Genomic DNA, 72,089 nt, shown 5'->3' with positions numbered 1-72,089 from the left:
AGAGATGAATACATAAAACCATACAAGAACAACAATTACAGAAGCTAGGTAGAGATGAATACATAAAACCATACAAGAACAACAATTACAGAAACAAGGTAGAGATGAATACATAAAACAATACAATAACAACAATTACAGAAACAAGGAAGAGATGAATACATAAAACCATACAAGAACAACAATTACAGAAACAAGGTAGAGATGAATACATAAAACAATACAAGAACAACAATTACAGAAACAAGGTAGAGATGAATACATAAAACCATACAAGAACAACAATTACAGAAACAAGGTAAAAATGAATGCATAAAACCATACAAGAACAACAGTTACAGAAACAAGGTAGAGATGAATACATAAAACAATACAATAACAACAATTACAGAAACAAGGTAGAGATGAATACATAAAACCATACAAGAACAACAATTACAGAAACAAGGTAGAGATGAATGCATAAAACCATACAAGAACAACAATTACAGAAACAAGGTAGAGATGAATACATAAAACAATACAATAACAACAATTACAGAAACAAGGTAGAGATGAATACATAAAACCATACAAGAACAACAATTACAGAAACAAGGTAGAGATGAATGCATAAAACCATACAAGAACAACAATTACAGAAACAAGGTAGAGATGAATGCATAAAACCATACAAGAACAACAATTACAGAAACAAGGTAGAAATGAATACATAAAACAATACAATAACAACAATTACAGAAACAAGGAAGAGATGAATACATAAAACAATACAAGAACAACAATTACAGAAACAAGGTAAAAATGAATGCATAAAACCATACAAGAACAACAGTTACAGAAACAAGGTAGAGATGAATACATAAAACCATAAAAGAACAACAATTACAGAAACAAGGTAGAGATGAATGCATAAAACCATACAAGAACAACAATTACAGAAACAAGGTAGAGATGAATGCATAAAACCATACAAGAACAACAATTACAGAAACAAGGTAGAGATTAATACATAAAACCATACAAGAACAACAATTACAGAAACAAGGTAGAGATGAATACATAAACCATACAAGAATCACAGTATATTTAACCACTGAATCAATGTTACAAGTTTACGTGAATTAGCCATTGTGAGACTTTATAGCATTATTCAGTATAATTTTTTTTTATTTTAACCTGAAATTATGAGTCTGACAGGAATTCAACATTTAGTTGTAGATAGTAGGTTTTCTTGGAAACATCTGGCTACGTATACAGTGGGTTTTGTATGGTTTTGTTTTTCATTTCGCGCGAACTTACACGAGTGTTATCAGCGCTGGCCGTTCCTAATTTAGCAGTGTAAGACAAGAAGAAAAACAAAGCAGCTAATCATCACCACCCACCGCCAACTCTTTATTCCAATAAATTATAATTTATTCCAACGAATAATGGAATAAATCGACACATTTTAACGCTCCTAGGGCTGAAAGAGCGAGCATATTTGATGTGACGGGGATTCGAACCCGCGACCGTCAGATTACGAGTCAAGCGCCCTAGCATGCCGGACCTTTTTATATGGTTTTGTATATACACTCCTACCTTCTTACTGTACTTTGTGACACTGCTATCCAGGGGCGTAGATCCTGGGGGGATGAGTGGGATACATCCACCCCTTCATTTTAGGTGGGGGGTATGGTGCATACAATCATCCCCCCCTACAGTTTGGTCTGTTGAATTGTTTTATTGCATCACAGGCCTACAAATTGTGTGTTTGTTCTTGTGATTCTTATGTTCTTACCAATCGAATTACATAATTAGGCCTAGATGTAGGCTTTTTCAGTATCCGAAATGTACATCTTTAATATAGGCGTGCTTCTAAGCTTTTCGATCTAAGCGATAGTTCGTAAGTATCAGTCAGTAGGCCTAAGTATACATGCAAGTATCGTGGCAACAAGATTACTCTGTGACTGTTCAGCTTTAAGGTTCACGTAATCAGATTACCAATTTGCAAACTGAACAGTCCACATAAGTAGTTGCCAAAATTATCCCCCCCATATCGGGTGTAAAATATCTACGCTCCTGCTGCCATCTGTGCATCATACTGAATGCTTGCATGTTTTTGTTATACTTGTATATATATATCGTAGACTGTGAAAGGTAAGCTTATGTTTTATATGTGGAATGTTTTGAACTTAAATATCTATATCTTCTGTTAGTAACTTAAATTTGATTTTCTTTGATAATGAGGTTTGCTTTCGGAGGTTAAAATAAACTGGTACACCGCTGCGTGGACCAACATCTGCGAGCACTTGTTTACTGAACCACATCTCCTGTTCCGCGATGAAGTTTCTATAATAATTCTATTTATGTTTTTTATGTAAGATACGCTTTGGTTGTGGAATTGTTGTTTGAATAAATGTATTGATTATCAGTCAGTTCGTGTTTATTATTGAGTGAGTTTTGAAAGTTACTCAATTATCGTCTGCAATTACAATCCCTAATTTGGAAATGATGGAGTAAAAGGAAGACAACATCACTCGTTGTCAACTATTGGACTATTCTTCTACTGACGAATATGGGAATTGGCCTTTACATTATAACACCGAAAACTAGATTCAAACTCGCAACCCTCAGATTGTGGGCGAAGCGCATTAACTCCAGGCTATATTAGGCCTCTTGAGAGCATTAGCTATAGGTCTCAATTCCTTGCATATGCGTCCATGTTTTCGCATTTTTAAATTTTTAAACCAAATTTCCACACAAAGATTTTTGATTTCATGTGTTCTTTTACGTAAGTAGTTTGTAGATAAATAAAAGGGTACAGTAATTATCACAGTTGAAACGAAAATAACCAGAATCTGGAATTTACCTAGCAAAAGTTAAAGCTTGTTTTATAACATTTTAGTTAATATAATAAAAATATTAGAGCAATAAACTGCGCTTTAAAAATGACCGATGTTTTTAAAATTATGGAGTTCAAAGATAAGAAAAATCTTCCTTATACTATTAATAAAACTAACATTTTCTTAATACTCTGTGTTCTATAACATTGTCCCAAATGTTTTAGTCTCTAAATGTAAAGTAAATTTTAATTAATTATATATATATTAAGTCTTGATATTTTTCTATGGTCTCACAAAACATCGTTTGGTTCTCAGAAATGGAATACATTTTGGTTATTGGTAATATCCTTAACCTAGCTGTAAAATTGCGTTATTTTGATACTGTAAAAGGCAAGTTCTGTAAGAGTACTGTTTGTTTCTTTGTTTTTTAATTTTGCGCAAAGCTACACGAGGGATATCTGTGCTAGCCGTACCTAATTTGGCAGTTGAAGACCACAGAGAAGATAAATAGTCATCACCACCCACCGCCAACTCTTGGGCTACTCTTCTACAAAAGAATAGTGGGATTGAGCGTCACATTATAACGCTCCCACGGCTGAAAGGGCGAGCATGTTTGGTGTGCTGGGATTCGAACTTGCGACCCTCGAATTACGAGTCGAGTGTCTTAACCACCTGGCCATGCCGGGCCGCTTTATAAAAGCAGCTGTCAATGGAAAAGTATGGAAAACTGGATATCATAAATGTAATGTATATTTGGTTTTTGTATACTGTGTTACCATCTAGTGGTGAAAAAGAGAGTTAGGTTCTTCATTTTAAATATCAAATCAATTGAAGAAACTAGCAATCGATGTGTTCGAAGGAAAATAGAGTTACCCAATACAAGGATAGAGATATATACCCATACATAGGATTATGGTATACCTAATATAAAGGATAGCGATATACCCATACATAGGATTGTGGTATACCTAATATAAAGGATAACGATATACCTAATACAAAAGATTGTGATATACTCAATACAAAGGATAGCAAAATGCCTGCTCAGTACAAAGGATTGTGATACTTAAGATATAAAAACCTTGTTTGCAGTAAATATCGCTATTTTTTTAATTGCAAGAGCTATTAAACTCGAGCTGCGTATAAAATATTCATATTTCAAGTTGACTAGATAACATAATATCACATACAACAGATAACACGTTAAAGAAAAATAAGCAGGAACTGTTGTCGCACGTGTCGTCTTAAGTTTAAGGATTATACGTACCGGATACTTAAGACAACTGACAGACGCCGTACTGTACACCGATGTTTGAGATAATATAACGCGCTTCAATAAACACTAATTAGTCAAAACTCAGAAATTAGACAATTAAGAACACGATTTTTGAATGAATTTCAATGTTTATTTTGATGTCAGTACTGGATAATGTTTTATTTTTTAACTATAATAAATTGTATTAACAAAGTAAAATATTTCAAAATGGTACTTGAGGAAACAATATGATAGCGAAAAATGCTGAATAATAAAACATAATAAATTAGTTTAAATTGTCTCAAATAAACGACATATATTGTTGTTTAAATTGTTCTTCCCTTTTGCTGCAACAATCTGAGAAAGATCGGCACTTGATGAAACTACTGAGCTTCAACATGTATACATATATTAACATATTAATGTATATTAACATTAATATGTATTAAAATATTTATATATATTAACATATTTATATACATTAAAATATTTATTTATATTAACGTATTTATATACATTAAAATATTTATATATATTAACATATTTATATACATTAAAATATTTATTTATATTAACGTATTTATATACATTAAAATATTTATATATATTAACATATTTATATACATTAAAATATTTATTTATATTAACGTATTTATATACATTAAAATATTTATTTATATTAACGTATTTATATACATTAAAATATTTATTTATATTAACGTATTTATATACATTAAAATATTTATTTATATTAACGTGTTTATATACATTAAAATATTTATTTATATTAACGTATTTATATACATTAAAATATTTATATATATTAACTTATTTATATACATTAAAATATTTATTTATATTAACGTATTTATATACATTGAGATATTTATTTATATTAACGTATTTATATACATTAAAATATTTATTTATATTAACGTATTTATATACATTAAAATATTTATATATATTAACATATTTATATACATTAAAATATTTATTTATATTAACATATTTATATACATTAAAATATTTATTTATATTAACATATTTATATACATTAAAATATTTATTTATATTAACGTATTTATATACATTGAGATATTTATATATATATTAACATATTTATATACATTAAAAATATTTATATATATTAACGTATTTATATACATTAAAATATTTATTTATATTAACGTATTTATATACATTGAGATATTTATTTATATTAACGTATTTATATACATTAAAATATTTATTTATATTAACGTATTTATATACATTAAAATATTTATATATATTAACATATTTATATACATTAAAATATTTATTTATATTAACATATTTATATACATTAAAATATTTATTTATATTAACGTATTTATATACATTAAAATATTTATATATATTAACATATTTATATACATTAAAATATTTATTTATATTAACGTATTTATATACATTGAGATATTTATTTATATTAACATATTTATACACATGAAGATACTTATAAGGCACGTCATGGCCAGGTGGTTAAGACACTCGACTCGTAATCCGAGGGTCGCCGGTTTGATTCCCCGTCACATCAAACATGCTCGCCCTTTCACTCGTGGGGGCATTATAACGTGACAGTCAATCCCACTATTCGTTGGTAAAAGAGTAGCCCAAGAGTTGGCGATGGGCAGTGATGATTATTCGCCTTCCATCTAGTCTTACACTGCAAAATTAGGGACGGCTCGCGCAGATAGCCCACGAGTAGCTTTGCTCGAAAATCAAAACAAATATATTTTTATATATTAATATATTTATGTGTCTCTAAACAAAATATAATATTTTAAGTTCTTATGCTAACCTTCGTTATTACTAAAAACATTTTTTAGAAGAACTGTCTCAAAATTCATTTTCATCATATAGAGAGACAAACCTTAATATTGTATATTGTGGTCGGAAATAAGTTCTATTTGTTTGTTTTTTATCTTTTCAGAAGATAACGAAACAAGGTCTGGTTAGTATTTTTATAGGAAGTTTAATGTATTTCTTTGTAGTTAAATATCTACTTTCTACCAGAAAGTTAATAAATGTAAAGATATCATATGATTCTAATATGTGATTATAAAAACCACGTGTATCATATGACAGTTCTTTAACTGCTTACAACGGTTATTGAGAATACTCCTGTCAAAAATTAGAAAGATCAGATATTGTTTAAGCCTAAAGCAACTGTCGGAAACACGAAAACCCACTTTAATTGACACATTGAAAACAGTTCTAAAGATCCTTGAATATTAGTACGTCACATATTAACTACAACAATTTCACAAAGGTTGTTTGACAGGGAAACACTATAGTTTTCACGAGGTGACGAAAATCATTGTTATGGAAATCTTTATAAAGCGAACACGTCTGTCACGTGATAAACAACAAAAATACGTAAATTTTGCCAAAATCTCCAAAAATGTTGTTTGTTGAGATTTATTATTCCCTTTTTGACAGATACATCAAACGTTATTTTATCTAGTCATTCTCTATTGTTGTTTATACTGTATTTTGTTTTAATTTTTAATAGTTCAGAAAAGTTGTTGAAAGCAGAAATAAATCGAAAACTTGAAACAAAGAGTTTCATCAAGGAACAGCAAAAAGACAGGCATCATTTAATCTTAACGAATCATTTTATCTTACTAACGTGAACTGCATTGTTTGTATATACACCGTTATATTTCGTGGCTAAGGCTGTATGCATTCACGTTACGTAATATATAATAAGTCACAATTATGACAAAGAAGTCGTGGAAAGTGTCCTTGTGATGATTTTGATGACATTTTAAATTTGAATAATCGTTTTAATGTGTTATAGAAGACACAGGACAATATCTGAAAGTGTCAAGTTTTATTATACCCTTCAGTGATTTCTTTAATCACTCATTAAATAAGACAGAAAAGATATCTTTAAAAGATAACTAATAACAAAAGATCGCTTCTAGAAAGTGCGAGGGAACATTTATGGTGTTCCAGGAGCGCCAGTGTCTGACGTTTTATGAGACGTAGAAAATGTTAGGGTTGTTAAATGTTTGACAAATTGGACTATATTCTGTTTCTTTGTGAATAAAAATAACTGGTTTGTCAGCTTACTATAAATTCGCTGTCGCTTATTTGCATTAATTTTTATTTCCGGTTCAGAATTTTCGGCTTTTAATTGTACATCTGAAAATTTTAATCTCATCAGCATTCAACCACAGAGCCTCTTTCCGTTAACTGAGTTGAAAAATTAAAATTATACGTGTGGGCCTAGAATGGCCTGATGGTTAGGGGGAATCTACTCACAATCTGTGGGTTATAGGTTCGAATATCCTTAGCGAATATGCTCACCCTTCTACCCGTGAAGGCGATATAATGTGGCATTCAAGCCCACTATTTGTATCTAAACAGTAGCGCAAGAGGTGGCGGTTGGCGGTATACTTCAGAATAAGCAGGATCTAACGCAGGTAACTGTCATGAAGTTTTGCGTGAAATTCAACTAAACAAACAAATTTGTACGTGTAGACTTTATAGCTGATTTAAAATAAATTATATGTTACGTTTCGTCTCTAACACTATTTTCGTCAACACGAATAAAGTTTAAGCAAGAAAATTTCTCAAAATTCTTTGCTGTTCAGACTTTTCATTGTCGTAGACATACGTACATGATTTAGATACATTTGTATGTCAGTTAGTATGACTAGCTTCATTTCAGGATTAGAAACGTCGTCCACATGTGCATGAAGCCTTGTCATATTATTCCAGAGTGAACCGTTACTCGAAATCTAAAATATCATCTTAAAAGGCTGTTTATAAATAATATCGCTAGTAGAGTATCAAAGATATAAATTTCACTTACTACTTAATTTAACGGAAACGTGGAGTGTATTTTAAGATATAAAGGTATGGTATGGTATCGAATTTACCCAATTATTTATTGTATTGAATACGTGACTAGAAGTTAATTTATTAACAAATTACTAATACTCACCATGAATTAGCCATGTTCTACAAGTCATGTATTTAACAAGTGTTTATACGTAGTTTGTTATGTTTCTATTAATACAGCTACTCGTTCGATTATCATAAAATATAGTTACTTTAGTGAACACGTTCTGGATCGAAGTACTTAAACACCGTTCGCTAATCCAACATAAATTATTCTTATTTCAAGAATTATGAAAGTGTGAACACCTTTTCCAAACTGCTGAAACGTAATTATAATTAATTAACTTGTCATAAAACGTTAGTATTATGGCCATTATATTAATTGTACTTGTTATAAAACATTAGTATTAGGCCTATTATATTAATTGTACTTGTAAAACATTAGTGTTAGGTCTATTATATTAATTGTACTTGTTATAAAACATTAGTATTAGGCCTATTATATTAATTGTACTCTTATAAAACATTAGTATTAGGCCTGTTATATTAATTTTACTTGTTATAAAACATTAGTATTAGGCCTATTATATTAACTGTACTTGTTATAAAACATTAGTATTAGGCCTATTATATTAATTATACTGTTATAAAACATTAGTGTTAGGCCTATTATATTAATTATACTGTTATAAAACATTAGTGTTAAGCCTATTATATTAATTGTACTTGTTATGAGAGTCTAGGCCACAATGTCATAATATTCAACGAGAAAGTTTACCACTTAGCTGACAAGGTGCAGTCTTTCAAAAACATTGAAAGAGCTGTATATGGTGTTTAATCAAATAACATGTCGAAGGGGAACAGGAAAAAATGGACGAGAACTCTTATTGAGCAACTAGAAGAGTAAACTGCGCATTGACAAACGTGCTGAGATGGAACTCCACAACTGATGGGAGAAGAGCCTGTGCTTTGACCAGTACTAAATTCCTTTAGCATGTAAATGAAATCAATAAATAATAAGAAAATGACAAGAGTAAAATAGCGACGCAACATGTTGTTTCGTGGTCCTTGTTTCATAAACAAAATAAATATGCATCATCCAAAACTGTCAAACATATAAAATAATAAAACAATTTTCGACATCGTAGTTTCTTCTTTGTCATTAATGAAAGATATATACACAGGGTAGTCCAAAATTATCATATCTGTTTCAAGGAAATACAACCACATCGTTTATCAACATGTCGGTAGACTTATAATTGTGTACTATTAGTGGCCCTCATCACGTCTAATTAATATTCGATTTGAATTCACGTTCATTGCAATGTGTTTACAGTTACAGTGACAATGGCATCCATTGTCCTGGTCTTTAGCTTCGAGGTAGCCGCGATACACGATATCCTTAACATATCCCTAAACCTCTTTCATGTAGTAACGTCTTTAATTACACTGCACCACAGTTACAAACTTGATTTCTTCAAGTCAAACAACACATTGAGTCTTTTCTTGCACGGTTGCCATTTTACGAGGTAAAACAACCAACTAAAGTGAAAAAAACACACAAGAAACACGACAATTGAAACTGCTTGAGGTTGTTTGCACGATGTTGAAAAGTGTATGGTTATACTCCTTTAGTTATTTAATTATTAAAATTTAAAATAAGAAAATTAATACTGGATCACCCTGTCTATGTCTACATTTGTGTATAGTTAGTGAAAAAATTCAAATAATAATATTAGACACAACGTTATAGATATGTTTTTTAAATTTCTATGAAGTAAATACTTTATTCAACATATTATAAAAAACTTCGAACATGTATCGTTTCATAAGTATAAACTATCAAACCTGTACAGTTTCATAAGTATAAACTATCAAACCTGTACAGTTTCATAAGTATAAACTATCAAACCTGTACAGTTTCATATCAGCTATCGAACATGTATCGTTTCATAAATATGAATTATTTAACATGTATCGGTTTCATAAATATAAATTATTTAACATGAATAGTTTCATAAGTATAAATTATTTAACATGTATAGTTTCATAAATATAAATTATTTAACATGTATAGTTTCATAAATATAAACCATTTAACATGTATCGGTTTCATAAATATAAATTATTTAACATGAATAGTTTCATAAGTATAAATTATTTAACATGTATAGTTTCATAAATATAAACCATTTAACATGTATAGTTTCATAAATATAAACCATTTAACATGAATAGTTTCATAAGTATAAATTATTTAACATGTATAGTTTCATAAATATAAACCATTTAACATGTATAGTTTCATAAATATAAACCATTTAACATGAATAGTTTCATAAGTATAAATTATTTAACATGTATAGTCTCATAAGTATAAATTATTTAACATGTATAGTTTCATAAATGTAAACCATTTAACATGTAGTTTCATAAATGTAAACCATTAAACATGAATAGTTTCATAACTATAAATTATTTAACATGTATAGTTTCATAAGTATAAATTATTTAACATGCATAGTTTCATAAATATAAACCATTTAACATGAATAGTTTCATAACTATAAATTATTTAACATGTATAGTTTCATAAGTATAAATTATTTAACATGTATAGTTTCATAAATATAAACCATTTAACATGAATAGTTTCATAAGTATAAATTATTTAACATGTATAGTTTCATAAGTATAAATTATTTAACATGTATAGTTTCATAAATATAAACCATTTAACATGAATAGTTTCATAAATATAAATTATTTAACATGTATAGTTTCATAAGTATAAATTATTTAACATGTATAGTTTCATAAATATAAACCATTTAACATGAATAGTTTCATAAGTATAAATTATTTAACATGTATAGTTTCATAAGTATAAATTATTTAACATGTATAGTTTCATAAGTATAAATTATTTAACATGTATAGTTTCATAAGTATAAATTATTTAACATGTATAGTTTCATAAGTATAAATTATTTAACATGTATAGTTTCATAAGTATAAATTATTTAACATGTATAGTTTCATAAGTATAAATTATTTAACATGTATAGTTTCATAAGTATAAATTATTTAACATGAATAGTTTCATAAGTATAAATTATTTAACATGTATAGTTTCATAAGTATAAATTATTTAACATGTATAGTTTCATAAGTATAAATTATTTAACATGTATAGTTTCATAAATATAAATTATTTAACATGTATAGTTTCATAAGTATAAATTATTTAACATGTATAGTTTCATAAATATAAACCATTTAACATGAATAGTTTCATAAATATAAATTATTTAACATGTATAGTTTCATAAGTATAAATTATTTAACATGTATAGTTTCATAAATATAAACCATTTAACATGAATAGTTTCATAAGTATAAATTATTTAACATGTATAGTTTCATAAGTATAAATTATTTAACATGTATAGTTTCATAAGTATAAATTATTTAACATGTATAGTTTCATAAGTATAAACGTTAAACTTGTGCTTATTTTTTTCATTATCCATTTAAACTTTCTTGAAATTTTATTAACCGTAGCTTAGATAGATACAAAATCAAATATGAAATGCCATGCTTTCGAAGTTGTAGGTGTTAGTTGGTTAGAAACTTGTGTTTTATTATATCTAAACGTCGGACTTGTGAATTTGCAATTACAAACAATGAAAGAGAAATACGATAATAGACAATTAACATTCTGTCGGTTCCTACGCCCAACGTTAATTACGATACAATATCGTATATCGGTTTTGTGATTTTCAAATGAAATTGTACGTTAATATGAAAACATTCCAAAGCATACTAGTTCAGAATATTCATAGATTAATAAATTTGGTATTTCAAAAAAAATCACATTTTGAATTTTAGATGAAAAAAAAAAAAAAAACGTGCCCGGAAATCTCGTTCGAATTGAGAAGAAACGTAATTGAAAATTCAAGAATCATTTCTCTGAAGATTGTTTATTTATTTTCAAGTGTGATACAAACCTCAACGGAAAAGACAGTTTTTGTGTATGTATTTCGCCAGATTGCAGTAATCATATCTCGGTGTCGTGAAAACTGAGTATTTCTGTGCTGCGGTTGTTGGAGTCTCACTCGATTCAGTTCGTGTTTTAACAACGTAGTTGACATTTGCTGCACGTTCCTATGGTAGCGTGGAAGATAATTTAAGGAAAACATCTACTTCATTAGACAAACGTGATGTAAAAACATTACCGAACTTCTTCGTTGAACCATTTCTTCTTAGGCCTTCAGCCATTTTTAAATTTGTTGATACGAATATCACTGCTTATGTTCATGTTGATTGAATGAAAAATTAGTAAAATAAATAACGGTTAGATTACCTTCAGTGGGCTTAGTAGATAGCTCGTTGTGGCTTTGCTATAAGAAAACACTCACCCAAGGACCAGTTACTATTGTAGTATAATTATTTCATAATTTACTATTACATTTATTGCAGTTTCAGGTTTTTAAATTTCTTGTACGAACCAGTTATTATTGTAGTATTGTTTGTTTGTTTGTTTTGGAATTTCGCACAAAGCTACTCGAGGGCTATCTGCACTAGCCATCTCTAATTTAGCAGTGTAAGACTAGAGGGAAGACAGCTAGTCATCACCATCCACCGCCAACTCTTGGACTACTCTTTGACCAACAAATAGTGGTGTTGACCGTCATATTATAACGTCCCTACGGCTGAAAAGGCGAGCATGTTTGATGCGACTAGGATTCGAACTCGCGACCTTCAGATTACGAGTCGTACGCCTTAACCCACCTGGCCATGCCGGGCCAATTGTAGTATTAGTTATTTCATAATATACTGCTGGATTTTTTATCCATTTCAGGTTTTTAAACCTTTTTTTACCAACTATTTGCTATTATAATATTATGTGTTTGATAACTTACTTCTATATTGTGGGGGCTTTGCAATAACATTATCCTTAGAAGGTGAGTAACATTTGTTTTTTCTTAATTCTATAATTTCAACATGGAGTCTATTTATTCGCACTTCAACTTTGCAATCCAGGTTCTGGAAGGCAGATGGCGGTTTCTAACAACTATGAGACAAAAAAGTGTGAAATGTGGGACACCAAAGGGTCACTTTCTTAGCTTACAAAACAAGTCTCGTTCCAAAGCTGTCCGTGAGATGATGAAATTGTGTGATATAATTAAATCATGCCATGTGGACATAGAGCACGTGTTATTGTTACTGAACAAAAATATTTGTTTTATAATTTTCAATATTTTGGTTCGGTTTGTTTTAAGTTTTGCGCAGAGGTACCCGAGGGCTATTTGGCTAGTCAGTGATGTCGAGAAAACCCACTTGTAGAGAAATATATATGTAAAAACGGCTGGTTCGTTGTTCGTTCCTTTACGTAAAATATTTTATTAACCCAAACGAGCCATTTTTACATATATATTTGGGTAGTCGTTCCTATCATAAGAGTGATAGACTAGAAGGAAGGCAGCTATTCATCACCACCCACCGCCAACTCTTGGGCTACTCTTTTATCAACGAAGAGTGCGATTGACTGACCCTTTATAACATCCCCATTTCTCAAATGGCGAGTATGTTCGGTGACGTGGATTTGAAATTTTTTAAATGAAAGTCATGGATTAGCGATCATTTTGTATACAATACAGGTTTGAATTTGAATGTGAAGCGAACAGAGGTGATACCGCATATTGCAATTGTTAGAATGTGAAGCGAACAAAGGTGATACCGGATATTGTAATTGTTAGAATGTGAAGCGAAAAAAGGTGATACCGGATATTGTAATTGTTAAAATATAATGAAACTGTTAATCTCTACTAAATAGACTTCATTCAGTTTTCTGTTTTTTCTTAATTTTATTATGTATATATATGTGTATATGGCAACTAAACCCATAATATTATATAAAAGGAATACTTGTTCATATTGATGTAGTATGTAATTGAGATTGTTTTATGATATTTCAATACCAAATTGCTATAGAAAGATTTATAAGCCAAACGAATTGAATGATTTTGGGTAAAAAATTTGATGTTTCTACATAACATTGATGTGTCTTTTCATAAAAAACAAATTTGTACAATTTTTGCCATACACTAAACACCTTAAAAACATTGTCAATATTCTGTTGAAACACATAGCATGTTATAAATTATAAACATTATTTTAGTTACTATTATAGAAGAATAATGCATACGTCCATACAAGAGTATCGATTATGTTTTATTTAATGAAATGTTTAAAAATTGTAATTCGTGTTTGTCCAATGTGTTAGAACGTGTACTTAAAGAGCTTATAAATACAAAAGCGAGGTATTTTTATATTGTTTGTGTATTTATCAGGGGAGTTTACAAGAGACACTATTAGTACGAGCACGTGAAGTAATTTAATTCTACAAAGTTTGATTCAGATGTTGAGTGTGGTTAGAAACACAAGTTTAAATGGAAAGATAAGTTTGGATACTGATTGGCTGAAAGATATGATATTAAGTTGAGAAAGGTTAAAATAACCGGAAGGTTGAGGCGAGTGAGGTTAAATTAAACCAGAAGGTTGAAAGGAGTGAGGTTAAATTAAGCTAGAAGATTAAGGCGAGTAAGGTTAAATTAAACCAGAAGGTTAAGGCGAGTAAGGTTAAATTAAACCAGAAGGTTAAGGCGAGTAAGGTTAAATTAAACCACAAGGTTAAGGCTAGTGAGGTTAAATTAAACCAGAAAGTAATATGAGTGAGGTTAAAATTTTATTACCAAAGAGTGTTTTAGTTAAGTCCTACTTAAGGAAAAGGCTTCAGGAAAATGTCCAACGATCCAGTGTTTTTTTATAAAATCTTGGTGTAGCTGCTCAATGTGTGTGTTATAAGTCTGGTTGTTTGTAGCTAATCTTAATTTCCACATTATTTGCAAGTAGAAGCTCCAACTATCATAACTTCAATAATATATTTATTGACAAACTTGACTTTGTCGTTTTATTAACGTTGGGTTTTAAATAAATAAAATTTAATAAAATGTGGACTAAAACTATGCTAACATTTGTAAATTAATTCTACCCCACGAAACCAAAAATATCATTCCATAAGTAATGTCCGAATATTTAATACAGAAAGTGAATCATCATTTCTGTCTTTGTAGAAAGCTTTAATGACTAAAATATGTAGTAGGACGTGTATAAAAATGTTCAGACAAATAAAATAAACTAACCCAACTCCACTGTTTCAGATTATTAATCAAATAAACCCTTATGAAGATGGATGTGTCTGAGGAGCACATTAAGCATATAATGCTTTATGAGTTTTAAAAAAGCAACAGTGCAGCAGAAACTACACTAATCGTTCAAGGTATTTGTGGTGTGGAATCTCTCAATGAAAGAAAATGTCGAAGGTGGTTTTAGAAGATCAGATCAGGTGACTACAGCTCAAGTGATGTGCCATGTTCAGGTTGTCCTGTTGAATTTAGTGATGACTTGCTGCCGGCTACACTTGAAAATTATGCTATAACAGTTCAAGAACTAGCACAGAAGCTTAATTCAATCCATTCAACAGTTCACCGTCATCTGCAACAGCTTGAAAAGGTGTCAAAACTTAGAAAATGTGTTCCCCATGATTTGACACAAGCTAAACTCAGAGCAAGAGTGGACATTTGCACTTCTCTGCACTCTCGTTAACGTAACTCATCTTTTGTGGGCAGGTTAGTAACTTGAAATGAAAAATGGATATTTTATAAAAATGTTAAGCGCCGCAGGCAATGTCTCAGTGTGGGTAAACTGGCTAAAGCACAGCCCAAAATAGACCTGTCTTGTTAAGTGTTTCGTGGGATATTGTTGGTGTGATCCACTTTGAGTTGCTGCCACTCAATGTAACAATTACATCAGACTTCTATTGCCAACAGTTAGAGCGCTTGAATGTTGCACTGAAAGAAAAGAGGCCTGCTTTGATCAATCATAAAGGTGTTATGTGACACCAGGATAATGCACGGCCCCATACAGCAAGGATCACATCTGTAAAGAATGAACAGCTAGACTGGGAAAACTTCCACATCCTCCTTATTTTCCAGACTATGTCCCAACTAATTATCATGTATTACAAAGTTTTGAGTACTATGTTGAAATCCGGAATCTAGCGTTGTAAATTCGCAGCCGTACCGCTGTGCCACGGGGAGCTCTTTAAATCTGAAGGCTTATAACATTAAAAACCGAGTTTCATAGTGGGCAAAGCAGAGGTAGTCTCATGTGTAACTTTGTGATTGGTGAAAAACATTAAAAAAATGAAAATCTGAAATATAATAAAGTGTGAAAATATCTAAAGAATAATGTGTAAATGTCGAAACTTTACGTATGTTTTGTTACGTTAAGCCTAATCACTTGTTACGTTTATTATTCATTCGTACTTAACTATATTCTACTCATCATATCAAACAACTGGCGAACCAGCAAACATGTTTTATAGCTTGTCATTACATGTCAGATATAGAGTAAGAATTAGTAACATATTATGTTTATTTAGTTTGCCTTAAATTCACTTCACTCGTCGTTCACAGCATGTTTTAAACGTGGTTAAATTTGTGTAATTGTTTGTATAAAGTACTTACATCAATGTGTGTTTTATTGTAATTACATGTCATTGACTGATATGAACTCGGTGATGACACGGATGAAAATAGGTAAATCAGAGATAATAGCCTCGAGAATTACAGCAAATTTAAATGAATACGTTTATAAACTTTAAAGCTTAACACAAACACTATTAATTAGACTAGTAATGATCTCTTCTCCTGTCATAAACTCAGTCTTCCATTACTAAATTTTCTGATGACATGAATCTAGGCTTAGCGTTATTCCATTTGTCATTCCGTTGTTTTCACGAGTCTTTTCACAGCCCGGGCTCTGTTGTCTTGTTAGGCCTAAATCTTATAACACGTCTCTACTTGGTTCGTAAATGGCTTGTTAAATTACGTATTCCGTTATGTAGTTTCTGAAATATGAGAGGCGAGAACTGTTTAGGTAGCAGCTGGATTTTCTTTTCGTATAACGGATATCAGTAAACTTTAGTCATTTAATGTCCATGTTAAGAGGTTGGTACCCCCTGTTGATTATGACGTCACACACGTACTTCGATATAGGAATTACAAAGTAGTAGCTTCCAATCACTTGTGGAAATCAAGTTACTAACTAAGGAAGAGAGAAATAATTAGATATAAACTACAAAATAAACACATCTGATGCTATAACACAATAAACATGTATGACACTGTAATACAATAAATAGACTTGATACTTTAACACAAAAACACACGATATAGTAATACAAGAAGCACATATGATATTCTAACACAATAAACACATCTGATACTGTAAAACAATAATGTTACTGTAACAGAATAAATACATTTGATACTTTAACACAATAAATACATGTAATACTATAACACAATATATTAATTTGATACTGTAACACAAACACGTATGTGATATTGTAGAACAATAAACTCATCTGGTACTGTAACACTATAAACACATGTGATAATGTAACGCAATAATACTGTAACAAAATAATGTTACATATAACTCTGTCTGTAACTAAGAAGTTTGTATAGATGACCATTCCCCTAGTGCATATGGTGTGGACCTACCACTTTGTGATACCTGAGTCTTTTTGTTCTAATATATTCTAAAGATGTCTGGTATTAAAACTGTACTGCTTTGTTCTGTACTTTATTTTAATTAAAGTGTTAATACCCGTAACAGCCGTCTTTAGAATACGTTTTTAAGTTTTAATACCCATAACAGCCGTCTTTAGAATACGTTTTTAAGTTTTAATACCCATAACAGCCGTCTTTAGAATACTTCAACTGGGCTTCTCGTCATTGTGAATACCCTGTGTTACTTCAACTGGGCTTCTCGTCATTGTGAATACCCTGTGCTACTTCAACTGGGCTTCTAGTCATTGTGAATACCCTGTGTTACTTCAACTGGGCTTCTCGTCATTGTGAATACCCTGTGTTACTTCAACTGGGCTTCTCGTCATTGTGAATACCCTGTGTTACTTCAACTGGGCTTCTCGTCATTGTGAATACCCTGTGTTCTGTCCCCTCAGTAAAGGCATTTGTGAGCAGCAGGTCCAGAAACTGGTGTTTTGAAAGAAGACTTAGGATGTCGGTGTTAGGCCTATTATATGTTTACCACTACACTGCTTGTTCACTCTGTTAAAATGTTTAACTGATGATCAAATTTGACTACTTGGTCAAGCAAAAATAGTCCAATGGTTGGCGGTGAGCGTAATTCACTGGATGTTCTATCTGTTCAAAATTAGAAACATATACGCACAGCTCTTACAGAACATTTAGTTATCTTCAGGGAAGTCGGTATAAAAATATCTAAAAAAAACTTGTATGGCTGCTGTATTTCTTGATAATTATTTATACAATCTTATTTTATTAGACAGTGAAAGTTTGGTTTGGTTCGAGTTTTGTGCAAAGCTATACGAGGGTTATCTGCGCTAGCCGTCCCTAATTTAGCACTGTAAGACTAGAGGTAAGGCAGTTAGTCACCACCCCCAACTCTTGGGCTACTCTTTTACCAACAAATGGTGGGATTTACCATAACATTATAACGCTCCCGCTGCTGAAATGGCGAGCACGTTTGGTGTGATAGGGATTCGAACTCGCTACCTTCAGATTACGAGTCGCACGCCCTAACACGCTTGACCATGCCGGGCCGAAATCAGGAAGGAAAACTAGATAAAGATATTATGAATGGGAAAGGTGCGCATTTTGAGCTGTTGGATTTTCTTCCACAGGGCATAACTATTTCATATCTGTTTGAGTATGCAGTGAAAGTCTATTATTATTCAAGTTCTTGTTGTTACATTTTACAGCGGAATTGACAACTAAATGGTGTAGGTAATTTGTTTTCTTAGCATCAAACTAAAAGTTGTTTGTTTATTAAAGTTTACACAAGAGTTTCCGAGGACTACTTGTGTCACCTGTTCTTAATTTTAATAAATTAGTGGGAATTATTCAACACCGTCCACCGCCAAATCTTGGGCCACCTTTTACCAATGAATAGTGTGACTGTTCTTCGAGGACTGGTTTCGATCTCGTTGTATTCCCACAGATCCCAAGTCGAACATCCAAAGCAGCAGGTCACGCCAACCCGGGGTTAAAATTTAAAGGTAATTGTTAGAAAAATACACCTCGATCCACATATCTGTGTAGATTACGTTCTGATTCTAACGTTTGTGTAGATTACGTTCTGATTCTAATGTTTGTTTAGATTACGTTCTGATTCTAATATTTGTGTAGATTACGTTCTGATTTTAATGTTTGTGTAGATTACGTTCCTATTCTAATGTTTGTGTAGATTGCGTTCTGATTCTAATGTTCATGTAGATTACGCCTTGATTGTAATGTGTTTTGACTGGTCTATTTTTCTTCTGATATTGTAATATTAATTCTCTATATAATTTGCCTGTTCTTTGATAAATATAACAAAACGTGCCGTTGTGGATATATAGCTAGTGTTTTAATGATACCTTTGCCAACCTGCATAGAAAGATTTAATCACTGTCTCCTATAAATTATCTATTTCATAGTAAACGTAGAATATTAATATATACTAGTTAAAACGGTTTGAATCTATAATATCTTTTTATTAAGGCCCGGCATAGCCAAGTGGGTTAAGGCGTTCGACTCGTAGTCTGAAGGTTGTGGGTTCGAATCCCTGTCGCATCAAACATGCTCGCCTTTTCAGCCGTGTGGGCTTTATAAAAAGCGACGGCCAATCTCACTATTCGTTGGTAAAGCGTAGCCCAAGTGTTGGCGGTGGGTGGTGATGACTGGCTGCCTTCCCTCTTGTCTTACACTGTTAAATTAGGGACGGCTAACGCAGGTAACCCTCGAGTAACTTTGCGCGAAATCCAAAAAACAACCAAACTTTTCATTATTTTTTTAAACTTTCCGTTAGGTAAATAATTTAAAATAACCAGAAACTAGCTGCGTTAAGCCTAATGTGATATAGCCAGAAACTAGCTGCATTAAGCCTAATAACTAGCTGCGTTAGGCATAATATGTTATAGAATATGACAATGATGAATTTCATTTATTTTTTTAATGAATCCAGTATCATTTATTCCCTTAAACAGTGATGGCGCTAGTGTAGTACCAGTCGACACACAGAGTCAGTCAGACCGACAAACACATTTACTCGGCAAGCCGCATCAACGTGGGTAGCGATGGTGGCACTGTGAACAATGTGTTCCAGCTGTATTGTATAAGAAGTAGATAAACTATCTTCCTATTTACTCTTATTGGTAGAGCATCGTATCCTGAAGAAATGATGTTGATTATCTGGACACTTATCCTCCTTTACGAAGGTAAAATAATGTTCCGTTTTCTTTCCATTAATTTCTCATAACACCTCTGTTGTTAGGTTTAGTAAAGTAGTTATTAGTGTATATCAACAAATGAAAACTTTATGAACGTCTAAAACATTCCAAAAGTTTAATACATTAGCTTCCCTTGGAACAAAAAGTACATCAGTAACTTTTAACTAATTTTTGTCTTTATCTATCTATTCGGCACAAAATTAAGACGACATCAACGAATAAAATCCATCCCATCTTTAGTTTATTAGACTGTGGTTAGCAAACTTTAATTTACGATATATTCAAAGTCAAGAAAGCTCCAGGTCATAGTAATATATTCTATAATGGTCATTCCCGCTAGTACAGCGGTAAGTCTGCTGATTTACAACTCTAAAATCAGGTGTTCGATCCCCCTTGGCGGACTCAGCAGATAGCCTGATGTGGCTTTGACATAAGGGACCATAGACGTAAGTAGATAATTTCGAATGTTTACATCACTGCAATAACTCGCGCAAGTAGAAATAAGATGCAGTCACCTTTGATACAAAAGTATTTATATTGTTATACACTTCATGTTCATTTGAGCTCAAAGCCATATTGAGCTATCTGAAGCGTTTATCGCGGAGACTCTAACCCTGGATTTTTACATTGTGGATCCGTAAACTTACCGTTGACCACTGCAAAACATCTTGATAAGGGCTTGTACATTTCGTCTTTAATAGTCGTCTTACTTGTCCCCAGTGGCTCAGCGGCTTGTCTGAAGGTTTATAACGTTAAGTTTAGGGTGGGCACAGTACAGGTAGCCTGCTATATACCTTTGCGTTTAGCAACAAAATAACACGTTTGGTTAAAAACAAATCTGATGTATTAATTAACAAATTAATTTTATCATGCCAAGGTAAATTCCAAGTTAGGAAAGAACTGACAAAGTGTGCAATTCGAATATTATGTGAATATTATTTACATCCAAGTTTACACCTGTCTCACCAAACATGTTCTCTCTTTTAGCCATGAGAGCGGTATAATGTGATAGTCAATCCCACAATTCGTCAGTAAAAGAGTAGCCCAAGAGTTGGCGGTTGATGGTGATGACTAGCTGCTTTATCTCTAATCTTACAGTGCTAAATTAAGCACAACTAGCGCAGATAGCCCTCGTGCAACCTTGCGCAAAATTCAAAACAAACAAACGAATCAAGTTGGCAAGCAGGAAATATGATATTCGTTTCTAAGGCTGATGTACAACTATATCAACGGTGTCAGTGTACTTCCTTCACACTTCTTACTGACATCACCAACACTCCATGAATTTTCTAAAACACTGGTACAGTGTATTCAGTGTTAAACTACAGTCCCTATCAAATATAATGTGGAAATAAATAATCCAGTTGCAAATGTGACGTTTATGACATTCTGTATGGATCTATCGGTGTTATTTATTATTTTATGTTCTGTTGAAAAACCGCATTGATTTTATATACAGTAAATACCAGATAAAAGAGAGCTAACTTTAAAGTGTATGTTACAAAAATCAAAATTTTACTCTAGAAACGACCAAAAATCTTAGAAACACTTTTACAGACAGTCTTGGATAATACCTTTCACACGTGGCTTATAACAATAGTCTGTGTAAGTGATAAAGTAAAAAGAGTTGGTAGTTGCATTGCGAGTCTAAATGTTCATTAGAAGTTTAAATGGACACTTTGTCGCTTAGGTTTTATGACGTAGACCAGTCATATTACAAATAATTTATGTAAAAATCATCACGTTCTATCACCGGCCACCATTAGCAATAGTGAAGAAAGTTTTCAACTCACGAACCAACCTATTCTATTCCTTGTTTTTTGGCTACATTATTTAGTTGGATAATAGCTCCCTTTGGTGAAAAGTTATTTGTAGATCATATGAATTAGCATTCGTTAGTAGCTAATGAAACAAAAACAAAAACCCGTTATTTTAATGCCAACTGGAAAACCCCACTGAAAGTGTAAGATCTTTCTTTTAGTGACCTGAGAACACCCGCTATGCTTGAAAAGGCTTGAAGTCCAAAAAATACCAAAGATTTAACCTCTTTCAAAGAACCAGTCACAATAGATATATGAAAGAAACAATATTCCAGTAGCAGCCATTCAACAATAGATGTAAGAAAGAAACAATATTCCAGTAGCAGCCATTCAACAATAGATGTAAGAAATAAAATATATTTCAGTAGCAGCCATTCAACAATAGATGTAAGAAATAAAAAATGTTCCAGTAGCAGCCATCCAACAATAGATGTAAGAAATAAAAAATGTTCCAGTAGCAGCCATTCAACAATAGATGTAAGAAATAAAAAATATTCCAGTAGCAGCCATCCAACAATAGATGTAAGAAATAAAAAATGTTCCAGTAGCAGCCATCCAACAATAGATGTAAGAAAGAAACAATGTTCCAGTAGCAGCCATCCAACAATAGATGTAAGAAAGAAACAATGTTCCAGTAGCAGCCATCCAACAATAAATGACAAATCTTAAACAGAACAAATAAAAATAACTGATGAACATAAGCTGTAATATCCGATACAAGTATGTATGAATATTTATAACAATTTGAAAACAATGTGTTATACTTGAGTATTTTTAAGCCTAGTTTTTAAACTAATGTTGCCAATGGTTTTAGTTTTATTTATATTGTATAAACCAGGGCAATGATAATTAGTTCAAAATTTCAAATGGAAGGTTCTAGATATTTTCACGTCATCACGACTATGAGTTACGAAATACAACAAATAAAAATCCGAACTAGAAATGTTAATAGCTTGTGTACTATCTGGTTATTGTTGTAGTTTTCAGTTTTTTTAAATTATTTTAGTTACTACAGCTTTTCTACTTATCACGAGTTCAAATCCCGTCACTAAACATGCTTGGTCTTCGACCCATGTGGATGTTATAGCGTGAACTCCACTACATTATTCGTAGGCAAAGAGTTGGCGGTGAACAGTTTTTGACCAGCTGCCCTTTTCTAGTCTATCACTTCTAAGCTACAGACAGCTAGCGCCGGTTATCCTCACGTGGCTTATCATGGAATTCAACAAACAAAGAAACCCAGAACTCCTGTTAACATTAATATAATGAACGGATGGCTTTGCTATAAGAAAACATATCAACGGAAGTCTATGGTTAAGTGGTAAGAGTAAAAACGGGAATTTTTCTTCGGAATTTCGAAGTAAGTTAGATGAACTTAGTATTTTCGAGAGGCATTCGTTATTTTAATATATGTGAGTAAAGCCATTTTGTAACATGCATGTACATATTCGCTATAAATTCTTAACGATCATGACTGGGATGTCACTACAGGATCATAAACATTCAATGAATATTATATTATTCACTCTGTATCACGTGATCTCTGTTTTAATAGCAAACAAAACCAAAACCCAAGTGTAACAAGGTAGCATAAACGGAAGATCTGTTATCAGACTGGGTGTGGTGTCATTCTCGCGGGACCACCGAGGAGATAGAAAATTAAATTATTCACTTTCGACGAGAAGTTACAACAAATAAAATACAGATGGGAAGCAAAATAATCATATTAAAATAAAGAAACTCACACCAGCAGAGTTGTAATTTGCTAAATGTAGACAGCACGATTAAAAGGTTATGAGACAGGGATAACATATACAATGACGAAATTTGTAAAAAGAAAACGTCAGTTATTAACAACAGCCGCTAGAAACCTGTGCTAAGAGTGGAAATCTTGTAGTTTAAACAGTTTATTATGAAACTGTTTTTGACAAGAATAAGTTAACCAAATACCTAAAGACATTAAAAATTCAGTTTAAGTGGATTTATATCGTTAAGAGGAGCTCTCAGTGCCTCAGTCTTGCTACAGATGGTTAACATCGCTAAAAACCGGGTTGTGATACCCATGTGGAAACAGAATTGACAGTTCGTTTTTTTAACTTCCTCCTTACGAACAAGTAAAATATATCCCCCACATGTGGCTCACTGTGAAATCTTATAACGCTGATATCTTTATTTTGATAACCTTGGAGGGCATAGCAGAGATAGTCCATTGTGTTTAATAACAAACAGGAACGAACGTGCTCAAAACATGTATTTTGTAACAATATTTTATAATTCTCTGTATGGTTGTTTAGTTTCCTGTAGTTTTAATTGTACAAAACAATTTAAAAATGTACTTTTATTGTAAGGAAGAAAAAATCCCGTTTTCAGAGGGCCCCTCCCGATCATCCGTTTAAAATAAAACACATTAATGCTAACTCCTAACAACACCCACCTTTGTAAAATCCTGTATATATTCCTGGATGACTATTTTAAAGCAGAATTCTGGTGATCAGCGCACATAAGACAAAGTTCGCGACAGTATCTGTACGTGCGATCTACAGTTGGTGGTTTATTGAACAATTAGTCATTGATACTGTATAGTCGTCAACGAATCTTCAAAATGCCTAAACATGTGTTATCTCCTCCTTCAAAATCGTTACCCGCAAAACAGAACAAGTAACTTATATATTTATAAACGGCTGGTATGAATAACGTTTCGACTTTCTTCGGTCATCGTCAGGTCGAAACGTTGTTCGCTCCTCTACTGGTGCTTTCTCTACCCAAACCAGCCGTTTTTAAATATATACTTTTCTGTACAAGTGGGTTTTCTCGTCATCACGGAGAACAAACGTCTCACCAAGACAGACCAAAAACCTCACTAAAACACCAAGTACCTCACCAAAACACGAAGTATCTCACCAAAATAGTCCAAGAACCTCACTAAAACAGACCAAGTACCTCACCAAAACAGTCAAAGAACCTAATAATCCGTGAAGACGCACGCCAAAGATCCTCACCAAAACAGTCCAAGAACCTCAACAAATTCAATAAAACATGTATGACGGAATTCAGGGGATTTAATTTGTTTTTGTCAATCAACAGCTCATCTGAGTTTTGTCGTACTGTTTTATACAAGTCGACTTTAAATAAAACTTATTTTATCTTATCTCAGATATTAATATGTCATAGATGGCAACACATTTCATGCACTCAGTTTTTTTGTTTATTTAAAAACAAGAACGAAAAGGCGTTATACAAGCAGTATAATGCTAGGATTTGATAAAATAACTCCAGAGTATACACAAGCACCTCTAAATTATTAGATTTTTTACCGAAAACACGACGATATAAAACCCTCTTTATTAAAAGTTCAAAACATCCTGATTCTAAGCAATACCTCTGTCACATGTATGTAGCTTCGTAAGATAACTTATTCAGGCTTTTCTATGTATCCGAACTGAGCCTATGTTATTGATTTGTCTATTTGTTGTTAAGGTACACAATGGGCTACCTGTGCTGTGCCCTCCGCGAGTATTAATCTAAACAGATATTCAGTGTAATAAACCGTAGAACTCATCGTTGAGCCAAAGGGAGCTTATATAGAAACTGTTCCTAATGTCGAACTGATAGACAAAAAGAAAAGCACCTAATCAAAAGTACCCACCGCCAACTCTTGAACTACTCTCGTCAACATAATCCTGGGGACAGCCTGGTTAAAACAACTATGAATTAGTTACTGTTTGTCTCTGATTTCTCTATATTTATTCACGTGTCATTATGAATTAGTTACTGTTTGTCTCTGATTTCTCTATATTTATTCACGTGTCTTTATGAATTAGTTACTGTTTGTCTCTGATTTCTCTATATTTATTCACGTGTCTTTATGAATTAGTTACTGTTTGTCTCTGATTTCTCTATATTTATTCACGTGTCTTTATGAATTAGTTACTGTTTGTCACTGATTTCTCTATATTTATTCACGTGTCTTTATGAATTAGTTACTGTTTGTCTCTGATTTCTCTATATTTATTCACGTGTCTTTATGAATTAGTTACTGTTGTCTCTGATTTCTCTATATTTATTCACGTGTCTTTATGAATTGGTTACTGTTTGTCTCTGATTTCTCTATATTTATTCACGTGTCATTATGAATTAGTTACTGTTTGTCTCTGATTTCTCTATATTTATTCACGTGTCTTTATGAATTGGTTACTGTTTGTCTCTGATTTCTCTATATTTATTCACGTGTCATTATGAATTAGTTACTGTTTGTCTCTGATTTCTCTATATTTATTCACGTGTCATTATGAATTAGTTACTGTTTGTCTCTGATTTCTCTATATTTATTCACGTGTCTTTATGAATTAGTTACTGTTTGTCTCTGATTTCTCTATATTTATTCACGTGTCTTTATGAATTAGTTACTGTTTGTCTCTGATTTCTCTATATTTATTCACGTGTCTTTATGAATTAGTTACTGTTTGTCTCTGATTTCTCTATATTTATTCACGTGTCTTTATGAATTAGTTACTGTTTGTCTCTGATTTCTCTATATTTATTCACGTGTCTTTATGAATTAGTTACTGTTTGTCTCTGATTTCTCTATATTTATTCACGTGTCTTTATGAATTAGTTACTGTTGTCTCTGATTTCTCTATATTTATTCACGTGTCTTTATGAATTGGTTACTGTTTGTCTCTGATTTCTCTATATTTATTCACGTGTCATTATGAATTAGTTACTGTTTGTCTCTGATTTCTCTATATTTATTCACGTGTCTTTATGAATTGGTTACTGTTTGTCTCTGATTTCTCTATATTTATTCACGTGTCATTATGAATTAGTTACTGTTTGTCTCTGATTTCTCTATATTTATTCACGTGTCATTATGAATTAGTTACTGTTTGTCACTGATTTCTCTATATTTATTCACGTGTCTTTATGAATTAGTTACTGTTTGTCTCTGATTTCTCTATATTTATTCACGTGTCATTATGAATTAGTTACTGTTTGTGTCTGATTTCTCTATATTTATTCACGTGTCATTATGAATTAGTTACTGTTTGTCTCTGATTACACTATATTTATTCACGTGTCTTTATGAATTAGTTACTGTTTGTCTCTGATTTCTCTATATTTATTCACGTGTCATTATAAATTAGTTACTGTTTGTCTCTGATTTCTCTATATTTATTCACGTGTCATTATGAATTAGTTACTGTTTGTCTCTGATTTCTCTATATTTATTCACGTGTCATTATGAATTAGTTACTATTTGTCTCTGATTTCTCTATATTTATTCACGTGTCATTATGAATTAGTTACTGTTTGTCTCTGATTTCTCTATATTTATTCACGTGTCTTTATGAATTAGTTACTGTTTGTCTCTGATTTCTCTATATTTATTCACGTGTCTTTACGAATTAGTTACTGTTTGTCTCTGATTTCTCTATATTTATTCACGTGTCATTATGAATTAGTTACTGTTTGTCTCTGATTTCTCTATTTTTATTCACGTGTCTTTATGAATTAGTTACTGTTTGTCTCTGATTTCTCTATATTTATTCACGTGTCTTTATGAATTAGTTACTGTTTGTCTCTGATTTCTCTATATTTATTCACGTGTCTTTATGAATTAGTTACTGTTTGTCTCTGATTTCTCTATATTTATTCACGTGTCTTTATGAATTAGTTACTGTTTGTCTCTGATTTCTCTATATTTATTCACGTGTCTTTATGAATTAGTTACTGTTTGTCTCTGATTTCTCTATATTTATTCACGTGTCTTTATGAATTAGTTACTGTTTGTCTCTGATTTCTCTATATTTATTCACGTGTCTTTATGAATTAGTTACTGTTTGTCTCTGATTTCTCTATATTTATTCACGTGTCTTTATGAATTAGTTACTGTTTGTCTCTGATTTCTCTATATTTATTCACGTGTCTTTATGAATTAGTTACTGTTGTCTCTGATTTCTCTATATTTATTCACGTGTCTTTATGAATTGGTTACTGTTTGTCTCTGATTTCTCTATATTTATTCACGTGTCATTATGAATTAGTTACTGTTTGTCTCTGATTTCTCTATATTTATTCACGTGTCTTTATGAATTGGTTACTGTTTGTCTCTGATTTCTCTATATTTATTCACGTGTCATTATGAATTAGTTACTGTTTGTCTCTGATTTTCTATATTTATTCACGTGTCATTATGAATTAGTTACTGTTTGTCTCTGATTTCTCTATATTTATTCACGTGTCTTTATGAATTAGTTACTGTTTGTCTCTGATTTCTCTATATTTATTCACGTGTCATTATGAATTAGTTACTGTTTGTGTCTGATTTCTCTATATTTATTCACGTGTCATTATGAATTAGTTACTGTTTGTCTCTGATTACTCTATATTTATTCACGTGTCTTTATGAATTAGTTACTGTTTGTCTCTGATTTCTCTATATTTATTCACGTGTCATTATAAATTAGTTACTGTTTGTCTCTGATTTCTCTATATTTATTCACGTGTCATTATGAATTAGTTACTGTTTGTCTCTGATTTCTCTATATTTATTCACGTGTCATTATGAATTAGTTACTGTTTGTCTCTGATTTCTCTATATTTATTCACGTGTCATTATGAATTAGTTACTGTTTGTCGCTGATTTCTCTATATTTATTCACGTGTCTTTATGAATTAGTTACTGTTTGTCTCTGATTTCTCTATATTTATTCACGTGTCTTTATGAATTAGTTACTGTTTGTCTCTGATTTCTCTATATTTATTCACGTGTCTTTATGAATTAGTTACTGTTTGTCTCTGATTTCTCTATATTTATTCACGTGTCATTATGAATTAGTTACTGTTTGTCTCTGATTTCTCTATATTTATTCACGTGTCTTTATGAATTAGTTACTGTTTGTCTCTGATTTCTCTATATTTATTCACGTGTCATTATGAATTAGTTACTGTTTGTCTCTGATTTCTCTATATTTATTCACGTGTCTTTATGAATTAGTTACTGTTTGTCTCTGATTTCTCTATATTTATTCACGTGTCTTTACGAATTAGTTACTGTTTGTCTCTGATTTCTCTATATTTATTCACGTGTCATTATGAATTAGTTACTGTTTGTCTCTGATTTCTCTATATTTATTCACGTGTCTTTATGAATTAGTTACTGTTTGTCTCTGATTTCTCTATATTTATTCACGTGTCTTTATAAATTAGTTACTGTTTGTCTCTGATTTCTCTATATTTATTCACGTGTCATTATGAATTAGTTACTGTTTGTCTCTGATTTCTCTATATTTATTCACGTGTCTTTATGAATTAGTTACTGTTTGTCTCTGATTTCTCTATATTTATTCACGTGTCTTTATGAATTAGTTACTGTTTGTCTCTGATTTCTCTATATTTATTCACGTGTCTTTATGAATTAGTTACTGTTGTCTCTGATTTCTCTATATTTATTCACGTGTCTTTATGAATTGGTTACTGTTTGTCTCTGATTTCTCTATATTTATTCACGTGTCATTATGAATTAGTTACTGTTTGTCTCTCATTTCTCTATATTTATTCACGTGTCTTTATGAATTGGTTACTGTTTGTCTCTGATTTCTCTATATTTATTCACGTGTCATTATGAATTAGTTACTGTTTGTCTCTGATTTCTCTATATTTATTCACGTGTCATTATGAATTAGTTACTGTTTGTCTCTGATTTCTCTATATTTATTCACGTGTCTTTATGAATTAGTTACTGTTTGTCTCTGATTTCTCTATATTTATTCACGTGTCTTTATGAATTAGTTACTGTTTGTCTCTGATTTCTCTATATTTATTCACGTGTCATTATGAATTAGTTACTGTTTGTCTCTGATTTCTCTATATTTATTCACGTGTCATTATGAATTAGTTACTGTTTGTCTCTGATTTCTCTATATTTATTCACGTGTCTTTATGAATTAGTTACTGTTTGTCTCTGATTTCTCTATATTTATTCACGTGTCTTTATGAATTAGTTACTGTTTGTCTCTGATTTCTCTATATTTATTCACGTGTCTTTATGAATTAGTTACTGTTGTCTCTGATTTCTCTATATTTATTCACGTGTCTTTATGAATTGGTTACTGTTTGTCTCTGATTTCTCTATATTTATTCACGTGTCATTATGAATTAGTTACTGTTTGTCTCTGATTTCTCTATATTTATTCACGTGTCTTTATGAATTGGTTACTGTTTGTCTCTGATTTCTCTATATTTATTCACGTGTCATTATGAATTAGTTACTGTTTGTCTCTGATTTCTCTATATTTATTCACGTGTCATTATGAATTAGTTACTGTTTGTCTCTGATTTCTCTATATTTATTCACGTGTCTTTATGAATTAGTTACTGTTTGTCTCTGATTTCTCTATATTTATTCACGTGTCATTATGAATTAGTTACTGTTTGTGTCTGATTTCTCTATATTTATTCACGTGTCATTATGAATTAGTTACTGTTTGTCTCTGATTACTCTATATTTATTCACGTGTCTTTATGAATTAGTTACTGTTTGTCTCTGATTTCTCTATATTTATTCACGTGTCATTATGAATTAGTTACTGTTTGTCTCTGATTTCTCTATATTTATTCACGTGTCATTATGAATTAGTTACTGTTTGTCTCTGATTTCTCTATATTTATTCACGTGTCATTATGAATTAGTTACTGTTTGTCTCTGATTTCTTTATATTTATTCACGTGTCTTTATGAATTAGTTACTGTTTGTCTCTGATTTCTCTATATTTATTCACGTGTCTTTATGAATTAGTTACTGTTTGTCTCTGATTTCTCTATATTTATTCACGTGTCTTTATGAATTAGTTACTGTTTGTCTCTGATATCTCTATATTTATTCACGTGTCATTATGAATTAGTTACTGTTTGTGTCTGATTTCTCTATATTTATTCACGTGTCATTATGAATTAGTTACTCTTTGTCTCTGATTTCTCTATATTTATTCACGTGTCTTTATGAATTAGTTACTGTTTGTCTCTGATTTCTCTATATTTATTCACGTGTCATTATGAATTAGTTACTGTTTGTCTCTGATTTCTCTATATTTATTCACGTGTCTTTATGAATTAGTTACTGTTTGTCTCTGATTTCTCTATTTTTATTCACGTGTCTTTATGAATTAGTTACTGTTTGTCTCTGATTTCTCTATATTTATTCACGTGTCATTATGAATTAGTTACTGTTTGTCTCTGATTTCTCTATATTTATTCACGTGTCTTTATGAATTAGTTACTGTTTGTCTCTGATTTCTCTATATTTATTCACGTGTCTTTTTGAATTAGTTACTGTTTGTCTCTGATTTCTCTATATTTATTCACGTGTCTTTTGAATTAGTTACTGTTTGTCTCTGATTTCTCTATATTTATTCACGTGTCTTTATGAATTAGTTACTGTTTGTCTCTGATTTCTCTATATTTATTCACGTGTCTTTATGAATTAGTTACTGTTGTCTCTGATTTCTCTATATTTATTCACGTGTCTTTATGAATTAGTTACTGTTTGTCTCTGATTTCTCTATATTTATTCACGTGTCATTATGAATTAGTTACTGTTTGTCTCTGATTTCTCTATATTTATTCACGTGTCTTTATGAATTAGTTACTGTTGTCTCTGATTTCTCTATATTTATTCACGTGTCTTTATGAATTGGTTACTGTTTGTCTCTGATTTCTCTATATTTATTCACGTGTCTTTATGAATTAGTTACTGTTTGTCTCTGATTTCTCTATATTTATTCACGTGTCATTATGAATTAGTTACTGTTTGTCTCTGATTTCTCTATATTTATTCACGTGTCTTTATGAATTAGTTACTGTTTGTCTCTGATTTCTCTATATTTATTCACGTGTCTTTACGAATTAGTTACTGTTTGTCTCTGACTTCTCTATATTTATTCACGTGTCATTATGAATTAGTTACTGTTTGTCTCTGATTTCTCTATATTTATTCACGTGTCTTTATGAATTAGTTACTGTTTGTCTCTGATTTCTCTATATTTATTCACGTGTCTTTATGAATTAGTTACTGTTTGTCTCTGATTTCTCTATATTTATTCACGTGTCTTTATGAATTAGTTACTGTTTGTCTCTGATTTCTCTATATTTATTCACGTGTCTTTATGAATTAGTTACTGTTTGTCTCTGATTTCTCTATATTTATTCACGTGTCTTTATGAATTAGTTACTGTTTGTCTCTGATTTCTCTATATTTATTCACGTGTCTTTATGAATTAGTTACTGTTGTCTCTGATTTCTCTATATTTATTCACGTGTCTTTATGAATTAGTTACTGTTTGTCTCTGATTTCTCTATATTTATTCACGTGTCATTATGAATTAGTTACTGTTTGTCTCTGATTTCTTTATATTTATTCACGTGTCTTTATGAATTAGTTACTGTTTGTCTCTGATTTCTCTATATTTATTCACGTGTCTTTATGAATTGGTTACTGTTTGTCTCTGATTTCTCTATATTTATTCACGTGTCATTATGAATTAGTTACTGTTTGTCTCTGATTTCTCAATATTTATTCACGTGTCTTTATGAATTAGTTACTGTTTGTCTCTGATTTCTCTATATTTATTCACGTGTCTTTATGAATTAGTTACTGTTTGTCTCTGATTTCTCTATATTTATTCACGTGTCATTATGAATTAGTTACTGTTTGTCTCTGATTTCTCTATATTTATTCACGTGTCATTATGAATTAGTTACTGTTTGTCTCTGATTTCTCTATATTTATTCACGTGTCTTTATGAATTAGTTACTGTTTGTCTCTGATTTCTCTATATTTATTCACGTGTCTTTATGAATTGGTTACTGTTTGTCTCTGATTTCTCTATATTTATTCACGTGTCATTATGAATTAGTTACTGTTTGTCTCTGATTTCTCTATATTTATTCACGTGTCATTATGAATTAGTTACTGTTTGTCTCTGATTTCTCTATATTTATTCACGTGTCTTTATGAATTAGTTACTGTTTGTCTCTGATTTCTCTATATTTATTCACGTGTCATTATGAATTAGTTACTGTTTGTGTCTGATTTCTCTATATTTATTCACGTGTCATTATGAATTAGTTACTGTTTGTCTCTGATTACTCTATATTTATTCACGTGTCTTTATGAATTAGTTACTGTTTGTCTCTGATTTCTCTATATTTATTCACGTGTCATTATGAATTAGTTACTGTTTGTCTCTGATTTCTCTATATTTATTCACGTGTCATTATGAATTAGTTACTGTTTGTCTCTGATTTCTCTATATTTATTCACGTGTCATTATGAATTAGTTACTGTTTGTCTCTGATTTCTTTATATTTATTCACGTGTCTTTATGAATTAGTTACTGTTTGTCTCTGATTTCTCTATATTTATTCACGTGTCTTTATGAATTAGTTACTGTTTGTCTCTGATTTCTCTATATTTATTCACGTGTCTTTATGAATTAGTTACTGTTTGTCTCTGATATCTCTATATTTATTCACGTGTCATTATGAATTAGTTACTGTTTGTGTCTGATTTCTCTATATTTATTCACGTGTCATTATGAATTAGTTACTGTTTGTCTCTGATTTCTCTATATTTATTCACGTGTCTTTATGAATTAGTTACTGTTTGTCTCTGATTTCTCTATATTTATTCACGTGTCATTATGAATTAGTTACTGTTTGTCTCTGATTTCTCTATATTTATTCACGTGTCTTTATGAATTAGTTACTGTTTGTCTCTGATTTCTCTATATTTATTCACGTGTCTTTATGAATTAGTTACTGTTTGTCTCTGATTTCTCTATATTTATTCACGTGTCATTATGAATTAGTTACTGTTTGTGTCTGATTTCTCTATATTTATTCACGTGTCATTATGAATTAGTTACTGTTTGTCTCTGATTTCTCTATATTTATTCACGTGTCTTTATGAATTAGTTACTGTTTGTCTCTGATTTCTCTATATTTATTCACGTGTTTTTATGAATTAGTTACTGTTTGTCTCTGATTTCTCAATATTTATTCACGTGTCTTTATGAATTAGTTACTGTTTGTCTCTGATTTCTCTATATTTATTCACGTGTCTTTATGAATTAGTTACTGTTTGTCTCTGATTTCTCTATATTTATTCACGTGTCATTATGAATTAGTTACTGTTTGTCTCTGATTTCTCTATATTTATTCACGTGTCATTATGAATTAGTTACTGTTTGTCTCTGATTTCTCTATATTTATTCACGTGTCTTTATGAATTAGTTACTGTTTGTCTCTGATTTCTCTATATTTATTCACGTGTATTTATGAATTGGTTACTGTTTGTCTCTGATTTCTCTATATTTATTCACGTGTCATTATGAATTAGTTACTGTTTGTCTCTGATTTCTCTATATTTATTCACGTGTCATTATGAATTAGTTACTGTTTGTCTCTGATTTCTCTATATTTATTCACGTGTCTTTATGAATTAGTTACTGTTTGTCTCTGATTTCTCTATATTTATTCACGTGTCATTATGAATTAGTTACTGTTTGTGTCTGATTTCTCTATATTTATTCACGTGTCATTATGAATTAGTTACTGTTTGTCTCTGATTACTCTATATTTATTCACGTGTCTTTATGAATTAGTTACTGTTTGTCTCTGATTTCTCTATATTTATTCACGTGTCATTATGAATTAGTTACTGTTTGTCTCTGATTTCTCTATATTTATTCACGTGTCATTATGAATTAGTTACTGTTTGTCTCTGATTTCTCTATATTTATTCACGTGTCATTATGAATTAGTTACTGTTTGTCTCTGATTTCTTTATATTTATTCACGTGTCTTTATGAATTAGTTACTGTTTGTCTCTGATTTCTCTATATTTATTCACGTGTCTTTATGAATTAGTTACTGTTTGTCTCTGATTTCTCTATATTTATTCACGTGTCTTTATGAATTAGTTACTGTTTGTCTCTGATATCTCTATATTTATTCACGTGTCATTATGAATTAGTTACTGTTTGTGTCTGATTTCTCTATATTTATTCACGTGTCATTATGAATTAGTTACTGTTTGTCTCTGATTTCTCTATATTTATTCACGTGTCTTTATGAATTAGTTACTGTTTGTCTCTGATTTCTCTATATTTATTCACGTGTCATTATGAATTAGTTACTGTTTGTCTCTGATTTCTCTATATTTATTCACGTGTCTTTATGAATTAGTTACTGTTTGTCTCTGATTTCTCTATATTTATTCACGTGTCTTTATGAATTAGTTACTGTTTGTCTCTGATTTCTCTATATTTATTCACGTGTCATTATGAATTAGTTACTGTTTGTCTCTGATTTCTCTATATTTATTCACGTGTCATTATGAATTAGTTACTGTTTGTCTCTGATTTCTCTATATTTATTCACGTGTCTTTATGAATTAGTTACTGTTTGTCTCTGATTTCTCTATATTTATTCACGTGTCTTTATGAATTAGTTACTGTTTGTCTCTGATTTCTCTATATTTATTCACGTTTCTTTATGAATTAGTTACTGTTTGTCTCTGATTTCTCTATATTTATTCACGTGTCTTTATGAATTAGTTACTGTTGTCTCTGATTTCTCTATATTTATTCACGTGTCTTTATGAATTGGTTACTGTTTGTCTCTGATTTCTCTATATTTATTCACGTGTCATTATGAATTAGTTACTGTTTGTCTCTGATTTCTCTATATTTATTCACGTGTCTTTATGAATTAGTTACTGTTTGTCTCTGATTTCTCTATATTTATTCACGTGTCATTATGAATTAGTTACTGTTTGTGTCTGATTTCTCTATATTTATTCACGTGTCATTATGAATTAGTTACTGTTTGTCTCTGATTACTCTATATTTATCCACGTGTCTTTATGAATTAGTTACTGTTTGTCTCTGATTTCTCTATATTTATTCACGTGTCATTATGAATTAGTTACTGTTTGTCTCTGATTTCTCTATATTTATTCACGTGTCATTATGAATTAGTTACTGTTTGTCTCTGATTTCTCTATATTTATTCACGTGTCATTATGAATTAGTTACTGTTTGTCTCTGATTTCTCTATATTTATTCACGTGTCATTATGAATTAGTTACTGTTTGTCTCTGATTTCTTTATATTTATTCACGTGTCTTTATGAATTAGTTACTGTTTGTCTCTGATTTCTCGATATTTATTCACGTGTCTTTATGAATTAGTTACTGTTTGTCTCTGATTTCTCTATATTTATTCACGTGTCTTTATGAATTAGTTACTGTTTGTCTCTGATTTCTCTATATTTATTCACGTGTCATTATGAATTAGTTACTGTTTGTCTCTGATTTCTCTATATTTATTCACGTGTCTTTATGAATTAGTTACTGTTTGTCTCTGATTTCTCTATATTTATTCACGTGTCATTATGAATTAGTTACTGTTTGTCTCTGATTTCTCTATATTTATTCACGTGTCTTTATGAATTAGTTACTGTTTGTCTCTGATTTCTCTATATTTACTCACGTGTCTTTATGAATTAGTTACTGTTTGTCTCTGATTTCTCTATATTTATTCACGTGTCTTTATGAATTAGTTACTGTTTGTCTCTGATTTCTCTATATTTATTCACGTGTCTTTATGAATTAGTTACTGTTGTCTCTGATTTCTCTATATTTATTCACGTGTCTTTATGTATTGGTTACTGTTTGTCTCTGATTTCTCTATATTTATTCACGTGTCATTATGAATTAGTTACTGTTTGTCTCTGATTTCTCTATATTTATTCACGTGTCTTTATGAATTGGTTACTGTTTGTCTCTGATTTCTCTATATTTATTCACGTGTCATTATGAATTAGTTACTGTTTGTCTCTGATTTCTCTATATTTATTCACGTGTCATTATGAATTAGTTACTGTTTGTCTCTGATTTCTCTATATTTATTCACGTGTCTTTATGAATTAGTTACTGTTTGTCTCTGATTTCTCTATATTTATTCACGTGTCTTTATGAATTAGTTACTGTTTGTCTCTGATTTCTCTATATTTATTCACGTGTCATTATGAATTAGTTACTGTTTGTGTCTGATTTCTCTATATTTATTCACGTGTCATTATGAATTAGTTACTGTTTGTCTCTGATTTCTCTATATTTATTCACGTGTCTTTATGAATTAGTTACTGTTTGTCTCTGATTTCTCTATATTTATTCACATGTCATTATGAATTAGTTACTCTTTGTCTCTGATTTCTCTATATTTATTCACGTGTCTTTATGAATTAGTTACTGTTTGTCTCTGATTTCTCTATATTTATTCACGTGTCTTTATGAATTAGTTACTGTTTGTCTCTGATTTCTCTATATTTATTCACGTGTCATTATGAATTAGTTACTGTTTGTCTCTGATTTCTCTATATTTATTCACGTGTCATTATGAATTAGTTACTGTTTGTCTCTGATTTCTCTATATTTATTCACGTGTCTTTATGAATTAGTTACTGTTTGTCTCTGATTTCTCTATATTTATTCACGTGTCTTTATGAATTAGTTACTGTTTGTCTCTGATTTCTCTATATTTATTCACGTGTCTTTATGAATTAGTTACTGTTTGTCTCTGATTTCTCTATATTTATTCACGTGTCTTTATGAATTAGTTACTGTTGTCTCTGATTTCTCTATATTTATTCACGTGTCTTTATGAATTGGTTACTGTTTGTCTCTGATTTCTCTATATTTATTCACGTGTCATTATGAATTAGTTACTGTTTGTCTCTGATTTCTCTATATTTATTCACGTGTCTTTATGAATTGGTTACTGTTTGTCTCTGATTTCTCTATATTTATTCACGTGTCATTATGAATTAGTTACTGTTTGTCTCTGATTTCTCTATATTTATTCACGTGTCATTATGAATTAGTTACTGTTTGTCTCTGATTTCTCTATATTTATTCACGTGTCTTTATGAATTAGTTACTGTTTGTCTCTGATTTCTCTATATTTATTCACGTGTCATTATGAATTAGTTACTGTTTGTGTCTGATTTCTTTATATTTATTCACCTGTCATTATGAATTAGTTACTGTTTGTCTCTGATTACTCTATATTTATTCACGTGTCTTTATGAATTAGTTACTGTTTGTCTCTGATTTCTCTATATTTATTCACGTGTCATTATGAATTAGTTACTGTTTGTCTCTGGTTTCTCTATATTTATTCACGTGTCATTATGAATTAGTTACTGTTTGTCTCTGATTTCTCTATATTTATTCACGTGTCATTATGAATTAGTTACTGTTTGTCTCTGATTTCTTTATATTTATTCACGTGTCTTTATGAATTAGTTACTGTTTGTCTCTGATTTCTCTATATTTATTCACGTGTCTTTATGAATTAGTTACTGTTTGTCTCTGATTTCTCTATATTTATTCACGTGTCTTTATGAATTAGTTACTGTTTGTCTCTGATTTCTCTATATTTATTCACGTGTCATTATGAATTAGTTACTGTTTGTCTCTGATTTCTCTATATTTATTCACGTGTCTTTATGAATTAGTTACTGTTTGTCTCTGATTTCTCTATATTTATTCACGTGTCTTTATGAATTAGTTACTGTTTGTCTCAGGTTGTTTAGTTGTTTGGTTTTATTGGCACAAAGTAACGAGGCTATCTGCGCCAAGCAATCGGTAAAAAATGAAAATAATAGTGGCGATGTTAAAATATATAAACATAAATCATGTTCAAACAAAACGAAGGTGAATTTTTGAATTAAAAACTTAAACAGAATTAAAAAGGCCAATGGCCCTTAAAAAACTAAGAACACAACTGAGGTGGACTTCGTCACCATCACCAACGAACTGTTCAACGCCAGTAAAATGTGAACTATTGTGGCTTGAGTGTCATACAGACCAGACATTCGTGTATCAGTCCCAGATAAAAGAAAACGATTAGTTAAAAACTGTGACCAATGTGTAGTCTAGTCAGGACGAATTTCTACTTCCGATTTTTACGGAAGCAAGACGATCAAAGAGCAACAGAAGGGTTGAATTGGAGAAGCTTGTTATCATGTTGCTCACTGTAAGTTGACTACCAACTGTTGCGGAGCCGAGCTTTGAATACAGGGCAGAGAGACTTAGCTGTAGGCTGAGCGAGCTCGTTCCTACGTACCAACGTAGTCTGGTATCCAGAGAAACTGGATAGAAATACATGATAAAGAGAAATGGGCGAATCAGCTTTGAATATCGATTAGAACAGGATGAGAACTAACATGAAGCGATTCCAGGACCAGTAGAGAGCTAAATGAGTCAGTATAAATAGTACAGTTCGTGTACTGCTTAGCTGCTACGTGATCCAGGACAATACAAATGGCTTACAATTCAACAGTGAACACAGAAACTGAAGAGGGGTTCCTGTGTGTAATCACTATATCACAACAAACCATGGCAAATCCCACACAGTCACCTGATTTCGAACCATCTGTATAAAAAATCTGAATAGAAGGATGGTTTAAAAGATGTTCAGTAAATAGAAGTCGGTACTTCCAATCAGAAGTATCCACTTTCTTCAGATGACTGAAAGAAAGGTCACACTTGACGATAGCAATAAACCATGGTGGGATAGGCTGGCCAGTGGAGACAGAAACATCATCTAAGGACAGGCCAAATTGTACCTGTATAAAGGTCAGAAGGAACAATGGCAGACCATCTATTATAATAAAGCATGGCTCACTGAGGAAGAGGAACACAACCTCAGCTGGGATGCTATGGTAAGAATCGAAGTTTTGAAGCATACAATAAAGGTAGAACGTATAGAAGAGGATCATGAGACTCAGTGTACAAACTCTGGACTGGTCAAGCCCTATACAGAGTTGAAGCGACATATGGTGAATGGGGTCTAGCATCTTTAAGGCCGAGGTCCTGGCAGAGCTATTGACTAGATACCCATAGTCCAGTTTTAAATTAATGTGGTCATAATAGATCTTTAGCACAGAACATCGATCTACTCCCCATGAGGTGGAAGAGAGGATGTTCAGTGTCCTTGTACACTTCATAGGTATCTCTTTGATGTGTGAAACAAAAGACAATTTACGGTTAAATATAGGTTCCAAGTACTTTGCCTCATAGACCAGAAGAAGCAGAACTTTACCGAGATAGAGCTCGGGATCACGATGAATACTCCGTTGGTGGTAAAAGTGCATGTAAACAGGTTTAGAGAGAGAGAGAAGTAAAACCATTTGCTGTGGTCCACTTCTGAAAAATATTGAGGTCAGTCTGTAGCTGCTGTTCAATAAACTTCATGCTTGACTACTGACTAGAGATTAGGAAGTTGTCAACATAGAGTCTATTTGCAACTGTAGGGAGTTGTCCAGTGATGTGATTAATCTTTATAATGAAAAGTGTGACACAACACTGAGGGTCTTCAAAGTTTCTCTGAGAAATAACGGGAAAATGTCGAATCGATACGGACTTGGAATCGCTAGTCAATTAAAAAATGTTTAATAAAAATGAGCAAATGGCCACGAAACCCATATGAGTGGAGGTCTCGTGGAATGCCATACCTCCGTGTAGTATCATAAGCCTTCTCAAGGTAAGAAATACAGAAACAAGCAAATGTTTTTGCTTGAGAAAAGGCTTTCCTGACTAATGTTTCAAGTTGAATCAAATGGTTCATGGTGGAGAACTGTCGTTGGAACTCACACTGGGTGAACGAGAAGAGGTTGTTTGATTCGAGGAACAAAACAAGACGAGCATTAACTATCCTCTCTAAGGTCTTACAGAAACAGCTCGTCAAAGCAATTGGACGTAGTTTGAAGGAATCATGGGATCCTTCCCAGGCTTAAGAAAAGGAAAGGCAGTAGATCAGCGCCAAACATCAGGGAAAGCATTTTCCTGCCAGATCTGGTTAAAAACACCCAGAAGAGTAGCAAAAGAGGCACGAGAGAGATAGCACAGCATCTCTTAATGAGTATCATCAGGTTCAACTGATGAATAGCAAGCTTAAGTTCCACCAATGTAAAAAGGTGATTATAGTCATAGAGATAATCAGCTTGAAAGGAAAGAAGCGATCGCTCTGCCCGACTCTTGATGGCTATAAAGATGAGAAATGAGGCACAAGAAATGCTTTTGCTCAGAGTATTGGCGATGCTCTGGACATCAGCAACTTCCTGACCATCAGAGATGAAGATCAAAAGAAGGAAGAAGAATCACGCCCACTGACCTTCCGAATCTTGTTACATATGAAACTGGTGGTAGAAGAGATGCTAGATGTGAACTTAATCTAAGATTTCTTCTGAATTTGACGTCTTACCTGTCGAGAACGGGCATGGGCCTACTCAAAAGCGATGTGGTTAGAAATTGTGGGATATCTATATAAGGTATCTCAGGCTCGTTTTTGAGCCTTTCTTGGCATGTGGCAGGAAGAATTCTACCATGAACAAGGATAGCATGTAAAATGTGTCGATGTTTTAGGAATACACTGATTAGCTGCCTGTTTAATACATTCATTTACTGCTGTCACACAGTCGTCTGTTGATGGCTCACAGATGATGGCAGGATCAAGTTCTAAGAGAGCACTGAAAGAGGGTCAGTTGGTCTGGTCCAGCTTACACGCAGGTCGGTTGACACTTACCATGGCCAGCCTTTCTCAAAATGACAAGAAAATGATCACTGCCCCGTGTGTCACTGTCAAACTCAAGAGAAATAAGAGAAAAGTGAAGGGGTTCAGATAGAGAGATCAATAGAAGGTAAATATTACGTACACTATAATAAGTATAAGAACCAGAACTGAAGAGAGTAATGTGATCCGAGAGAATATGCTTTATGGAACGACCCTTCCCATCAATATCAGCACCATCCTAGAGGGGATTGTATCCATTAAAATCTCACCGGGTCATAAAGGGAGATGGAAAATGTCCACTGAGAAACATCAAGGTCTGACTGATCATAGATATCTTCAGAAGGTAGATAGAGAAAACAAATAGTGATGGTACAACCAAGGAAACACAGATGGCTACGGCATCCAAGAGTGTATCGAGTGGCAAATACAGGGTGGGCTCATGCTGATCAACCAACAGTGTCACCCCTCCATACACTCGTCCATCACATAACTTGTAATTTCTGTAGAAAGAAAAATGCCAAAAAGTGACTGCATTAGCAGGTTTCAGAAAAGTTTCTTGTAAGGAGACACACAGGATGATGAGAATTAATCAAATCCTTAATATCATTTATATTCAAATGGAAAACCTCGACAGTTCTATTGTATCAACGTGGCCATTTTTAGTTAGGTAGACAACTTTGTTAAGAACTTTTCAGTTTACGACCACATCGATTTTTTGTTAGAAGGAGGTCTTTAGATCTCCTTTACTGCCCTAGATAAAGTGGGAAAGTCTCTGTCAGTAGATGTAAGAGTCTAGCGACTGAGGTCGAGAACAAAAAATTGTTCGACATCTCATTGTCAAAGAAGAAGATGGACCCAAGGAAACACCAAAAGCTGGAAACAAAAGAAGTGGGCCTAGAGAACCACTGCAAGGAAGAGAGGGGAAAAGACTCTTCACGTGGTTTGAAAATAACTCTGTTAGAGGCAATGAGATATCTGTCTGCACTCCCTCTGTAACAGTAGAATGTAGTGCAGCAGCATATGTCCGAGATGGAGTAGTGGACAGTAAATTTTGAGCCTCAGGGTAAGAAATCTTGTGAACCATTTTCAAACACTGTACCTCTTTTTCCTCCACCAACCGAGGGCAAGAAAAAGTAAGAGGAGTGAGAGCCACTAAAATTAGCACAATGAGGGTCAATTTGAAAAAGAAAGAGGGGTGAGAGCCACTACAATGAACACTATAAGGGCCAATTTGAAAAAAAAAGTAAGAGGAGTGAGAGCCACTACAATTAACACAATAAGGGCCAATTTGAAAAAGTAAGATGGGTAAGAGCCACTACAATTAACAAAATAAGGGCCAATTTGAAAAATGAAGAAGGGCGAGAGCCACTACAATTGGCACAATAAGGGCCAATTTGAAAAAAGGAAGAGGGGTGAGAGCCACTACAATTAACACAATAAGGGTCATTTTAAAAAGTAAGAGGGGTGAGAGCCACTACAATTAGCACAATAAGGGCCAATTTGAAAAAGTAAGAGGGGTGAGAGCCACTACAATTAACACAATAAGGGCCAATTTGAAAAAGTAAGAGGGGTGAGAGCCACTACAATTAACACAATAAGGACCAATTTGGAAATGTAAGAGGAGTGAGAGCCACTACAATTAGTACAATAAGGGCAACCTTGAAAAAGTAAGAGGAGTGAGAGCCACTACAATTAGCACAATAAGGGCCAATGTGAAAAAGGAAGAGGGGTGAGAGCCACTACAATTCGTACAATAAAGGCCAACTTGAGAAAAGTAAGAGGAGTGAGAGCCACTACAATTAGCACAATAAGGGCCAATGTGAAAAAGGAAGAGGGGTGAGAGCCACTACAATTCGTACAATAAAGGCCAACTTGAGAAAAGTAAGAGGGGTGAGAGCCACTACAATTAGCACAATAAGGGCCAATTTGAAAAAGTAAGAATGTGTGAGAGCCACTACAATTAGCACAATAAGGGCTAATTTGAAAAAAGGAAGTTGGGTGAGAGCCACTACAATTAGTACAATAAGGTCCAATTTGAAAAAAAAGTAAGAGGGGTGAGAGCCACTACAATTAGCACAATAAGGGCCAATTTTGTACTCGTAGTCATCATGGTTTTTGTTACCACAACGAGCACACATCAAGGAATCATGACATGATGTCTTTGACTGACCGAACAACTGATTTACAAACATGAGATGTTTGAAAATGTATGGTCGTACCTTACAAATCAGATAACCTGCCTTGATGGTGGCAGGATGACGTGGTGATGAAAATGTCAAAGTAAGTACATGTGTAGGTAGCACTTTTCCGTCCTTCCGAGTGGAGATACGACGTACTGCAGAAAAGCTTTGGCTGGAATAACCAGTCAGGATCTTCTGCTTTGGAATGTTCTTTCAATCACTGTCAACAACAACTCCTTGTGACGAATTCAAAGTAGCGTGGGCAGTAACCTCAATAGGTATTTACCCAGTGTCGTTCTAATGCAAGAGGAATACTTTGTGTTTTGGAGTAGATATTTCCACTAAGATATTTCCAGAACATAGCTTTTTAGTGACATAAGAGAATCAGCAAGCTCCTCTTGTTGTTTCTGAATAAAAAAGGGGACATTTGCCCTGAATATTTGTCTGATAAGGAATGTAATATTACAACATGAGATACAAATGTTGAAGACGTTAGAGATTGGTATTCAGAATTTTCAAGATGTGGTCATTTATTTATGGTCTCTTTTTTGGATTTGGGGATCCAAAATAAAAAAGAACATTTCAGTGCCCACTGTCTCAATCCACCATGGAGACCTACGAGGGGACACATTACAATGCCAAACAGAGACATTACAGCAACACCACGGTTTCGTTACTGCTATACCCAAACACCAGCATCAGACACAATGTTCGCAACACCTGGTGAGAACCCCCAAGAGTGTTACTTTGTCGCTCCTAGCCCAGGTGAACCAGATGATTGAACCAGGAGGGCCACACCAAGGCCGCCAATCTACAGGAATTCAAAGCCAATGTAGTGTGTTGGGGTTGGACCTCTCAACCACCAAGATCCTCTCATCCCCTTCACGGATTGTCACACACGGTAATAACGTGGGTAAAAATAGCGTGTTGGGGTTGGACCTCTCAACCACCAAGATCCTCTCATCCACTTCACGGATTGTCGCACACGGTAATAACGTGAGTAAAAGTAGCATGTTGGGGTTGGACCTCTCAACCACCAAGATCCTCTCATCCCCTTCACGGATTACCACACACGGCAATAATGTGGGTAAAAATAGCGTGTTGGGGTTGGATCTCTCAACCACCAAGATCCTCTCATCCCCTTCACGGATTACCACACACGGCAATAATGTGGGTAAAAATAGCGTGTTGGGGTTGGATCTCTCAACTACCAAGATTCTCTCATCCCCTTCACGGATTGCCACACACGGTAATAACGTGGGTAAAAATAGCGTGTTGGGGTTGGATCTCTCAACCACCAAGATCCTCTCATCCCCTTCACGGATTACCACACACGGTAATAACGTGGGTAAAAATAGCGTGTTGGGGTTGGATCTCTCAACCACCAAGATCCTCTCATCCCCTTCACGGATTACCACACACGGTAATAACGTTGGTAAAAATAGCGTGTTGGGGTTGGATCTCTCAACCACCAAGATTCTCTCATCCCCTTCACGGATTGCCACACACGGTAATAACGTGAGTAAAAATAGCGTCTTGGGGTTGGATCTCTCAACCACCAAGATTCTCTCATCCCCTTCACGGATTGCCACACACGGTAATAACGTGAGTAAAAGTAGCGTGTTGGGGTTGGACCTCTCAACCACCAAGATCCTCTCATCCCCTTCACGGATTACCACACACGGCAATAATGTGGGTAAAAATAGCGTGTTGGGGTTGGATCTCTCAACCACCAAGATTCTCTCATCCCCTTCACGGATTGCCACACACGGTAATAACGTGGGTAAAAGTAGCGTGTTGGGGTTGGATCTCTCAACCACCAAGATCCTCTCATCCCCTCCACGGATTACCACACACGGTAATAACGTGAGTAAAAATAGCGTGTTGGGGTTGGACCTCTCAACCACCAAGATCCTCTCATCCCCTCCACGGATTACCACACACGGTAATAACGTGAGTAAAAATAGCGTGTTGGGGTTGGATCTCTCAACCACCAAGATTCTCTCATCCCCTCCACGGATTACCACACACGGTAATAACGTGGGTAAAAGTACTGTGTTGGGGTTGGATCTCTCAACCACCAAGATCCTCTCATCCCCTCCACGAATTGCCACACACGGTAATAACGTGGGTAAAACCTGATATTAAAGACCCTTCTCTGGGCACCACGTACAGGAATCCATATGGAGAAGTATTGATTTGTTTCTGATTTGTCCGTATTTGTCTCTGTAAATTAGTTACTGTTTCTCACTGATTTGTCTCTATTTATTCATGTGCATTTAGTAATTGGTTATTGTGTTTCACTGATTTGACTACATTTATTCATGTGTATTTATGAATTCCTTACTTTCTGTCACTGATTTGTCTATATTTTTCATGTGTATTTATGAATTGGTTACTGTTTGTCACTGTTTGTTTATATTTATCCCTGTGTATTTATTAATTGGTTACCGTTTGTCACTTGTTTGTCTATATTTTTTCATTTGCATTTATTAATTGCTTACTGTTTGTCACTGGTTTGTCTATATTTATTCATAAGTATTTATGAATTGGTTACTTTTCTCACTGATTTGTCTATACTTATTCATATGTATTTATTAATTGGTTACTGTTTTCAGTGATTCCTCTGTATTTATCCATATGTATTTATGAATTAGTTACTGTTTGTCACTGATTTGTCTATATTTATTAACGTGTCATTATGAAATCGTTTAACAACTAATAAATTACGTGTATATTATATGAAGTACAAGATATCTTTCCTTTCTGTTAATAAAACATGACTACACTCTAATTCTGCGGCAGATCTCCAGACTTCTGATTCTAGAAACCAGTTCTTTGTTCCTGTTGTATGTAGAGCTTGTTTACTAGTCTTGTTTTTAACAACAAATAAATTAGTAGAGGGCCTGAGGCGTGCGACTCGTAATCCGAGGAACGCGGGTTCGCGCCAAACATGCTCGCCCTCCCAGTCGTGGGGGCGTTATAATGTTACGGTCACTCCCACTATCCGTTGATAAAAGAGTAGCCCAAGAGTTGGCGGTGGGTGGTGACGACTAGCTGCCTTCCCTCTAGTCTTACACTGCTAAATTAGGGACGGCTCGGTGCAGTGGGCTAGCAACTTACTCACTTAAATACTTGTTGAAAGATCCGCAAGCGATTGCAGCCCTGTGTTCCTTGATGGAATCTAATGGTTATAACTAACTAACTAAATTAGTAGTTCAATATTTGTTTTCTTTTTTACCTTACATCAAACGTGATAGACATAATCTTCAGTTGATAAACTTACTATAGATACAGAAACGTTAGCGAACATACTTTCTATTAGTCAGCTGTGATTTACCATAAAATGCTATGAAATGGTTATCCACATCTGCACAATCTGTTTATTATTTGTAATGTATTGTACTAAATGTTTTTTCCTGACGTAAACAGTAACATTTTCGCGCTAAGATCCTCGAGGACTAGCTCTACTAGCCGTTTCTAATTTTAATAAGATAAACGAGATGGAAGACCAGCACCTATTTTTGTCAGACAGAATAATGGGATTAATTGTTACTACTATAACGCACGCACAGCCCTAAATTACAAAACGTGGTTGTAGTTGTTTATTGTTATAGCTACATCGGGACAGCAAATTTGGACTTTCAGCTTCAGTTCCACGCTAACAACTAACCATTGATCGATTGGTATATGTTAAACTTTTTATTTAATCTTTAGTTTTCTTTTCTTTTATTTACATTTTCAAATTAAAATGACACTTTTATTTGAATTAATTTTGTATTTATTTGACTTTTATTATAAAATGTTTTATTTTGTTTATTTCACAAAACCTATTCATATTTTTAGACCCCACATCCAAAAAACCTATTCATTATTTTAGATCCTACAGCCAGAAAATCAATTCATGTTTTTAGAACCCACATACACAAAACCTATTCACGTTTTCAGACTCCACACCCACAAAATCAAATCATATTATTAGATCCCTCATCCACAAAACCTATTCATGTTTTTAGACCCCACATCCAGAAAACCAGTTCACGTTTTAAGGAGCTACATCCATAAAACCAATTCGTGTTTTAGTCGCCACATACACAAAACCTTTTCATGTTTTAGACCCCACATCCAGAAAACCAATTCGTGTTTTTAGATTCCACATCCACAAAACCAGTTCATGTTTTTAGATCCCACATCCACAAAACCAGTTCATGATTTTAGATCCCACATCCATAAAACCAGTGCATGTTTCTAGACTCCATAGCCTCAAAAACCAATTCATGTTTTTTTATACTCTACATCCACCAAACAAGTTCGTGTTTCAGAACCCACATCCACAAAACCAGTTCATGTTTTCACGAGCCACAACCACAAAACCAATTCGTGTTTATAGGCGCTACATGCACAAAACGTTTTCATGTTTTAAGACTCCACATCCGCAACGTTGTATAAGTAATTTTTTTCGTTTTACTTTATTATTAACGTTTTTATCTGTTGAATAATATTTGGTTAAATTCTTTTTGAATGACATTAAGTAAGACTAAACAGTAACACATTGTGAATTATTTTTATGTTCACTGTCAATGAAATTTGGTGCTTCACCGTTGTTTGGTTATGAAGTATGTTTATAGAGATAAGGACTACGAGAGTCATGTACAAATAATTTTATACCAACAAGAAATTTTTCATATACGTACAAGTTAAATACAATTGAGATTTAACAGAAAATTTTGAAATAGTGACGGCTAACAGTCAGTAAAAACCTATACATACTGAATACCTCTGGAGTATTTTTGGCTTTCATTTATGGACAACACAATGGTGGATTTTCAGTGCTGTCAATATTAAACCTGTGAGACGTTTTGGGGTCTTTCAATTTCAGTTGAAGTTTCATTTAATTTCAATTCACGAAGTTGCTTACAAGTCATCACGTGAAAACGAGTCCAAAGCGAACAAGAAAATGATATATTCAAGAGATTGTCAGACACTGAGCTATCTTCTTCATTTTAGCATTGTGCCACTGTCTCCGGGCAGGTCGTATTCACTCGTATTGCTATTTTGGTAACACGTTGGATCTGTTGATTCTAGGTGCGGTGACGTCCTTTTTTGGATATATTTATCACCATTTGTCATTTTCTTTGTTATCGTTCATGGTAACATCACTGAACACAACTTCATGTTACAAAGTTACATTCAGTGATGTTACCAAAGTTGTGTTTAGTGATGTTACCAAAGTTGTGTTCAGTGATGTTACCGATTGTGTTTAGTAATGTTACCGATGCTGTGTTTAGTAATGTTACCAATGCTGTGTTTAGTAATGTTACCAAAGTTACATTCAGTGATGTTACCAAAGTTGTGTTTAGTGATGTTACCGAAGTTGTATTTAGTAATGTTACCAAAGTTGTGTTTAGTGATGTTACCAAAGTTGTATTTAGTAATGTTACCGATGTTGTGTATAGTAATGTTACCAAAGTTGTATTTAGTGATGTTACCAAAGTTGTGTTTATTGGTGTTACCAAAGTTGTGTTTAATGATGTTACCGATGTTGTGTTTATTGGTGTTACCGATGTTGTGTTTAATGATGTTACCAAAGTTGTGTTTATTGATGTTACCAAAGTTGTGTTTAATGATGTTACCGATGTTGTGTTTAATGATGTTACCAAAGTTGTGTTTATTGGTGTTACCGATGTTGTGTTTAATGATGTTACCGATGTTGTGTTTAATGATGTTACGGATGTTGTGTTTAATGATGTTACCAAAGTTGTGTTTATTGGTGATACCGATGTTGTGTTTAATGATGTTACCAAAGTTGTGTTTATTGGTGTTACCGATGTTGTGTTTAATGATGTTACCAAAGTTGTGTTTATTGATGTTACCAAAGTTGTGTTTATTGGTGTTTCCGATGTTGTGTTTAATGATGTTACCAAAGTTGTGTTTATTGGTGTTACCGATGTTGTGTTTAATGATGTTACCAAAGTTGTGTTTATTGGTGTTACCAAAGTTGTGTTTATTGGTGTTACCAAAGTTGTGTTTATTGGTGTTACCGATGTTGTGTTTAATGATGTTACCAAAGTTGTGTTTATTGGTGTTACCGATGTTGTGTTTAATGATGTTACCAAAGTTGTGTTTATTGGTGTTACCAAAGTTGTGTTTATTGATGTTACCAAAGTTGTGTTTAATGATGTTACCGATGTTGTGTTTAATGATGTTACCAAAGTTGTGTTTATTGGTGTTACCGATGTTGTGTTTAATGATGTTACCGATGTTGTGTTTAATGATGTTACGGATGTTGTGTTTAATGATGTTACCAAAGTTGTGTTTATTGGTGTTACCGATGTTGTGTTTAATGATGTTACCGATGTTGTGTTTAATGATGTTACCAAAGTTGTGTTTATTGGTGTTACCAAAGTTATGTTTAATGATGTTACAAAGTTATATTTAGTGATGTTACCAAAGTTATGTTTAGTGATGTTACCAAAGTTGTGTTTAGTGATGTTACCGATGTTCTGTTTTGTAATGTTACCAAAGGTGTGTTTAGTAATGTTACCAAAGGTGTGTTTAGTAATGTTACCGATGTTGTGTTTAGTAATGTTATCAAAGTTGTGTTTAATGATGTTACCAAAGTTGTGTTATTGATTTTAACGATGTTGTGTTTATTGGTGTCACTGATGCTGTATTTATTGAGATTACCAAGGTTGTGGTTGCTGATTTTACCAAAGTTGTGGTTAATGTGGTAAACAAATTTAGTAACGTCACTAAACACAACTTCGGTAACATGTAAAAACATTTCGTTGCTCTATTAATATACCACATAACTGGTCTTCCAAAGTATTATGTTTTCTTAACTTTTTCTTGTCTTTTGTTTATTTTCCTCACCGGATGAGTATGTAACCTTCATACGGTGTTTCAGAGGTCTTAGTGATGTTATAAGCCACTATGGCTTACAACGTTAAACTTCGTGTCTCGATACACGCAATGGGCATAGTAAAGGTAATGCCCTCTGTAGCTTCGTGCTCAGTGCCAAATAAAAAAAGACGAGTGAACTGGATGTAGGTAATGAAACCTAGTGTTTTGGTTTTGATCCTTGCAGTAGAGTTCTTTTATTTACGTTCTTACTTATAACAAGAGAACTGCCACCATAGTTGTCGTAGTCACGACATCTTTGCCATCCAATGGAAATAAAATATCGGTATATCAAATTATTCAATCTCACGCCTCTTATATCCACGAACTCACGCCCTCTGGTTTAAGAAAATAATATTTTTTGTCTCCCTTCATATTCGATATATTACTTTCTAATTCATAGAATGTTTCAACTTAGGCCAGTCTTCGGTTAAAGATCCTCTCTTCTGGTCATCTTGGTCTTCTGCTTCTCCAACTTTCATTCAATTGACTGATGGACTCAGGTGGATATCAAAGTGTCAATCAAATGTCCATCGGGGCTTCATTTGATTTTATAAAAAAAATAAATGTTAAATCTGGCAAAAAATGGAAAAGGTATTTTTTTATTTTAGTTCTTGGATAAACTATTCACTAACACTGTACGCTCCACCAGGTCAATAATCATCATACGATTCGTCTTCATCCAGCAGGCTTTTCACGTTTCATCATTATCTAGTAGCCTTGTCACAACACACGTTTCGTCAGTATCTACTAACCTTGTTACAACACACGTTTCGTCATTACCTACTAACCTTGTTACAACACACGTTTCGACTGTTTGTTTGTTTGTTTCGGAATTTCGCACAAAGCTACTCGAGGGCTCTTTGTGCTAGCCGTTCCTAATTTAGTAGTGTAAGACTAGAGGGAAGGCAGCTAGTCATCACCATCCACCGCCAACTCTTGGGCTACTCTTTTACCAACGAATAGTGGGATTGACCATAACATTATAACGCCCCCACGGCTGAAAGGGCGAGCATGTTTGGCGCGACCGGGATGCGAACCCGCGACCCTCAGATTACGAGTCGCACGCCTTAACACGCTTGGCCATGCCGGGCCCACGTTTCGTCATTATCTACTAAACTTGTTACAACACACGTTTCGTCATTATCTACTAGCCTTGTTACAACACACGTTTCGTCATTATCTACTAGCCTTGTTAAAACACACGTTTCGTCATTATCTACTAGCCTTGTTACAACACACGTTTCGTCATTATCTACTAAACTTGTTACAACACACGTTTCGTCATTATCTACTAGCCTTGTTACAACACACGTTTCGTCATTATCTACTAGCCTTGTTACAACACACGTTTCGTCATTATCTACTAAACTTGTTACAACACACGTTTCGTCATTATCTACTAAACTTGTTACAACACACGTTTCGTCATTATCTACTAAACTTGTTACAACACACGTTTCGTCATTATCTACTAGCCTTGTTACAACACACGTTTCGTCATTTTCTACTAGTCTTGTTACAACACACGTTTCGTCATTTTCTACTAGCCTTGTTACAACACACGTTTCGTCATTGTCTACTAGCCTTGTTACAACACACGTTTCGTCATTATCTACTAAACTTGTTACAACACACGTATCGTCATTATCTACTAAACTTGTTACAACACACGTTTCGTCATTATCTACTAAACTTGTTACAACACACGTATCGTCATTATCTACTAAACTTGTTACAACACACGTTTCGTCATTATTTACTAAACTTGTTACAACACACGTTTCGTCATTATCTACTAAACTTGTTACAACACACGTTTCGTCATTATCTACTAGCCTTGTTACAACACACGTTTCGTCATTGTCTACTAAACTTGTTTCAACACACGTTTCGTCACCATCCAGTAGTGTTCTGACTTGGTAAGTTTCATCATTACACGTTATTTTAATATTCCCTGTTCATCTAAATTGTATCGAGCTGTTATTTATTAACTTCATATCTTTTCGGTTCCTCTTTCTATAAACTTCAGTGTCATAACTTTCCTATCTCAGATATTCTTTCAAAAATTTCTTTCAACAATTTCTTCTCCCAGACTTATTCCTCGTGGAAATCAAACTCTTCTCTGACTAATGTAATCAGTCTCTGACATGGTATGTTTCTTCATGTTGCTCTCTCTCAGCTATCGTAAACATGTTATTATTTTCTACTACACTATTTTTTTTCTTTGAGAATGTATTAAAACCGTTTCTTGATTTATTATTCTTGTCTTGCATAACTGTCCAAAATATTCTAAATTGTAAATTAATTTCTCTGTCAAATAATATCATTTATTAACCAATTGTCAGCATAGATCGTCCCTGCTTCGTCTTCGTCACTAGAAATCAACATTAACTATCAAACCGGTGAAAACAGTAGTTTATCATTGTATTAAATGGATACCATTGATTTTATAGTATATTGTCACTGAGGCAGTCCCTGTATTTTTGTTGTTATAATTATTTATTCTGTAGTTTTCTAAAGTACGAATACACTCAAACAAATCAACTGATGGTCTATTACTATCAATACCTGATTTCTATCTAATCTTCGTGAGACATGACGTGGGCTCACAACTAGGGCGCTCAACTCTAATTTATCTAATGTAAGAACTATGTCCATAACTGTATCTATTAACATTATTTACTAAAGAACTTTCGTACTATCTCTATAACTGTATGTATCAATAGTATTTATATAATGTTTATATAGAAACATTCTTACTATCTCTATAACTGTACGTATCAATAGTATTTATATAATGTTTATATAGAAAAATTCTTACTATCTCTTATAACTGTACCTATGAATAATATTTATATAAGTTTATATAGGAACATTCTTACTATCTCTATAACTGTACGTATGAGTACTATTTATATAATGTTTATATAAGAACATTCTTACTATCTCTATAACTGTACGTATCAATAGTATTTATCTAATGTTTATATAAAAACATTCTTACTATCTCTATAACTGTATGTATGAATATTATTTATATAACGTTTATATAAGAACATTCTTACTATATCTATAACTGTACGTATCAATAGTATTTATCTAATGTTTATGTAAGAACATTCTTACAATGTTTATAACTTTACAGTTAAAGAAACTATTGTTTTGTGCATGTTATTTGAAGCTGGGAGGTTTTTTTCATCGTTTAAGAACATTCTTACTATATCTATAACTGTACGTATCAATAGTATTTATCTAATGTTTATATAAAAACATTCTTACTATCTCTATAACTGTACGTATGAATATTATTTATATAATGTTTATATAAGAAAATTCTTACTATATCTATAACTGTACGTATCAACAGTATTTATATAATGTTTATATAACAACATCATTACTATCTCTATAACTGTACGTATCAATAGTATTTATATAATGTTTATATAAGAACATTCTTACTGTATCTATAATTGTACGTATCAATAGTATTTATATAATGTTCATATAAGAACATTCTTACTATCTCTATAACTGTACGTATCAATAGTATTTATCTAATGTGTTTATAGAACATCCTTACTGTATCTATAACTGTACGTATGAATATTATTTATATAATGTTTATATAAGAACATTCTTACTATCTCTATAACTGTACGTATCAATAGTATTTATCTAATGTTTATATAAAAACATCCTTACTATCTCTATAACTGTACGTATCAATAGTATTTATCTAACGTTTATATAAGAACATTCTTACTATCTCTATAACTGTACCTATGAATAGTATTTATCTAATGATTATATAAGAACATGCTTACTATATCTATAACTGTACGTATCAATAGTATTTATCTAATGTTTATATAAGAACATTCGTACTATCTCTTTAACTGTACGTATCAATAGTATTTATCTAACGTTTATATAAGAACATTCTTACTATCTCTATAACTGTACGTATCAATAGTATTTATCTAATGTTTATATAAGAACATGCTTACTATATCTATAACTGTACGTATCAATAGTATTTATCTAATGTTTATATAAGAACATGCTTACTATATCTATAACTGTACGTATCAATAGTATTTATCTAATGCTTATATAGAACATCCTTACTGTATCTATAACTGTACGTGTCAGTAGTATTTATATAATGTTTATATAAGAACTTTCTTACTGTATCTGTAACTGTACGTATGAATAGTGTTTATATAATGTTTATATAAGAACATTCTTACTATCTCTATAACTCTACGTATTAATAGTATTTATATAATGTTTATATAAGAACATCCTAACTATACCTATAACTGTACGAATCAATAGTATTTATATAATGTTTATATAAGAACATTCTTATTATATCTATAACTGTACGTATCAATAGTATTTATATAATGTTTATATAAAGACATTCTTACTATCTCTATAACTGTACGTATCAATAGTATTTATCTAATGTTTATATATGAACATTCTTACTATCTCTATAACTGTACGTATCAATAGTATTTATATAATGTTCATATAAGAACATTCTTACTATCTCTATAACTGTACGTATCAATAGTATTTATCTAACGTTTATATAAGAACATTCTTACTATCTCTATAACTGTACGTATGAATAATATTTATCTAACGTTTATATAAGAACATCCTTACTGTATCTATAACTGTACGTATCAATAGTATTTATATAATGTTCATATAAGAACATTCTTACTATCTCTATAACTGTACGTATCAATAGTATTTATCTAACGTTTATATAAGAACATTCTTACTATCTCTATAACTGTACGTATGAATAATATTTATCTAACGTTTATATAAGAACATCCTTACTGTATCTATAACTGTACGTATCAATAGTATTTATATTATGTTTATATAAGAACATCCTTACTGTATCTATAACTGTACGTATCAACAGTATTTATATTATGTTTATATAAGAACATTCTTACTATGTTTATAACTTTACAGTTTAAGAAACAATTGTTTTGCGCCTGTTTTTTGAAGCTGAGAGGTTTTTTTCATCGTTTAAGTTTCGAGTGGTCTTCGAATAATAAAGCTTGACATTCCTGAAAACGTTCGATTGGCTGGAGAAGTGACACTTAGTTGTATGTACGATTTGGAAGAAGACAACCTTTATTCTGTGAAGTGGTACAAGGACGACCTTGAATTCTTCCGTTATGTACCCAAGGAGCTGCCACAGAGACAGTTCTTTCCGTTAGATGGCATTAATATCGACGTAAGTATGACGTCAGAAATTACTTCTGGAGTAAAAAACATTAGAGCCTACGTCATCCATTATTCGCTTTTGATATGAATAAACTTAGGGGAGATAAAATATGTCGTATCGCTTTCTTTAACGATATAAGTGAACAGTATTGTTTTCGTTCAAGCAATTCCCAAGTTTTGTGTATAACGGTCTGATTAGATGTTTTTGAATAAAAACTGTCGCTATCATAATAGTTTTAAAACTGATCAAAAGGTGGCTGAAGTAAGAACAACTTGTTGAATATAAATATAAATAAATATAATTAACTATAAATCATACACATATTGTGTTGATGAATAACAACCGTAACAATTCTCTGATGGGTCTGCGATAAGTTTATGGATTTACAACACTACAATCCGAGGTTCGATTCTCTTTAGTAGACAGACAAATAACCTGTTGTTGAAAAATAAATAAACTCGAAGAATAATAGTTATATTAACAAAACACATCTATCGCTCACTCATCGTAAAGTTTGGTTATCATTTTTACAAAATATATTTTTATGAAGTTTTTCAATCACTGATCCACTCAAAGGACAACTTATTTGTTCGTAGACGTATTGTGGTTAATATGTTCTGTTAACCAACGTAATTCGTATGAAAACCAAACTCAGAACTGAAAAGCAGTTGATTTTATTATTGTATAAACATTTAATAAATGCATTATCCGGGCGTGCCTTGACATGGTCTGGCGGTCATGGAATTTATTCGCATGCTGGGAGTTCCAGTCTTGCAAATGAAATATGCTTGCCTGTGGGATGTCATAAAGTGATGACCAATCCCAATGTTCGTTGCGAAAGATTAGTAACCAAATTGACGGTGAACAGCTGTCTTCTCTCTAGTATATAACTTCTAAATTAAGGTTAACCGGCGCAGATAACCCTCGAGTAGCTTTGCGAAAAATTAAAAAACTAAAAATATATTATTTTGGCTAAAACACGAATCAGAAAATTTAGTGTTTTATTTCGTACGACAAAGAAATACGTGCAGTAAAGCATTCTTAACTATAGTGCACCATTACACATGAATAGAGAGACATATCCTGTCGATGACTTAGCAAAATAACTTACCATATTAGTAAAAGCATATATTTTATAACTTTATAAAAAACAATGCGTTTAATTATAGGTAGTCAAGGTAAACCTATTGTGATGTATAGAAGTCAGAAACTCACAATTGAAAGGAGCTAGTTGGTGAAATTGTAATAAGTTGGAATGTTCACTACTATTTTTAACCTTAACACATTACCTTAAACAGCAGTATAATGAGTGTGAACTCTTTACCTTAAACAGAAATTTGAACTACAATGTTGAGTGTGAACAGTTTACCTTAAACAGCAACATCTAACACTATGTTGAGTGTGAACAGTTTACCTTAAACAGCAACATCTACTACTATGTTGAGTGTGAACAGTTTACCTTAAACAGCAACATCTACTACTATGTTGAGTGTGAACAGTCTACCTTAAACAGCCTCATCTACTACTATGTTGAGTGTGAACTCTTTACCTTAAACAGCAACATCTACTATTATGTTGAGTGTGAACAGTCTACCTTAAACAGCAACATCTACTACTATGTTGAGTGTGAACAGTTTACCTTAAACAACAATATTTACTACTATGTTGAGTGTGAACAGTCTACCTTAAACAACAACATGAACTACTACGTTGAGTGTGAAGAGTCTACCTCAAACAACAACATGAACTACTATGTTGAGTGTGAACAGTCTACCTTAAACAACAATATTTACTACTATGTTGAGTGTGAACAGTCTACCTTAAGCAACAACATGAACTACTATGTTGAGTGTGAACACTTTACTTTAAACAACAACATGAACTACTATGTTGAGTGTGAACAGTCTACCTTAAACAACAATATTTACTACTATGTTGAGTGTGAACAGTCTACCTTAAGCAACAACATGAACTACTATGTTGAGTGTGAACACTTTACTTTAAACAACAACATGAACTACTATGTTGAGTGTGAACAGCCTACCTTGAACAACAATATTTACTACTATGTTGAGTGTGAACAGTCTACCTTAAACAACAACATGAACTACTATGTTGAGTGTGAAGAGTCTACCTCAAACAACAACATGAACTACTATGTTGAGTGTGAACAGTCTACCTTAAACAACAATATTTACTACTATGTTGAGTGTGAACAGTCTACCTTAAGCAACAACATGAACTACTATGTTGAGTGTGAACACTTTACTTTAAACAACAACATGAACTACTATGTTGAGTGTGAACAGTCTACCTTAAACAACAATATTTACTACTATGTTGAGTGTGAACAGTCTACCTTAAGCAACAACATGAACTACTATGTTGAGTGTGAACACTTTACTTTAAACAACAACATGAACTACTATGTTGAGTGTGAACAGTCTACCTTAAACAACAATATTTACTACTATGTTGAGTGTGAACAGTCTACCTTAAACAACAACATGAACTACTATGTTGAGTGTGAACACTTTACTTTAAACAACAACATGAACTACTATGTTGAGTGTGAACAGTCTACCTTAAACAACAATATTTACTACTATGTTGAGTGTGAACAGCCTACCTTGAACAACAATATTTACTACTATGTTGAGTGTGAACAGTCTACCTTAAACAACAACATGAACTACTATGTTGAGTGTGAAGAGTCTACCTCAAACAACAACATGAACTACTATGTTGAGTGTGAACAGTCTACCTTAAACAACAATATTTACTACTATGTTGAGTGTGAACAGTCTACCTTAAGCAACAAGATGAACTACTATGTTGAGTGTGAACACTTTACTTTAAACAACAACATGAACTACTATGTTGAGTGTGAACAGTCTACCTTAAACAACAATATTTACTACTATGTTGAGTGTGAACAGTCTACCTTAAACAACAATATTTACTACTATGTTGAGTGTGAACAGTCTACCTTAAACAACAATATTTACTACTATGTTGAGTGTGAGCTGTAATAATATAAGACAATGTTTATTGCAGTTTACTCGTTCCAATAAGGATGTGGTGTTCATTCAAGATGTACAGATGTCGACTGGAGGAAGATACAGGTGCGAGGTATCAGCTGATGCTCCATCTTTCAGGACAGTGTCCACAGAAAAAGCAATGAAAGTTAGTGGTAAGAAGTACAACATTACTACTATAAATACCAAATGTGGTCCACAGGCATGTAATGACAGTTAATAGTAAGAAGTACAACATTACTACTATAAATACCAAATGTGGTCCACAGGCATGTAATGACAGTTAATAGTAAGAAGTACAACATTACTACTATAAATACCAAATGTGGTCCACAGGCATGTAATGACAGTTAATAGTAAGAAGTACAACATCACTACTATAAATACCAAATGTGGTCCACAGGCATGTAATGACAGTTAATAGTAAGAAGTACAACATTACTACTATAAATACCAAATGTGGTCCATGGAGATGCAATAACAGTTAATAATAATAAGTACAACATTACTACTATAAATATTGAATGGTGTCCACAAAAATGTAATGACAGTTAATAGTAAGAAGTACAACATCACTACTATCAATATCAAATGTGGTCCATAGAGATGTAATGAGACTTAATAGTGAGAAGTACAACATTACTACTATCAATATCAAATGTGGTCCATAGAGATGCAATAACAGTTAATAATAATAAGTACAACATTACTACTATAAATATTGAATGGTGTCCACAAAAATGTAATGACAGTTAATAGTAAGAAGTACAACATCACTACTATCAATATCAAATGTGGTCCATAGAGATGTAATGAGACTTAATAGTGAGAAGTACAACATTACTACTATCAATATCAAATGTGGTCCATAGAGATGCAATAACAGTTAATAGTAAGAAGTACAACATCACTACTATCAATATCAAATGTGGTCCATAGAGATGTAATGAGACTTAATAGTGAGAAGTACAACATTACTACTATCAATATCAAATGTGGTCCATAGAGATGTAATGAGACTTAATAGTAAGAAGTACAACATTACTACTATAAATATTGAATGGTGTCCACAAAAATGTAATGACAGTTAATAGTAAGAAGTACAACATCACTACTATCAATATCAAATGTGGTCCATAGAGATGTAATGAGACTTAATAGTGAGAAGTACAACATTACTACTATCAATATCAAATGTGGTCCATAGAGATGCAATAACAGTTAATAGTAAGAAGTACAACATCACTACTATCAATATCAAATGTGGTCCATAGAGATGTAATGAGACTTAATAGTGAGAAGTACAACATTACTACTATCAATATCAAATGTGGTCCATAGAGATGCAATAACAGTTAATAGTAAGAAGTACAACATCACTACTATCAATATCAAATGTGGTCCATAGAGATGTAATGAGACTTAATAGTGAGAAGTACAACATTACTACTATCAATATCAAATGTGGTCCATAGAGATGTAATGAGACTTAATAGTAAGAAGTACAACATCACTACTATAAATATCGAATGTTGTCCACAGAGATTTAATGACAGTTACTAATAATACGTACAACATTACTACTATCAATATCAAATGTGGTCCATAGAAATGTAATGACAGTAAATAGTTGTTACATACCATAGGATTTACAATTTTATATCTGGTGAGAAGCTTCTATTCTGAAGACTCAGAGGTTAAATTGAATGAATACTTCTTGTCTAACTAAACTAAAATAATGTATCTACATATGAATTTCTACCATTATAAACAAGTGAAGTTTTACAGACAGGCAATATAGGAAGCCAACATCCTGTTGATTATGTCTTTTAAGTGTTTCTAATTTATCATGCCCATGTTCACGGTAAACAGTGTAAGTAAAAGTTTAGGGCTTAGCACGTCATGAAACGTATTAACTTTGTGTGTATTTGGTTATTTATAATCCATGAACTGTGATGTTTCTTCGGTTGATTTCATATTTATGTTTATCTATCCACCTTGTTTGAACACTTTTAAAGTAACAAGTTACAAGTAGCAAGAAGCAAGTAATAATTAACAAGTAACAAAAAACAACTAACATGTAACAAGTAACAATAAACAAATAACAACTAACATGTAACAAGTAACAAAAAAACAAATAACAACTAACATGTAACAAGTAACAAAAAACAAATAACAACTAACATGTAACAAGTAACGAAAAACAACTAACAACTAACATGTAACAAGTAACAAAAACAAATAACAACTAACATGTAACAAGTAACAAAAAACAAATAACAACTAACATCTAACAAGTAACGAAAAACAAATAACAACTAGCATGTAACAAGTAACAACAACAAATAACAACTAACATGTAACAAGTAAAAAAACAAGTAACAACTGACATGTAACAAGTGACAAAAATAAATAACAACTAACATGTAACAAAACAAGTAACAACTAACATGTAACAAGTAACAAAAACAATTAACAACTTACAAAAAACAAGTGACAACTAACATGTAACAAGTAACAATAAACAAATAACAACTAACATGTAACAAGTAACAAAAAACAAATAACAACTAACATGTAACAAGTAACAAAAAACAAATAACAACTAACATGTAACAAGTAACAAAAAACAAGTAACAACTAACATGTAACAAGTAACAAAAAACAAGTAACAACTAACATGTAACAAGTAACAAAAAACAACTAACAACTAACACGTAACAAGTAACAAAAACAAGTAACAACTAACATGTAACAAAAAGAAGTAAGAAGAAACAAGTAACAAAAACAATTAACAAGTAACATGTGACAAGTAACGAAAAACAAATAACAACTAACATGTAACAAGTAACGAAAAACAAATAACAACTGACATGTAACAAGTAACAAAAAACAAATAACAACTAACATGTAACAAGTAACGAAAAACAAATAACAACTAGCATGTAACAAGTAACAAAAAGAAATAACAACTAACATGTAACAAGTAAAAAAACAAGTAACAACTGACATGTAACAAGTGACAAAAACAAATAACAACTAATATGTAACAAAACAAGTAACAACTAACATGTAACAAGTAACAAAAACAATTAACAACTTACAAAAAACAAGTAACAACTAACATGTAACAAGTAACAAAAAATCAAATAACAACTAACATGTAACAAGTTACAAAACAAGTAACAACTAACATGTAACAAGTAACAAAACAAGTAACAACTAACAAAAACAATTAACAACTTACAAAAAACAAGTGACAACTAACATGTAACAAGTAACAATAAACAAATAACAACTAACGTGTAACAAGTAACAACAAACAAGTAACAAAAACAAATAACAACTAACATGTAACAAGTAAAAAACAAGTAACAACTGACATGTAACAAGTGACAAAAACAAATAACAACTAACATGTAACAAAACAAGTAACAACTAACATGTAACAAGTAACAAAAACAATTAACAACTTACAAAAAACAAGTAACAAAAACAATTAACAACTTACAAAAAACAAGTGACAACTAACATGTAACAAGTAACAATAAACAAATAACAACTAACATGTAACAAGTAACAACAAACAAGTAACAAAAACAAATAACAACTAACATGTAACAAGTAACAAAAACAAATAACAACTAACATGTAACAAGTAACAACTAACATGTAACAAGTAACAAAAAACAAATAACAACTAACATGTAACAAAAAGAAGTAAGAAGAAACAAGTAACAAAAACAATTAACAAGTAACATGTGACAAGTAACGAAAAACAAATAACAACTAACATGTAACAAGTAACGAAAAACAAATAACAACTAACATGTAACAAGTAACAAAAAACAAATAACAACTAACATGTAACAAGTAACAAAAAACAAATAACAACTAACATGTAACAAGTAACGAAAAACAAATAACAACTAGCATGTAACAAGTAACAAAAACAAATAACAACTACCATGTAACAAGTAAAAAAACAAGTAACAACTGACATGTAACATGTGACAAAAACAAATAACAACTAACATGTAACAAAACAAGTAACAACTAACATGTAACAAGTAACAAAAACAATTAACAACTTACAAAAAAAAAAATAGTAACAACTAACATGTAACAAGTAACAAAACAAGTAACAACTAACATGTAACAAGTAACAAAAACAATTAACAACTTACAAAAAACAAGTAACAACTAACATGTAACAAGTAACAAAACAAGTAACAACTAACATGTAACAAGTAACAAAACAAGTAACAACTAACATGTAACAAGTAACAAAAACAATTAACAACTTACAAAAAACAAGTGACAACTAACATGTAATAAGTAACGATAAACAAATAACAACTAACGTGTAACAAGTAACAAAAAACAAATAACAACTAACATGTAACAAGTAACAAAAACAAATAACAACTAACATGTAACAAGTAATAAAAAACAAGTAACAACTAACATGTAACAAGTAACAAAAAACAAGTAACAACTAACATGTAACAAGTAACAAAAACAAATAACAACTAACATGTAACAACTAACAAAAACAAGTAACAACTAACATGTAACAAGTAACAAAAAACAACTAACAACTAACACGTAACAAGTAACAAAAACAAGTAACAACTAACATGTAACAAGTAACAAAAAACAAGTAACAACTAACATGTAACAAGTAACAAAAAACAAATAACAACTAACATGTAACAAAAAGAAGTAAGAAGAAACAAGTAACAAAAACAATTAACAAGTAACATGTGACAAGTAACGAAAAACAAATAACAACTAACATGTAACAAGTAACGAAAAACAAATAACAACTAACATGTAACAAGTAACAAAAAACAAATAACAACTAACATGTAACAAGTAACAAAAAACAAATAACAACTAACATGTAACAAGTAACGAAAAACAAATAACAACTAGCATGTAACAAGTAACAAAAACAAATAACAACTAACATGTAACAAGTAAAAAAACAAGTAACAACTGACATGTAACATGTGACAAAAACAAATAACAACTAACATGTAACAAAACAAGTAACAACTAACATGTAACAAGTAACAAAACAAGTAACAACTAACATGTAACAAGTAACAAAAACAATTAACAACTTACAAAAAACAAGTAACAACTAACATGTAACAAGTAACAAAACAAGTAACAACTAACATGTAACAAGTAACAAAACAAGTAACAACTAACATGTAACAAGTAACAAAAACAATTAACAACTTACAAAAAACAAGTGACAACTAACATGTAATAAGTAACGATAAACAAATAACAACTAACGTGTAACAAGTAACAAAAAACAAATAACAACTAACATGTAACAAGTAACAAAAAACAAATAACAACTAACATGTAACAAGTAATAAAAAACAAGTAACAACTAACATGTAACAAGTAACAAAAAACAAGTAACAACTAACATGTAACAAGTAACAAAAAACAAATAACAACTAACATGTAACAACTAACAAAAACAAGTAACAACTAACATGTAACAAGTAACAAAAAACAACTAACAACTAACATGTAACAAAAAGAAGTAAGAAGAAACAAGTAACAAAAACAATTAACAAGTAACATGTGACAAGTAACGAAAAACAAGTAAAAAGTAACTTGTTACAAGTGAATAAAAACAAGTAACAAATGACAAGTTATATGTAACAAAAAACAAATAACAACTAACATGTAGCATGTAACAAGTAACAAAAAGAAGTAAGAAGAAACAAGTAACAAAAACAATTAACAGGTAACTCGTAACAAGTGACGAAAAACAAGTAACAAATGACAAGTAATATGTAACAAAAAGCAAGTAACATGTAAAAAATAAGTAATAAGAAACAAGTAACAAAAAACAAGTAACAAGTAAAACTTTTCAAATATATACTGTTGTTTTGTTGAACTTTATTCAAAGGAATTCGAGGACTATTACCATTAACCGTCTCTAATTTAGAAATAATTAAGTAGACGGAAGGTACGTATACAACGCCACCTACCAAAAAATATATTGAGCTATTCCGTGCTGACGAAAAGTGATAGTGATTGTTGCAGAGCAACGTCCCCACGACTGAAAGATCGAACATGTTTGGTTTTCTTCCAGATTACGAATCGATAAATATAATTTCATAGAATAAATTTATCGATGTTTCAACAATATTACTAACAGTGTATTCACCCAGACGAAAACATGGAAGATTTGGGTCTTCAATATATCGATGTTTCAACAATATTACTAACAGTGTATTCACCCAGACGAAAACATGGAAGATTTGGGTCTTCAATATATCGATGTTTCAACAATATTACTAACAGTGTCTTCACCCAGACGAAAACATGGAAGATTTGGGTCTTCAATATATCGATGTTTCAACAATATTACTAACAGTGTATTCACCCAGACGAAAACATGGAAGATTTGGGTCTTCAATATATCGATGTTTCAACAATATTACTAACAGTGTATTCACCCAGACGAAAACATGGAAGATTTGGGTCTTCAATATATAGATGTTTCAACAATATTACTAACAGTGTATTCACCCAGACGAAAACATGGAAGATTTGGATCTTCAATATATCGATGTTTCAACAATATTACTAACAGTGTATTCACCCAGACGAAAACATGGAAGATTTGGGTCTTCAATATATCGATGTTTCAACAATATTACTAACAGTGTATTCACCCAGACGAAAACATGGAAGATTTGGGTCTTCAATAAAAGTCATGTGACATTAGCCACCAGTTTCTTCTTATAAAAACGTACACTGTTTAGACATTCATGATAAAAATTGAAAACAAATTAAATACATTAAGAGTGTCACAATAACTCGTTGTTGGTACAGATAAACAATATTTTCATTCAATAGTTATGAGGAAAACACAAAGTACAATTCCCAAGTAATAGCCAATATTCTATTTGATGTTTTAAATATTTAGATCCAAATATTAAATAAAGTTTTTTCTTGATGTCTAACAAGATACAAAAATATTTAAGAGAAAATAAATATATACAAATTCAGTGCTAACAGTACTTTTTTCTTATTATTTCAGTTTTAATGCAGTAATTTCATTATTTGTTAATGTATGCAGTTGCTAAATATCTATTTACGTTTAACTATTAAGCTAATAAACGCAAGTCTATCTGTGTTTGGCGCCAAATATGCTCGCTCTTTCAGCCGTGCGGGCGTTATAATGTAACTATTCGTTGGTAAAAGAGTAGCCTAAGAGTTGGCGGTGGGTGGTGATGACTAGCTGCCTTCCCTCTAGTCTCACACTGCTAAATTAGGGACGGCTAGCACAGATAGCCCTCGAGTAACTTTGTGCGAAATTCAAAAACAAACAAACTATCTATGCTTACACTGTTATTATTTAAGGCCAGAAATCATACGTTAAACCAAATATTAAACATTGGACTACAGATAATTGAATAATGTGAACTGATGAAGTACCGTCTTCCACAGGAATCTTTATACTTGCAAGTGGAATTTCTGGGTTTGATTTGTAAACACTATATAGACAATAACCAGGAAAACAGGTGTTTGAGTGTATAATACAACTTGAGGTCCTTTCAGTTCACGTAACTGTGAGTCGAACTGATATAACAGTACATTATCTAACCAGTATGTGTATGTTTCATAATTATAACTTCTTTTGCAGTTGAAACTGGGAGAGCCGTGCGAGGACAGCGTAACTTGAAAACAGTGACTGTTTTATTTCTCGTTACTACGGTGTTTAGGAGAAGACTTGAACATTCGTTACACTGTTAATTAGGAAACAGGACTGTTTTACACTTATAATTAATTAAAAATAGAACTAAAAGTGTAATGATGCCTTCCTTTAATGAGTTCGTCGTGTTAAAACTTGTCGTTACAACAACAAAACGCTCATGAACGGTTTATTTCCATCATTTATCATTGTGTTTATAATGTGTCAAGTGGTGTTACAGTATCTTAAAACTAAACAGTTTGTAAACTGAACAACAAACATTAATTCTCGGTCTGCTTCTTCGACACACTAAAACAAAAATATAAAAATAATAGATGACCAACAAGTCCCTTTAGACTATATGGATTAATTGCAGTAAATAAAAACTGTTATATTTATGGACAGTAAGAAGCTATTGAAATTTCAAGCTATCAATTCTTAAAACTTTAAAGCAATAAAAAAATACTTCGCTAGAAACGTCTCAAATGTTACCAAACATGTTCGTGCCTACTCTTTACAGATGTTTAAACTAACCAGTAGTGAATTTTCCTTTGAAGTCCTACATTTTTCTCTACTCAGCTGTAGTGGAACAGAAGATAATAGTCTTTATAAAATAGGCTTTATTCTCAGGATATCATGAGTAGGAAACAGAAGTTTCTTTAATTATTATTTATCTATTTGTAGTTCTATTTAATCATTATTTGTCTTTAATAAATACAACCTTTAACGATATTCAAATGTGACAGGTTGAGAACATCTCTTTTATTGTACCTCGTAGTAAAATCATTAATCGGGAAAATGGAGAGAGACTGAATTTATGTTTTAATAAAACTGGTCGCTTTAAAATATTAATCATGTCCTGTGTCTTCTGTTTTACTTCGTACGAAATGTTTTAGAAGCAGTTTCACATACATTGCTCGCCTAACTTTATAACAGTAGTTTGGTTTCCCCCTTCATATCGATTATACTCTCAGTGGCAAATGAACACCACGCCCATGTTTTGTTATTTCAGATGTGATGTTGAACAGCACTTTTAGAAAATGAAACGAAGCCAAATAAAGAATCTTATTTTGTACGTAATCACAGGATTATATTTAGAGGTTCGGTTGTAAAACGATGTCTTAGTTTAACGCGTTTAGCTTAATTACGTCTTTATTCTGTTTGAGAGCTGGAGTTTCTCGATTGATCTTTTTAAAAATGCTAATTTTATATTAAAGTTCAATAGGGTTAAAAGAAGCTGATTGAAACCTTTACCACCTAGAAACAGACTGTTGAACTATTTTAGTTTTTTCATTAGTTAATGTGTAAGTTACACCTTTTACAAATATTTATAAAATTTGTTTTCTAACGACTTGAGTTCAGAATATAGTGTTACTGAAGAAGAATCGATTCGGAGCAGACAACAGTGCCTAAACGTAATATCCTAATTAATATTTATTGTTTAATTAGAGGTATGCTTGGACTTACTATCCTAATTAATATTTATTGTTTAATTAGAGATATGCTTAGACTATTATTCTAATTAATATTTATTGTTTAATTAGAGATATGCTTAGACTATTATTCTAATTAATATTTATTGTTTAATTAGAGATATTTACAATTAACAATACTAGTCTATCAAAATTATGCTAAACAGAATTATTTGTATTTTCATTTGAAGCATATTGGCCAAAACTTTAGTTTCGAAATCAGCTAGCTCATTGTTTAATACTAAAACTATTTATATAAATTCATCTATCTTATTATAAGCTCAGAACTTCCATGCGTATCAAACTATGTCTTGTATTTATGTCTTACAAGTACAGGCTAGAAAGTGTGCCTTTTTACTGAAAGCGTCAGAACTTTCCAGGTAATACTGGATGAGCCAGGAAAATTATCTAAGAAAATTGTTCTGTTTCGTATTTTCACGTTCGTTCTAGAATCCCGTGTCTGTATTTATATTAGTGACACCAATAACCAAAACGTATCCTAGCTTGAAACAAGTAGTTGAATAACAGAAGTAGTTCTCCAAACATGTAACAGTTTACCCTAGTATTTTTTATTAATTATTGCTAAGACATCGCAAAACTTTATGTAGAAATACTGTGAGAAGAGAAAGCTAAGACTGTGAAATATTTCTTATATTTATAAACTAAGCAAGTAAACTTACACAGGACGTTGTAAACCCGTCTTTCAACGCAAAAGGATTATTTTCTAAAGTACATGTGCGGAGAGACAAATTGATACATACGAAGAAATGTTTGAGGAACTACTTTTCGTCTCGTCGATGTGACAAATCACCTCTGTACGATTGAACACTTTGCTTTGTGAACATAAGAATCGCGATAAACAATGTATACATAAAGGAATGATAAACAAAATGTTCACAAAACCTAGAATCAAATCCAGTATTTGTAGAGTTGTAGGTCTCAGTATTTGTAAGGTTGGAGGTGACGTGGTTTAATTTACGTGTGAAGTTGTTTCAGCTGACCAAGATAACACTAACGAACAAAGCAGTGTTTAATTTCTTGTTATTACATCTGTGTTTAATTGCATTTAAGAAGTTCGTTTGTATGTTTTACATTGGGATAAAATCTGCACAATGGACTATCCGCACTGAGCTCACCGCAGGAATCGAGCCCCGAATTTCAACGTTTTACACCCTCAAGCTTAGCTATCACTATACGATTTATATCTTAAAAGAACATAGTGTGGTGTGTTATAAAGTGAAAACAAGGTTGTTATAAAGTGAAGTAAGAAGTGATTTGTGCGAAGGAACATGATGTTCAGTTGCTGAAGGGCAGTCATTTCTTGTGTGATGTTACATTTAATTAATTTTAAAAAATAAAGTTTATTGAAGGCATAAGTAACAGTGGTCAACATCTAGTCATCAAAAAAAGAAAAAATTCAGAAAGAAATAGTTGTATTTTATTTTTTACCTGAGTAAAGAACAAACCGCATATTTTAAAGAATTTTCTGTTTTGAAATCTATGGAAAACGGTGCTTTTAAACAGGGTTTGAAATCAATTTCTCTACGTCTGATAGAGGCTGTTACTGAGGTACTTTGAAACTGGTATTGAAATGTCAAATCTAGGCTGTTACCGAGATAATTTGAAATTGGTTTTTGTCGCTGTGAAGTTGATTATACTTAGTCTAATGTGTCAGTGTGAGGTGTAATTATAACTAGTATATGTCTCACTGGAGAGGTAATTATAACTAGTATATATGTCACTGGAAAGGTAATTATAACTAGTATATGTGTCACTGGAAAAGTGATTATAGCTAGTATATGTGTCACTGGAAAGGTAATTATAACTAGTATAATGTGTGAGTGTGAGGTGCGATTATAACTAGTATATGTGTCACTGGAAAGGTGATTATAACTAGTATATGTGTCATTGTGAGGTGTGATTATAACACTAGTTATAATCAAAAACGATTATAACTATATACAATCGTGATATGTGTCACTGGAAAAGTGATTATAACTAGTATATGTGTCACTGGAAAGGAGATTATAACTCGTATAATGTGTCACTGGAAAAGTGATTATAACTAGTATAATGTGTCAGTGTGAGGTGCCATTATAACTAGTATATGTGTCACTTGAAAGGCAATTATAACTAGCCTAATGTGTTCTGGAAAAGTGATTATAACTAGTATATGTGCCACTGGAAAGGTGATTATAACTAGTTTTTGTGTCACATGAAAGGTGATTATAACTGGTATAACATATCGCTGGAAATGTGATTATAACTAGTATAATATGTCAGTGTGAGGGTGATTATAACTAGTATATGTGTCACTGGAGGGGTAATTATAACTGGTATAACATATCGCTGGAAAGGTGATTATAACTAGTATAATATGTCAGTGTGAGGGTGATTATAACTAGTATAATATGTCAGTGTGAGGGTGATTATAACTAGTATATGTGTCACTGGAAAGGAGATTATAACTAGTATATGTGTCACTGTAAACGTAATTATAACTAATATAACTTGTCACTGGAAATGTAATTATGCTTAGTAAAATTTGCCAGTTTGTAAGTTATTATAATGTATCTGTTTTTCATATTCAACCATTATAATCCAGTGATATTTAGAATGGAGTTTGTTAGCACGTTATAAAGTTACCCAACACAAGCTTGTAGGACGTATATATTAAAACACTTGAACCAATTCTCTCGAAAGACACATCTTTAACTTCTTCACTGGTTGAAACAAACATTTTAATTTACGTATTTGATTAAGTAATATATTATAATTAAGTTTTATGTTAATTACTTCTCATTAGAGGGTCACTTCTCCTCTATCTTAGACACTAAAGGCTAAAACTTATTGGCAGTGGTCATTTGATTTAGGTTTGGATGAACCAACCTTATAACAAATTAAGAATAGGTAAGTATTTATTATTATATAATAGATGCTATGACTGGAAATATGCTCTATGTGTCCTAATCTGAGTCTTTTAACACTGGCTGTTTTTTATGATGTTAACATACGTACATAAATATACAGATATATATTTAAAGAAACACATATTTGTTTTGGTTTGTCTTCCTTTCCCACTGGGAGCTTAACTTGTAGTTGTGTTTGGAAATTCATAGCATCGTAAAGCAGATCAATTCGTCAAAGACATTTTTTTTTATTTCCACGTACACTGAGAGTCTGTAATAAGATAAAAACATAACTGTATATATTCCTGAGACATCATTATTTAGCAGGTAACTGTTGCTATGGAAACTGTAAAAAGAGCTTTCTGTTATACCAAAGGAGTTGAGCATTGTAAGTTCATTCATTACCGCAGTCCCATCGTAAGACTCGAAAGACGAAGGATAACTTTAGAGGGTCAAATGTTTGTCTTTGTTGTACTAGAAAGCAGAGAGAGCCATTGATGTTATAATTATTTCTTTTTATAAAATAAAAAATACAAGATAATTACGTTTTAAAGTCCAAGTGTACATGTAAATAAAAACAACAAGAGTGATTCATTACTGTTCTCTGTAAATATGAAGTTAACTTCAACAGAAATTATTTATTCATAAAATAAAATATCCAACATTAAATCTAGCGCTGAATAAAACATTACTTAATCAGTCCCTTGACAGCATCATCTAAAGTGTAATTAAAAATGACTGAAAAAACTAAAAGAAATCTAAGT

At 32.0% G+C, this 72,089-nt stretch overlaps 1 protein-coding gene across 1 annotated transcript; it reads left to right on the top strand.

Annotated features, from left to right (window-relative positions):
* The first annotated feature begins 20,172 nt into the window (after positions 1-20,172).
* Positions 20,173-67,801, top strand: LOC143233296 (uncharacterized). The gene is made up of 4 exons (XM_076469427.1): positions 20,173-20,353; positions 55,975-56,180; positions 59,229-59,364; positions 66,897-67,801. The coding sequence occupies exons 1-4, from the start codon at positions 20,314-20,316 to the stop codon at positions 67,004-67,006; spliced, it is 492 nt and encodes a 163-aa protein (XP_076325542.1). The 5' UTR covers positions 20,173-20,313; the 3' UTR covers positions 67,007-67,801.
* The last annotated feature ends 4,288 nt before the right edge of the window (positions 67,802-72,089 follow it).

Source organism: Tachypleus tridentatus, chromosome 12 (genome assembly GCF_004210375.1).
Source record: "Tachypleus tridentatus isolate NWPU-2018 chromosome 12, ASM421037v1, whole genome shotgun sequence".
In the NCBI taxonomy this organism is placed as follows: domain Eukaryota; kingdom Metazoa; phylum Arthropoda; class Merostomata; order Xiphosura; family Limulidae; genus Tachypleus; species Tachypleus tridentatus.
Note: the sequence above shows the minus strand (reverse complement) of the source record. Positions and strands in the feature narration are given on the sequence as shown.

What these genes read in the sequence shown, in the direction of transcription:
- LOC143233296 (XM_076469427.1), top strand. Translation starts at nt 20,314, where the DNA reads ATGATGTTGATTATCTGGACACTTATCCTCCTTTACGAAG. An exon ending in ACTTATCCTCCTTTACGAAG is followed by an intron (nt 20,354 to 55,974) that starts GTAAAATAATGT and finishes TCATCGTTTAAG; the next exon opens with TTTCGAGTGGTCTTCGAATA. An exon ending in TAGATGGCATTAATATCGAC is followed by an intron (nt 56,181 to 59,228) that starts GTAAGTATGACG and finishes TGTTTATTGCAG; the next exon opens with TTTACTCGTTCCAATAAGGA.